We start from the raw sequence: 72,089 nt of genomic DNA on the forward strand, positions 1-72,089 counted from the left end.
GAGAAACCACTTACCCTGAGTGAGTTACATTATTAGAATGGAGTACTTGTGAAGTGTTGAAATCAGGGAGAACCTCAGGGATTTCAGGGCTACCTCCACTTCACACTACCACTTATACTTCCCTCTATTATCCAGGATACAGCTAGGACAGCAGTGGTGTGACCCTTGACTCATCAGCAGATTAACTGAGAAAAGAGGAGTGTCACAGAATCTAAGAGGGGAATCAAGAGTTGAACAAAGTTTGAAAATTAGTCTTGAGAAACAACAACAAAAAACAGGTACTGAGACAATTTCCTAAGTGTCTCAGAAAGACATAACTCAGGTCCAAGAAGATCTAATTTTAGGGTATTGATTTGGGTTACCAGTCTTTGATACAGAGTAGTTGTTGAATAAATATGCAGTGAATGAGAAAATAAGTTAGTTGTTTTGGAAAACGAGCCAATGGAAAAGATTCAAGTATAACTTCATACAATCTTTTTTCATCTGTGTGCATGTATATCAGAAGTAAGTTCATTTGGTGTACATTATGTAAAAATCTTATGTTATAAAAATATTTCTTTGCTGTTGATGTTTTTGTTCTTTTACATTATTAAAAGTATACCTTTCAATTTCTGGTTTTCAGTTTAGCATGATAGGAGCTTGGAATACATTACTCTCATTCTCATAACAACAGAAAAGCTGACAAACAGAAAATCACCGACTCTTAGACCTTTAGAAAATTAAGGTCACAGTGTGAACGACTGCCACCACAAATTGGAGAGATAGAGAGGTGTATACAGAGAATCACATCTTACTGGAACAGAAATTCAGGAACACACCACTGCTTGAACCAGTATCATGGTAGGAAAAAAAATCTTCAGTTGATAAATTGCTAGAGGCTCAGTACGAAGAAGCTTAAGAGTTAAAAACTCCAGGTGAGCATAGTCTTAGGGAGCCTTTCATATTTTGGTGAGTTTTATTTCCAAGAGGCCTACCAGGTTTCCACAGTGAAGTTCAGAGAAAAATATCCTGTGCTTCCAGCAAAGGGAAGGGAAAGTTAGCCATTTTGAAATACAACTAAAGCATTCTGTTCTTAAAAAGACCTGTACTCAGAAGAAACCAATCAAATTGAGGGAAGGGAAATCCTCAACTCCAACCACTATAGACTTTTAAATGAGGGTAGAAAAATACTTGCCTCTACATGTCTCCAGTTTTCCAGATGGATAAAGGAAACTATTCCCCTCTAGACTTCATGACTCAACTAATTATAAAGGGAGGACTGAGAGTCACTTTTTAATTATTTTTTATTTTTACTGATTCTATAGAGAGGGCAAGGCATACAGAAAGAGAGGGAAAGGATCATTGATGTGAGAAATATAAATGGGTTGTCTCTTGCATGCACCCTGACCAGGGACTGAATCCAAAACCCAAGCATGTGCTCTGACTGAGAATTGAGCCCATGACCTTTAACTTTTATGGACAACACCCAACGGAGCCATGCCCACCAGGGCTGAGAAGCACTTCTAATGGTCACAGTCCATATCATAGGCTCACTGAAAGACTGAAGCTTAATCATAGAATAATAGAACACTCTCTTTCCCTTCACATCTTACCACCACATCAATAAGAATCTTATATTCTAATACAGATATACAAAGAAAACATTGCACATATCAGAACTTACTTAAAAGAAAGTACATAGAAAAATTCAAATTCAACAAGGATGACAAAAACAAGGACATAAGGGGGGAAATTGGACTTCTGATAACTACAGCTAGAGTGGACAGTAAATACAATATAACTTCTAGTAACATAAACATAAACACTAAAGGTTTATATAACTCAGTCAGTCGTGTCTGGTTTTTAATAAAAAATTACAAGGCATACCAAAAAAGCAGAAAAATATTTTAAAAGCATAGTTCAGGAGAAGAGAGAGAGAGAGAATCAGAAACAAACTCAGATACTTTGGAATTATCAGGCTAGAAATTTGTGTTTAGTGCTCTAATGAAAAAAAGTGGACAACGTGCAAAAATGTGGGTAGCACAACTAAAGAATATCTTAGGTGGTCACAAAAAACAATCAATGAGCTTAAAGATACATCAAAAGAAACATTCCAAACTGAAAGGCAAAATGAAAAAAATGATAGAAAGGGATGGAACAGAATGTCTAAGAACTGTGGGATAATTATAAAAGATATGATATGTAATATATGTGTCTATATAATGCATACATGTATGTATATTATATGTGAATCATATATGTATATATAATACATATATGTGTATTATGTTTTCATTATACAGGTATTATATGTATATATTAAACATACACATATATAAAGTAAACCAGAATTAGAAGAAAGAAACCGAAGATATAGTTGAAGTAACAATGACTAACACTTTTCAAAACTGATGAAAAACACTAAAACATAGGTCAAGAAAGCTCAGGAACAATAAGCAGTATAAATACTGAAAATGCATACCAAGGTTTATCATATTTGAAATGCAGACAATAAGTTTATAATACCCAAGAGTTGAAAGCAACCTAGGTGCCCAGCAGTAAATGAATGGATCCAAAAACTATGGTACATATACATATTGGTATTCTATACCAATATCAATACCAATATTGGTATTCCGCAGAAAGAAAGAAGGAGCTCCTACCATTTGCAACAGCATGGATGGAACTGGAAAGCATTATGCTGAGTGAAATAAGCCAGGTGTTGAAACAAATACCATATGATCTCATCTTTAACAGGAAGCTAAACAATAAAACAAACAAACAAGCAAAATACAACAAAAGACACTGAAACAAAGAACAGGCTGACAGGGACCAGAGGGGAGAAAGGAGGGAATTTCAGGTAGAAAGGGGAAGGATTTACAGGAACTAGTATAAAGGACACATGAACAAAAACTAAGGGGGGTGGAAATGGGAGGAAGGTGGGGAGCACTGAGGAAGTAGGCTGGGATGGGAGTAAAAGACAAAAAACTGGGCTTGAAAAACAATTAAATAAGTAAATCTAAAAACGGGGGTGGGGTGGGGGAAGAAATGCATACAATTAAAGACAAAGAAAACTTACAAGAAGCTGAAGAAGGAAAAGGAACAAAACACTTATAAGGAATAAAGTTTAAGAATTACATAAAAGTTTTCTTCAAAAATCCTGCAGACAAGAAGAGAATAAATTATTTAATGTATTGAAAGAAAAACTCACTAGCCTATTAAAAAAATCATACACCATGACCAAGTGGGATTCATCCCAGGGTTGCAAGGATGGTTCAATATTCGCAAATTAGTAAATGTAATACATCATATAAATAAAAGCAAAGACAAAAACCACATGATCATATTAATAAATGCAGAAAAAGCTTTTCATATGGTACAACACCCATTTATGATAAAAAACACTCAGCAAAGTAGGAATAGAGGGAGCATTCTTTAATATAATAAAGGCCATATATGAGAGACCTACAGCCAACATCATATTCAATGGACAAAAACTAAAAGCTTTCCACTAAGATCAAGAACAAAACAAGGTTCTCCACATTCACCACTTCTATTCAATATAGTATTGGAAGTTTTAGCCACAGTGATCAGACAAGAAAAGGAAATAAAAAGCATCCAAATCGAAAAGGAGGAAACAAAACTGTCACTGTTTGCAGATGATATGATAGTGTACATGGAAAATCCTATAGACTCCACCCCAAAACTGCTCAAACTAATTAATAAATTTGGCAAAACAGCAGGATACAAAGTCAATATCCAGAAATCAAAGGCATTTTTGTATACCAACAATGAAACAGCAGAAGCAGAAATCAAGGAAAAAAATCCCATTCGATATAGCAAAAAGAAAAAGAAAATACCCAGGAATAAACCTAACCAAGAACGTAAAATACCTGTATGCAGAAAACTACACAACATTGAAGGAAGAAATCAAGGAAGACACAAACAAATGGAAATATATACCATGTTCATGGATTGGAAGAATTAATATCATCAAAATGTCCATACTACCTAAACCAATTTACAGATTCAATGCAATACCTATTAAAGTACCAATGACATACTTCACAGACATAGAACAAACACTTCAAAAATTTATATGTAACCATAAACAACCTCAAATAGCAGCTGCAATTTTGAGAAAGAAGAACAAAGTAGGAGGGATCACAATACCTGATATCACACTGTATTACAAAGCCACTGTAATCAAAACAGCCTGGTACTGGCATAAAAACAGGCACATGAACCAGTGGAACAAAATAGAGAGCCCAGAAATAAACCCAAGTCTCTACAGCCAATTAATATTTGACAAAGGGAGCAGTACCATAAAATGTAGTAAAAATAGCCTCTTCAACAAATGGTGTTGGGAGAACTGGACAGCTATGTGCAAAAAAAAAAAAAAATCAAATTTGTGCACCAACTTACACCATACACCAAAATAAATTCAAGGTGGATAAAAGACTTAAATATAAGCCGTGATACCATTAAAGTCCTAGAGGAGAACATTGGCAAGAAAATCTCAGATATTTCACGCAGCAACATTTTTACTTATATGTTCCCTAGAGCGAGGGATATAAAGGAAAGAATAAACAAATGGGATCTCATCAAAATTAAAAGCTTTTGCATGGCTAAAGAAAACAGTATTAAAATAAAAAGACAACCAAATATATGGGAAAACATATTTGCCAATGATACCTCAGACAAGGGTTTCATCTCCAAAATATACAAAGAACTTACACAACTCCACTCTAGGAAGACAAGCAACCCAATTAAAAAGTGGGCAAAGGACTTCAACAGACACTTCTCCAAGGAGGACATTCAGAAGATCCAGAGACATATGAAAAGATGCTCAATATCACTAGCTATCACAGAGATGCAAATTAAAATCACAGTCTGATAGCACATTACACCAGTCACAGTGGCCATCATAAACAAAGGAACACAGAACAAGTGTTGGAGAGGTTGTGGCGAAAAGGGGACCCTAGTTCACTATTAGAGGGATTGCAGACTGGTACAACCACTGTGGAAAACAGTATGGAATTTTCTCAGAAAACTAAAAATGAACATGCCTTTTGACCCAGCAATTCTACTGCTGGGATTATATCCTAAGAGCCCTAAAACACCAATCCAAAAGAACCTATGCACCCCAATGTTCACAGCAGCACAATTTACAGTAGCCAAGAGTTGGAAGCAACCTATGTGCCCATCAATAAATTAATGTATCAAAAATTATGGTATATATACACAGTGGAATTCTATGCAGCAGAAAGAAAGAAGGTACTCCTACCCTTTGCAACATCATGGATGGATCTGAAAAGAATTATGCTGAGTGAAATAAGCCAGGCATTGAAAGACAAATACCATATGATCTCACCTTTAACAGGAAGCTAAAGAACAAAACAAACAAGCAAGCAAAATATAACCAAAGGCACTGAAATAGAGAACAAGGGGACAGAGACCAGAGGGGAGAGGGAAGGGAATTTCAGAGGAAAAAGGGGAAGGATTTACAGGAACTACTATAAAGGACACATGGACAACAACTAAGGGAGGTGGAAATGGGAGGGAGGTGGGGATCCCTGGGGGTGTGGGCTGGGATGTGGCTAAAAGACAGAAAACTGTACTTGAATAATAGTTAAATTAAAAAATATAATAAAATCAGAAAAATGAAAATAAAAATATAATATTAATAATTATTAGAAGATTCATTTGGTTTGCTATAAATTTAATAATCACAAATAAATTTATAAAAATATTGAAAAATGTATGGTACATACACACAATGCAATTTTATGCAGCAGAAAGAAAGAAGGAGCTCCTACCATTTACAACAGCATGGATGAAATGGAAAGCATTATGCTGAGTGAAACAAGCCAGGCATTGAAAGACAAATACCATATGATCTCACCTTTAACAGGAATCTAAACAACAAAACAAACAAAGAAGCTAAATATAACTAAAGACACTGAAATAGAGAACAGGGGGACAGTGACCAGAGGGGAGAGGGTAGGGAATTTCAGGGGAAACAGGGGAAGGATTTACAGGAACTAGTATAAAGGACACATGGACAATAATTAAGGGGGGTGGAAATGGGAGGGAGGTGGGGAGCACTGTGGGGGGTGGGCTGGGATGGGAGTAAAAGACAGAAAACTGTACTTGAACAGCAATTAAATAAAATAAATTTTAAAAATTCACTAGCCTAGAATTTATGTATTCAATGGAATTATACTTCAAAAGTGAAGGAGAGATCAATACTTTCTCACACAAAAGAAATTGAGGGAATTTGATCCACTTTCTAGTAGATCAAAGAATTCAAGTATGTGCAACATATAAAAAATGATAAATGGACATCTGGCCAAGATGGAGGCATAAGTAGATGCACTGTGCCTTTCCCATAACCGAAAGAAGAACAACAACAAATTTAAAAACAAACAAACAAAAAAACCAGAACTGATAGAAAATCAAGCTGTATGGAAGTCCAACAACCAAGAAGTTAGAGAAGAAACATTCATCCAGACCAGTAGGAGGGACAGAGACAGGCCACTGGATGGAGAGTCCTCACAACAATGTGGTGACTGGAGGACCAGGGAAGGTGAGGTGGTGGCTGGCAGAACAGGTAAGGTGGTGCCAGGCAGAGTGGGGAACCCCACATCTTTGTGCAGATAAACCAGGAGGAATAACTGAAGAGCAAGACAGGCCATGCAACCCACGGTTGCAGTGTGGGGAAATAAAGCCTCAAAACATCTGACTGAAAAAAATCTGTGAGGGTTGAGGAGGCAAGAGAAACTCCTAGCTTCACAGGAGAGTTCATTGGAGAGAATCACAGGGTTCTAGAATGTACAAAAACCCACCCACCTGGGAATCAGTATCAGAAGGGAACAATTTGCTTGTGGGCAGTGGAGAAAGTGACTGAAAGCTGGAGAAAGCTGAAGAAGTGGCACTGTTCCCTGTCAGATCCCTATTCCTACATACAGTGCCACAACACAGCAACATGGGTTCCCCCACCCTGGTGAATAGCTAAAGCCTCACCCCTTACTACATAGCAGGTATGCAGAGACCAAAAAAAAGGCCCAATTGAAAGAACAGATCAAAGCTCCAGAAAAAATAAAATGAAGTTCAAAAGAGATAGCCAACCTATCACATGCATAGTTCAAACACTGGTAATCAGGATACTCGCAGGATGGATTGAGTATGGTCACAAAATAGAGCAAAAAGTGAAGGCTGCAAGAAGCAAATAAGCAAAATGTACAGGGAACCAATAGTGACAGGAAGGAAACCAGGACTCAAATCAATAGTTTGGACGAGAAAAAAAAACTAAACATTCAACCAGAACAGAATGAAGAAACAAGAATTCAAAAGAAAAAATGAGGAGAGGCTTAGGAACCTCTGGGACAACTTCAAACATTCCAACATTTGAATAATAGGGATGCCAGAAAGAGAAGAGAAAGAGCAACAAATTGAAAATTTATTTGAAAACATAATGAAGGAGAATTTCCCCAATCTGGCAAAGGAAATAGACTTTCAGGAAGTGCAGAAAGCTCAGAGAAACCCAAAGAAGTTGGACCCAAGGAAGCACAAACCAAAGCACATCATAATTACATTATCTAAGATTAAAGTGAAAGAATCTTAAAAGCAGCATGAGAAAAGGAGACAGTTACCTACAAAGGACTTCCCATAAGACTATCAGCTGATTTCTCAAAAGAAACCTTAGAGGCTAGAAGGGGCTGGAAAGAAGTATTCCAAGTCATGAAAGGCAAGGACCTACATCCAAGACTACTCTATCCAGCAAAGGTATTATTTAGAATGGAAGGGCAGATGGAAGGGACTTCCCAGATAAGTCCAAGTTAGAGGATTTCATCATCACCAAGCCCTTATTATATGAAAAGTAAAAGGAACTTATCTAAGAAAAGGAAGAAGACCAAAAATATGAACAGTAAAATGACAACAAATTCACAACTATCAACAACTGAACTTAAAAAACAATCACAAAAACAAACTAAGCAAACAGCTAGAACAGGGACAAAATCAGAAATGGACATCACATGGAAGGGTTATCAGCAGGGAGTGGGAGGGGGAGAATGGGGAGAAATATACAGGGAATAAGAAGCGTAAATGGTTAGCACACAACAGACAGGGGAATTTAGAATAGTATAGCAATTGGAGAAGCCAGAGAACTTTTACGTACAAATCATGGACATGAACTGAGTTGGAGGGAATGTGGAAGGGGGGGTGCAGGGCAGAGGGGACTAAAGAGGGGGATGGAAGAACTATAATAGCCTAACCAATGAAATATATTTTTTGAAAAAGAAAAGAAGTTAAAGTGTTTAACAATTTTTTAAAGATTTTATTTATTTATTTTTAGAGAGAGGAGAAAGGAGGGAGAGAGGGGAAGAGAAACATTACTGTGTGCTTGCCTCTCATACTCCCCCAACTGGGGACAAGGCCTGCAACCCAAGCATTTACCTTGACTGGGATTTGAACAATTGAGCCCTTGGTTCACAAGCTGGCACTCAATCCACTGAGCCACACCAGACAGGAAAATGTTTAACAATGTTTAGTAGTATTAAAATGATTTTAAAATGTCTTCTTCTTTATGCTGCTTTGTGTTGTCCAAAGTGAATATGTATAGATTCTCCTACCAGAAATTTAAAAAATAAGATTTTAAATTTGAAAATATATCTTAAAAATTATTTGGAATAGTAAGGTACAATAAAATATAATGTTATCCATATATATCATTTTAAACTTTCTAATAAATACATTCCTTAGAAGTAAAACATAACTGGTGATGAACAGACACTTCTCCCAAGAAGACATACAAGTGGCCAACAGATATAGGAAATAATGCTCAACTCCACTAGCTATTATGGAAGTGCAAATCAAAAGTACCATAAGATACCACCTTATATCTGATAGAATGGTTATTATCAACAAGACAAGAAACACATACTGGAGAAGTTGTAGAGAAAAAGGAACCCTCATACATTGCTGATGGGAAGTAAACTGGTACAGCCACTGTAGAAAACAGTGTGAAGGTTCCTCAGAAAAATTAACATCAGATGTACCATATGACCCAGCAACCCCTCTTCTGGATATCTATCCCCAAAATTTGAAAACATTTATTCTCAAAGGCATGTGCACCTCTATGTTCATTGCATCATGATTCATGGTAGCCAATACCTGGAAACAATCAAAGTGTCCTTCACTAGATGATTGGAATAAGAAGATATGGCACATATATACAATGGAATACTACTCAACTATAAAAAGGAATAAATATTGCAATGTTCAACAACATGAATGGGTCTTGAGAATATCATGCTAAGCAAAATAAATCAGATAGAGAAAGCCAAGAACCACATGATTTCATTCATATGTGGGATGTAAAACTGAAGACAACAAATGAATAAATAAACAGGTAAAAATTCATAGGCAATGACAACAGTATGGTGGTTACCAGAGGGAAGAGCGATGAGGGGTATAAAGAATAAAGGGGATTGAATGTATAATGATGGAAGATTTGACTTTGGGTGGTCCATGAAAAGTATTCAGGTGATTCAGAAGGCCATGTCTATGGGCAACTGATGATTGGCAGTTTCATCACAACAACATGCCTGCTCATGCGTCACATCTCATGCAGAGTTTTTAGCAAAACATCAGATTGCCCAGATGACTCAGCCTCCCTAGAGCCCAGATTTGGTGCTCTGCGACTTCTGGCTTTTCCCAAAACTAAAATCACCTTTGAAAAGGAAGAGATTTCACACCATAAATGAGATTCAGGAACATATGACAGGGCATCCAATGGCAATAGGGAGAATTGTGTGAGGTCCCAACTTTGACGGGGACTGGGGTATCACTGTCCTATATATAACGTCTCTTGTAGTTTGACCCTTCTTCAATAAATGTCTCTATTTTTCATATTACATGGCTGAATATAGTTTTTCCTTACCTTCTGGACAGACTATATATATGTACACACACACATATGTGACTTATACACAGATAACAGTATGGTGATAGCCAGAGGGAAAAGATGGTGGTTTGATGAGGTGGGCAAAGGGAGGATAAACAGGGACAGAAAGTGACTTTTCTTTGGGCCATGGGTACAGGATGCAGTGTGCAGATTATGTTTGTTGAGTTGCACATTTGAAACCTGTATGGTTTTGCAAACCAATGTCACCCCAATTAATTCAATTAAAAACAAACAATAAAAAATTGCTTAAGTGTTTCCATATTTCCATATCTAAGTAATCTACCAATGTTTCCCTCTGTCTCTTCCTCCTCCCCCCTCCCTCTCATACACACACATACATACACAAACACACACTTCTCTTATAGTAATATTTCACACGCTGGGCCTCTATCTGCCTTGGTCTCTTTTTTTTATCTTTCTCTCCTTTATACTTACCCAACATCTCCTTTAAAAATACATTTTCTCGGACTTCCGCCAAGATGGAGGCATAGGTGGATGTGCTGTGCCTTCTCACACAACCAAGTTTAGAGACAACTAAATATTAGCAACAGAAAACACAGCCAGAACACGGAAAATTGAACTTTTCGGAAGTCCGTTAACAACAAATTCTTCAGCCTCACTGGTAAGGGGCGAAACCAGCGGCTGGTGAAGCGGGGTTGCACAGGAAAACTCGGTCAGACGGACTCAGGCGTGGAATCCAGACTCGCGGAATCCAGGCGCAAGGTTGGACCTAGTGAGCGACCGAGCGAGCCACCAGTCGAGCGACTGCGGGGGAGACAGCGGGGGAGCAGTGCTGCGTGTTGACTGTGGTCGTGCATTTGTGCGCGGGCTGACAGGCGAGGGAGTGGGCGGTTGGACCGGGGCCGGCGGGTCCCCGCGGCAAGCACCTGTGGAGAGTGCCGCCATTTCCCTGCTCTGACCCCACCTCCACATACAGCGTCATAAACCAGTGACTCTGAGTGGCCTGGCCCTGGTGAACCACCTAAGGCGCTAATCCTCACCCCGCTGTGACAAACAGAGGAGGGGGTCGCCATTTCCCCGCTCTGACCACGCCCCCACATGCAGCATCACAACCCAGCGACCTGGGAGTCCAAGGAACCGCTTCTCACACTTAAAGGGCCAGAACAGACCAAAAATGTCGCAAGATCTCAAAGCTCCAGAACCTATAGATCTAAGCAATGAAGAAATAGCAAAACTCTCAGACGCACAGTTTAAAACACTGGTGATCAGGATCCTCACAGAACTGGTTGATTATAGCCACAAATTAGACAAATATATGAAGGCAAAACTAATTGAAATGAATGGAATTGCACAGGAAACCAATAGCGATGAAAAGGAAACTGGGACTCAGATCAATGGAGTGGACCAGAAGAAAGCAAATAATGGCCAAACAGGAAAGAGTCAAGAAGCAAGAATTCAAAGAAATGAGGAGAGTCTTAGGAACCTCCAGGACATCTTTAAACGCTCCAACATCCGAATTATAGGGGTACCAGAAGGGGGAAAGGCACAGCCACCAGTGGAAAACTTATTTGAACAAATAATAAAGGAGAATTTCCCCAATCTGGCAAAGGAAATAGACTTCCAGGAAATCCAGGAAGCTCAGAGAGTACCAAAGAAGTTGGACCCAAGAAGGAACACACCAAGGCACATCATCATTACATTAGCTAAGATTAAAATGAAGGAGAGAATCCTTGAAGCAGCAAGAAATAAGGGGACAGTCACCTACAAAGGAGTCCCCATCAGACTGTCAGTGGATTTCTCAAAAGAGACCTTACAGGCAAGAAGGGGCTGGAAAGAGGTATTCCAAGTCATGAAATCCAAAGACCTACAACCAAGATTGCTCTATCCAGCAAAACTTTCATTTAGAATGGAAGGACAGATAAGGTGCTTCTCAGATAAGATCAAATTCAAGGAGTTCATCATCACCAAGCCCTTATTATATGAAATGTTAAAGGGACTTATCTAAGAGAAAGAAGTTAAAGAAACATGAACAGTGAAAGGACAACAAACTCACAGTTATTAACAACCACACCTAAAACAAAAGCAAAGTAAAAGGACAGCTAGATCAGGAGTGGAAACATAGAAATGAAGATCTGAAGGAGGGTTATCAACAGGGGAGTGGGAGGAGGAGAAGGGGGGAGAAGGTACAGAAAATAAGTAGCATAGACAGTAGATAGAAAATAGATGGGGGGGCAAGAATACCATGGGAAATATAGAATCTAAAGGACTTGAGACACATGGTCATAAACTAAAGGGGGGGTAATGGTGGGGACGGGGGTAGGGTGGAGGGGAATGAAGGGAGGGAATAGAACAACTGTAATGGCATAATCAATAAAAAGAATAAATTTTTAAAAATTGTACTGTGAAACCATCTGGTCCTGGGCTTTTGTGTGCCAGATTTTTTTATTATAGCTTCAATTTCATTAGCTGTTATTGGTCTGTTCAGGCTTTCTTCTTTTTAAAAATATATTTTATTGATTATGCCATTACAGTTGTTCTATTTCCCCCTCATTACCCTCCACCCTGAACACCCCTCCCCCACCACTCCCTCCGTTTAGTTTATGACCACGTGTCTCAAGTTCTTTAGATTCTATATTTCCCATACTATTCTTGCCCTCCCCCCATCTATTTTCTATCTACGGTCTATGCTACTTATTTTCTGTACCTTCTCCCCCCTTCTCCTTCTCCCACTCCCCTGTTGCTAACCCTCCATGTGATCTTCATTTCTATGGTTTGCTCCTGATCTAGCTGTCCTCTTAAATTGCTTTTGTTTTAGGTGTGGTTGTTAATAACTGTGAGTTTGCTGTCCTTTCACTGTTCATATTTTTATCTTCTTTTTCTTAGATAAGTCCCTTTAAAATTTCATATAATAAGGGCTTGGTGATGATGAACTCCTTGAATGTGACCTTATCTGACAAGCTCTTTATCTGTCCTTCCATTCTAAATGAAAGTTTTGCTGGATAGAGCAATCTTGAATGTAGGTCCTTGCCTTTCATGACTTGGAATACTTCTTTCCAACAACTTCTTGCCTATAAAGTGTCTTTTGAGAAATCCGCTGACAGTCTGATGGGAACTCCTTTATAGGTGGCTGTCCCCTTATCTCTTGCTGCTTCTAGGATTCTCTCCTTCATTTTAATCTTAGCTAATGTAATGATGATGTGCCTTGGTGTGTTCCTTCTTGGGTCCAACTTCTTTGGGATTCTCTGAGCTTCCTGGATTTCCTGGAAATCTATTTCCTTTGCCAGAATGGGGAAGTTCTCCTTTATTATTTGTTCAAATAAGGTTTCCACTCATGACTGTTCCTCTTCTCCTTCTGGTACCCCTATAATCCAGATGTTGGAGTGTTTCAAGATGTCCTGGAGGTTCCTTAGCCTCTCCTCATTTTTTTGAATTCTTGTTTCTTCATTCTTTTCTGTTTGGTCATTTTTTTTCTTCCTTCTGGTCTGTTCCCTTGATTTGAGTCCCAGTTTCCTTTCCATCAGTATTGGTTTTCTGTGCATTTCCCTTCATCTCAATTAGTTTAGCCTTCATATGTTCCTCTAATTTGTGGCTAAAATCAACCAGTTCTGTGAGCATCCTGATCACCAGTGTTTTGAACTGTGCCTCTGATAGATTGGCAATTTCTTGTTCACTTAAATTTATTGGCTCTGGGGCTCTGAGTTCTCCTTGAGCCATGTTTTGGTCTGTTTGTGCCTGTTACATATGAGGAGAGAAGCCTTAGGTTTTCACCAGGGCGGGGTCACCCATGTTGCTGGTTTGTGACGCTGTATGTGGGGGCAGGGTCAGAGAGGGAGCAATAGCAGTTCCCTCTGCTCCTTCCTGCCGCTGGGGCCTGCCTGGTCTGTCTTATTGCTTGCTCCTTCTCTGGTTTATCTGCGTGCAAATGTGTGACAGAGGTCAGCCTGCCGCCTTCCTTGTGCCTTCACTGGGTCTGCCTGTTGCTACCCTACATCTGGGATCTGCCCTTGGCTGTCTGCGTGACTGAGTCGGGAGATCTTTTTTGCCCTACCTGCTCTGCTGCTGGCTCTGCCCCTCTTACCAGTCTGGCTGAGTGGTTCGTTATTGTCGGACTCCTGTATTGTTCAATTTTCTGTGGTTTGGCTGCGTTTTTTTTGCTAAAACTTTGTTGTTTTTAGACTTGGTTATGTGAGAAGACACAATGTTTCCACCTACGCCTCCATCTTGGCAGAAGTCCTGTTCAGGCTTTCTTCTTTGCCTTCATTCAGTTTTGAAAGATTATATTTTTCTAGAAATTTGTCCATTTCACCCAGCTTTTTAAATTTCTCAACGTATAGTTGTTTGTAGGAATTGCTTACAATTCTATGTATCTCTGTGGTGTCAGTTGTAATCTCTCCTCTTTCATTTCTGATTGTGCTTATTTTGGTCCTCTCTCTTTTTTTTTGATGAGTCTGCTTGAAGGCTTGTTGATTTTGTTTATCTTTTTAAAGAAATAGCTCCTGGATTTATTGATCCTTTGGATTGTTGTGTTAGTCTGTATGTTGTTTAAATTCTACTTTGATTCTGAGTATTTCCTTCCTTCTTCTTGTTCTGAGCTTTGTTGTTGTTCCTCGAGTTCTTGTAAGTGTAGGGTTAGATTGTTTATTTTAAATGTTTCTATCTTTTTTTGTCACCTCTATCTCTATGAACTTCCCTCTGAGGACTGCCTTTGGTGTGTCCCATAGTTTTGGACTGTTGTGTGTTCATTTTCATTTGTTTCTCAAAACATTTTTTATTGTTTTCTTGATCTCATTATTAACCCATTCATCATTTAATAGCATGCTATCCAATCTTCATAAATTTGAGTGTTTTTGAGTATTTTCCTTGAGGCTGGTTTCTAGTTTCAGTCTTTCATAGTCTGAGGAAATGCTTGATATGATTTCAATTTTCTTGAATTTGTTGAGGCTGGTTTTGTGTCCTATTATGTGGTCTATCTTTGAAAATGCTCCGTGTGCACTTAAAAAGAACATATACTTTGTTTCTTTGAGCTGAAGGGATATATATATATATATATATATATATATATATATATATATTTCATTTGATCTGGGGCACATATATATGTGCATATACATGTGCATATATATGTATATATGCATATATATGTATATTTCATTTGATCTGGGGCATTGTTCAATGCTGCAATATCCTTGTTGATATTTTGTTCAGAAGATCTATAGATGTTGACAGTGGGGGGTAAAAATCCCCTAGTAAAATGTCTTGCTTTCTGTATCTTTCTTAAAGTCCTCCAAAATTTTTCTTATGTATTTGGGTTTTCCTGTGTTGAGTACATATATGTTCACAATGCTTGTATCTTCTTGATATATTCTTCCCTTGAGTATTATGAAGTGTCTTTCAGTGTCTCTTTTTATGGCTTTTATTTTGAAGTCTATTTTGTCTGGTATAAGTATTGTTACCTTAGCTTTTTTTTTTCCTGTCTGTTTGCTTGGAATATTCTTTTCCATCCCTTCACTTTCAGTCTGTGTAGGTCTTTTGTTCTGTGATGGGTCTGTTTTAGGCAGTGTGTGTGTGAATCATGTTTTCTTATCCACTCAGCTACTCTATGCCTTTTGATACATTTACATTTACATTTAAGCTTATTACTGATATGTACTTGTTCATTTCCCCCCTTTATACCTCTGTTCCTCTCTCTCTCACATTCTTTTAATTTCTGTTCTTATACCTGTCCCTTTAGCATATCTTGAAGTGCTGGTTTGGTGGAAGTGTGTTCTTTCAGCCTTCTTTTGTCTGGGAAACTCCTGATTTCTCCTTCCATTTTGATTGAGAACCTCACTATTGGAGTAGTCTTGGGTTCAGGCTTTTACTTTTCATTGCTTGGAATAATTTTTGCCATTCTCTTCTTCTCTGTACTGTGTCTGTTGATAAATCAGCTGCTAGCCATATGGGAACTCCTTTGTATGTTACTTCTTGTTTCTCCCTTGCTTCTTTTAAGATTCTCTTTGCCTTTAAAGCTTGGCATTTTAATTATGATGTGTCTTGCAGTAGGTTGGTTTGGGTTCATCCTGACTGGGACCCTCTGTGTTTCTCAGACTTGAGTGGCTTTTCCCCTCTCCAGGTTTGGGAAGTTTTCTGTCATTATTTTTTCAAACAAGGTTTCTATCTCTTGCTCCTTTTCTTCTCCTGCTGGTATTCCTATGATTGAAATGTTGTTGTGTTTCATATTGTCTTGGAGTTCTCTTAAGCTACCTTCATTTTTTTTTAGTCTTTTTTCATGCAGCTGCTCTACCTGGGTGTTTTGTTCTTGTTTTGTTTTGTTTTGTTTTAACTTATCTTCCAGTTCCCTAATCTGGTCCTCTACCTCCTCCAGCCAGCTTGAAATTTCTTCTATTGTGTTTTCATTTCATAAGTTGTATTGTTCATTTCTTTCTGCTTCTTGCTTGTAGTTTCTATTTCCTTTTTCATACTGTTGTAGTACTCACTCAATTCCTTGTAGTTGTTTGTGAGTTCGTGAAAATTCTTATAACCATTCTTTTGAATTCTATGTCTGCTAGTTCACTTGCTTCTGTTTTGTCTAGCTTTTTTAGTGGAGAGTCTTCCATTTCTTTTGATTGCAGGCTTTTTCTTTGTCTCCCTATTTCAGGTGAGTCTTGTTGTTTGTTTCTATGATTCCTGATTCTCTGCTTTGCTAGCTGCCTTGGTAGGGTGAAATTCCATGGCAGGAGTTCTATGAAATTCAGTGGTGTGGTCTCTTTGATTGCCTTGTCTAGATGCTATACATTTGCCCTTTCTTCCATTTGTGTGTGCTCTCTTGTTGTACTTGAGTTTTACCTGTTGTTGTTTCCCTTGTTGGTAGATTCTCTCCGTCACCAGGTTTACTGATGTTTGCAATTCCCACCATATCTTGTATGTGATTAGTGGCAGGGGGAAGGTGAATTGGAATAAGACAGTGGAAGACTATTCTATGGGATTTAAAGTACCAACAAGTGGAGAACAAATAGGAGGTCCTTTGGAGAAGTACAGCAATAACCATGGTATCTCACCCAACAAGCCACTTTTTATAAAAGGCAAAAAAGAGATAAAACTCTTATTAGAAGGGAGAAAGAATGTAAGCTGACTCCAGAAACAGTGCTTGTGTAAGGTTAGATGGTAAGATATAGTGAGAGTAAGGAACAGGAACTAGGCGTAATATGTGACAGAATAAAATTAACTACAACAGTAACAATGCTCAGGAAATAATTAAATGGGCAAAGAGCAGGCAAGGCTGCTGTGTAGTATTTACAATAATATGGAACAACAATTATTTACAATAATACTAGAACAACAATAATATGACACAAAATATATGATGTGAACAAAAACAATAGAAAGTTGCAGATCAAGAGTAGTGTGTTATTGGAATACCAGTGAAGTGAAAGAAAAGAATTAAAATGCAATGGAAAAGGAGAACAAAGAAAACCAGTCAGAAAATGCAATTAAACAAACAAAATGAAAAAAACTGAACAGAAAGAAGAGAAATTAAATTAAAAATAAAACAAAATAAATAAAAATAATGAAAAAATTATAACAAAAGTTAAAAATAAAATGCAAGTTCTGCAGGATAGCAAAGTGAATTTGTTTCCCAGTTGGCATTAGCTTTCTGATCTCTCTCTGGACACACCTTTGGTTCTTTGGTTCTTTCATAGTTCCAAGGCTTATTGTCTCTCACTTGGGAAAAAAAAGAAAGGAAAAAAAGCCTCCTACTGACTTTAAACCTGCCCAGGGAGTTCTGCTGGTCTTCCTCACTGCTGCAGACAGAGTGGGGCTGGGCTTTGCTTTTTTCCTTTTTTGTGGTTTTTGTGAGGATGGGGACTCTGGTCTGGGCTGCAGTATTCACATGTGCCCAGCCTTCAGGCCAAGCCTTCTCAGTGCTACAGGGCTCCCACTGTCCATCTACACCAGGCCAGTGCCTTCATTCCACCATGTTGTGCCTCTCATGAGGTACACTTATTAGGAGCAACCTGCACCCCTCCTCCTCCCTCTTTGTTGGCCTGGGTGCTGCACATTGTCAAAGTCCCTTCAGCATAGCATAGTTTCCCTGTTAAATTAAATCTCTCTAGGGACTCCTAACTCTGAGCTTTTGCTGTTCACCTCTAATCAGTCTGTGCAGCACCCCTCCTCCTCCTCCTTCTTCACTGGCCCAGCTACTATGTGGGAGAGGTCCTTGCACAGCAGCAGTGCGCCATTTTTTTTTAGTGAATTTCCCTTGGTTATGGGTTGCCATTGTTAACAAATGCCTGGCTGTTCACACAGTCCAACTCTCTGACCAGTCACAAGACTCCCTAAGTCACTGTCAGTTGTGGCCCAACTCTTCTCCCATTTCCACGTATCTCCCTGCTCCTTGATTTCTCTGGTACTGTCAAGCCAGGGACCACAGTCCAAGTTGGGGAACGCCCCCTGCTATGTGTCTTCCACTGTGTCTTTATATCCCCAGTGACTTCAAGCATCTAGGCCTCTCCTAGGTGGGGCTTCCCTGCTCTGGGAAGGGGGGGAGCTCTGAAGCTACAATCACTGACCTGACTCTCCTCCAAAGTTCCTAAGGCTGCTGTGGTCCCTCTAGCAGGGCCCAGGGACTGCAGCACCTGTGGTCCCATGAACAGAGTCCAGGGACATTCCCATCATCCTATGCAATCTCCTTACTGTCCATTTTTAAGCATCCTCTGCAATCTTTGGCTTCCAAACTTCATATAAGCTATGATTCCATTTGCTGTTCACTCTGTTCTTCAGAAGATCAGCTAGGTGTCCCAGATGGGTATAGGAGAAAATGGGTTAAACTCCCACCTACCTCACTTCCATCTTCCAACCCTCTATTTTTTCTTTAAAATATGTATTTTGGTACTTTGATATACATTAATTAATATATTTTTAAAATTCATTTTCTATTGTGAGCCAACTGGATATTATAGTCAGAGCCCCATTCAGTTCATTTTGTATTATATTTGCTGTTTTGGAATCTTTTTTTCTCTCTTCTGTTGCCTTTATATTTTTGCCATCTATTTCATTGTTCTCTTCTTTATAAAATTCTAAAATGTTTCTTACAACTTATACCCATTTTGACATCTAGAAGCTTAAAGAATCTTCGAGACTCTGCTCCATGTGGGCATTTTACTATCATCATTGTTCTTCCTGAAGCATTTCCATGGTCTTGCCACCATTGAATAACTCCAGATGACATTGATTGGAGTACTAACTGTTCTTAAACTTTTCAGTATCATATTCACAGGTAATTTCTTGTGTTATTTAGGTAGATGAAAACCCATGTCCATTGTCAGATTTATCTCTTTATAACTCTCAGTGGGCATCCTCATTTTCAAGATTTGAGGTTCTGGTGACCCCAAAATTATATCTTCCATGTACTTACATTAGTCCTCTAATTTTTGTGAATATTGAAAAAATGCATGACTTATTGGTAATATACTCCATGCATTATTAAATCAAACTGGGTGACAAATTGTGTCATATACCTGCTTATTCATTTTATTATCTCAGTTTCATGTTTCCTCTGATTGTAACACAGTAATGCAACTTTTCATTGAAAGTACTTATTTAACCACAAGTGTGACTGGTAATCTGATGATTTATGCCTATGTCTTTCCAACATTGTCAGTTTGGCAGCTACTTTTTCCAGCCAATGTTGTTTTGTTTTCTAGAGTAAAATGGATTATGTTAGCGAAATTTTAATAATATAAATGCTTTTCCAATATTTCTGCAAAATCGAAGTGTTAGAATAACAGATGACTATTTTGGGTTATGCAGTTGTGTGTGTGATGCCCCTCCCTGATCCTCACCCTACACTTTGTTTTCATTGCATAAAGCAGGTCAGTTTTTGTCTCAGCATTGGCTGGATTTTCAGAGTCTCTGGCTCCAGGCCTATGTTGGATATTAAACTCTTTTTCAAACACATACTCTTGTCAGCTTCCTAGTACAAAACTTATATTAGGTTGTTCCTGTCATTTGAAACCTGACAAGGCAAACAGTATTGCTCAAAAACCTAATTTATTCTTTGGTGGTTTAAGTTGTTTGGAGTTTAAAATTATGAGATTACTAGAAATTTGAACACTAACTAGACATAACTTTTGTCCCTTTTCATGTGTGTTATTTTTAAAGAATCACTATCCTTTAGAGATACATACTATATTAAATATCTATTGCTATATAACGATTATCCCTAAATTTAGCATCTTGAAACCATACACATTAATTTTTCCAGAGATTGTGAGTCTAATGTCTAGATGCAACTAATCTCTGTTTTCTGTCTTGAGGCCTTTTACAAAGCTGCAGTCAATATATTGGTCAGTTCCAGGGAATTATCTGAAGGCTTGTGTGGGGAAGGATCTGTTTCCAAGCTCACTTGTGTTGTTTGACAGGATTCATATGTTCAAGGGCTATTTGGCTGAGCATTTCAGTTTCTCACTGTCTGTTTCCTGGAAGATAATCTCAGTTGTTTGCCACGTGGGCCCCTCCAGCATGGCATGTTGTTTCATCATAGCCAGCTGAGAGGTGAGGGGAATAAGGAAGGAATCTCTTAGCAAAACAAGTCACAATTTTCTGTAACACAATTACAGAAGTGACATCACATCAGTTTTTCTGTATTATATTAATTGGAATTAAGACCTAGTGATATTACCCAGTCTCAATAGGAGGGACAATTGAGGGCATGAATACCATACCCAAAAGTAATATTAAATCTATATATCTATGTGTATAAATTCTAACTATGAGGATTTGTAATTGCCTCCATTGCATCTAACTTTTTTGAAGAGTTTTTGGGTCTGGATTTATTATTGGCTTTTATTTCTTTTTATCACAAGTAATCCACATTAAGAAAAATGTACTTGAGTACAAAGAAAAAAAACCACCCATTATCCCACAGGAGATAACCACTGTTAAATTTTTAATGTATATAGTTTCAATGTTAATTTTTATGTATTAAATCTAAAGGTCTTTTTAAATTTTCTCATCCTTTGCATTTTAGTGCTTATCTGCACTGCATTCACCTTTATGTTTTTCTAGTTATTATGATTTCAAATTGTGGTACATATACACCATGGAATTCTATGCAGCAGAGAGAAAGAAGGAGCTACTACCTTTTGCAACAACATGGATGGAACTGGAAAGCATTATGCTGAGTGAAATAGGCCAGGCATTGAAGGACAAATACCATATGATCTCACCTTTGACAGGAAGCTAAAGAATAAAACAAACAAGCAAACAGAATAAAAACAAAGACGCTGAAATAGAGAACAAGTGGGCAGCGACCAGAGGGGAGAGGGAAGGGAACTTAAGGGGAAAAAGGGGGAGGGATTTTGAGGAACAAGTATGAAAGACACAGAGATGAGGACTGGGGGGGGAATGCGAGGGAGGGGGGAGACCGGGCGGGGGGGTGGGGTGGGATGGGAGAAATAGATAAAATAAATAAATAAATAAATAAATAAATAAATAAATAAACTGTAAATCTAAAAAAAAAAGAATTAAGATCATAACAAGCGTGTTCATACTAGTAGGTCTTTACACATTAATGTGCATCAAAATCACCAGGGAAACTTTAGCTAAAAATGAAAGTTCTGAAGCTCCACTGAAATTTAGGGTTGGACCAGGCATCCACATCTTCAATAAAGTTCTCTTGTGATTCTCACACAAGTGGCAGATTAGCATACTTTTAGAAACACCAGGACATTTCATGAATTTAGGAATTGCAAGTAATCTCCTCTAGAGAAATGAAGTTAGATATCCCAGGTTACTTTATTCAGGAACTGGACTGAGACAAAAACCTGAGAGTTCCTAACTTAGTCATTAATTGTACTTTGTTAAACACCTTCCTCTTGTCAGGCAGAAATTACAGTTTGAACAGCAGATGCTGCAGTCCTGAGTTGGAGAGATACTGGACTAATGAGACCTATTTTTGTGGACTATGCAATAGGTGAGATAGGTCAAATAGGTAAACACAGCTCAAACACTCCTAAACTTATTTCAAAGTCATGTGAAGCAAATATAGTCCCCAATATACAAGGAAGTCCTGGATTCATTCATCTGGCTAAAATATGTAAATTTCATGATCAAGTACTTATTAAGTGACTCTTGGGCTTTCATAAGATCATTAAAAAGTTTCCATTCATTCTTAAAGTACAGATAACATAAAACACATCAAACCACCTCACAAAAATGGGTCCCTGTATTAATCATTTGATATATTTAAATTTGAGCACTTTTCTCTTAGTGTATTAAATAAATAAGTATAAGATTTGAAATAAAAACAAATATAGTTCGATTTTGAAAACTGCTTTATTAACCTCACAATAAGCATCTTTCCATGCAATAGGTAAAATTCTCCATCTAACAAAATCTCACAGACTGGGGCAAAAACACAACGTTCAACTAGAAGCTGGTAGAGACCCACAGGAAACAACTAACAACAAAAGGTATAGCAAGGTACACCACGAACATGTAAGTTTAGGAAGCAGGTGTGTCTCCCTATTAACTTTAGGGAAAACATCAGGATTCAGGGCATAAGGCAAAATTCATCGTGATGGTCATGGTGAGGGGGGTCAGTGCTGACTGCTCGTAGACTATGACTTAACTGCTTTCCCCTCAGCTTTTCCATCAGCTGTCTCATATCATCCCCAGCTCCTTCCCTATTGTCTTGTCTCATCCGTGCCTGTGGCTCTCCAAGCCTCTGACCCCCATCCCATCTGTACTGCAGGATGGGCTGCCTAACACGGAACCGCCTGCGATTTCCTCTAGGCCCACAATATTCACCAGCTTCCAAAGGGAGAGCCAGGGGCTCTCCTTTATTAGCATCTTGCCCCTTTTCATCCTTTTTGTCATTTTCCTGGTTGGTATTTTCCACATTGAGATTTATTACTGCTTGCTCCTCTTTGGACGCCATCGCTCCTAGGAGACAGGAGATGAAAAGGGAGTATTTTATTGGTGGACTGATCAGCACTGAGGACAGAGGCCATACTACTAATCTTTCAGAGTCCTGTATACCAAAGGTTAATTATTAAATCTCATGTTTGGCCACGGAGAGGCTCTCTACCCTCTGTAGTGGACCTTCAGTACCAGCTCTGCCCCCTCCCCCTCAGTTCTCTCTCCTCCATCCCAGCAAACCCACCATTTTCCCTAGAGGTCTATCCCCAGGCCGCTTCAGGCACCAAAATGGAGACAGGTGAGGGAGCATGGAAAACTTGGAGGAAGGTAGGTCTCCGACTGGTCTGTGCACAGCCCCGCACCACTGTCTCCCGCACCCACCAGAGCCTACCCTTGTTGTCTCCCCTCTTCTTGATTCTCGCCGCGAGTGTGCTGCTGGATACTTGGCACAGACCCACAGACCCACAGACCTGCAGAGGGCTGTAGAGGAAGCAGGTGCTGTTCCCAAATACTACGCACTGACCCGTAGCCGCCATGTCCCTCCCCGGGATGCATCTCCCGCCCTCTCTCCCTCCACCCGGTTCACCATTTTTCTACAGGAGCTCGGGGATGATTTCCCATCGCTCAGGTGCTCTGCTACCCTCCCTGGGACCCTGCTGCCCCAGTACCCGCACCCCAAGGGGTCACTATTTACTTTCCTAAGAATGCCGGGAATGGAGAAAGCTAGGAGGGACTGCTGCACTGATCCCCGGCCAGCTGCCGCCCAGGCCTCCGCCCGGTTCCCAGGCCCTTACCTGCTCCGCTTTTAGGGGCCCTATGCCAGCCCGCAGTGCGCAGGACAGCGGGGAGCTGGTACCCAGAAGGAGTGACAACTGCACCCAACGCTGAGACGCTCTGCAGCTCCCGGTCACGTGAGGGCACCGCGTCATCGAGGAGCTCACCACGCCACCACCACCACACACACACACACACACACACACACACACACACACACAGACCCCGCGCGGGCGCGCGCGCACACACACACTCTCTCTCTCTTTCTCCCTCTCCCCCCCCCACGGAAAGAACTACCCCTCCAAGTCTCATCTGGACCCAGCGCGCACTGTCCTGTTACTCAGCCTGGTCCTCTTAATCTGAGGGCCCAGAAGTGGTCTCCCCTCCCTGTGGTTGGAGTTTGTTCTCTGGTTACCCTGAAGGGTCTCCATCCCTTCCTGCCCTCCACCCCACCACCCCCATAACAGCCTTGGCATTGACTTCGGCCTTTTCTGCCTTCTCTCCTCTTCTTCCTGGCTGTATATCTGCTTCCTAATCGTTTCTATTTCCTTTTTAAAAAATCACTATGCTTCAGAAAACTGAAAATTATGAAATTTTATTTTTAAGAGACATGCTTCTACCTAGGGAAGTTAAAAAACTCATTGTTTATGTTGTCTGGCACTGCACACAAAATATTTTCTCTGGGCTCCACACAACTTCATTTAAGAACATTCTAGTTTGTTTCAAAATTTTATGGGAAAAGGGTGGGAGGGGACTTTCCAAAACACAGTCAGTTGTTTTCAAAATAACCTGTGAAGGAGATCTTCAGGAAGAAGCCCAAGAGATCTAGTTGTCAGATCTTGGCCATTTAGTGTAAATAATCTACACTTTTTTCCCTTCTGGGTCAAATTTCAAGATTCATTAACAAACTTGTGTATTTTATCTTATTAAAATAATCATTTATTACATATGGAAAAGCATTTGCTGACAACTGAAGATCATCCCTTCTTTGACAAGAGGTTGGGAAGGGGTTGGTCTTCCTGCTGTTGCTTTCCAGAGACTTTTATTCCCTACATTCACGCTCCTTACTGTTGCTTACTCTAAAAATATAGATGGAGAGCTGACCAAGGTGTTGACCTGAGCAAATCTCTTGGTTCCCCCCATTTCTTCCCCAAATCCCCACCTAGTGACTCCCCTCCCACATACATAGTGGTGTCGAAGGTCAGTTCTCATACTGGAAACCAGATAGGGCTCTTCTACACCATTATGGTGGGATATTCCAAGAATCATAACAAAGTGATTGCTGGGGGAAGTGCTTCCGCAGTAAGCCTGCTCTCTCTTCCTTTTCTTCTTGTTTAGGTAGAAGCCTCTCTCAGACCTTTCTGCTATCTATCACCTATCTTAAAAAATGAGACTGCTGAGACCCTTACCCTAACCTCCTTGCCTCCAGAGCACTCAGGAAGAACCCTTACTGCTGGATCACTATCCATCAGTCCATACCCATCCTGGTACTCCCTCATATATGCCAGGGTCCGAGGAACACTCTGCAGACTATCCTTGGTAATCTTAGATTAGGCATTCTGAACACAGAAATCTGTGGAAACTATTAAATGTTATTAAAAATTACCTATATGAGCCCTGACTGGTGTGCCTCAGTGGTTGAGTGTCAGCCTGCTAACCAAGGGGTCACTGGTTCTATTCCCAGTCTAGTGTACAAGCCTGGGTTGCAGGCTAGATTCCCATTGGGGTGTGTGCAAGAGGCAACCACACATTGATATTTCTCTCCCTCTCTTTCTCCCTCCCTTCCCCTGTGTCTAAAAATAAATAAAACCTTTTAAAAAACTTAAAAACATATCTATATGGGTGAGAAAAGGTGGTAATACATTTACATTTTTTGTGTGTATGGGGAGATAGACCATACTTAGAAGATTCTCAAAGAGGCTGTAATTTCTCACTCCTTAAAAGTTTAAAAGTTTCTGTATACAATGTCTCACCCTCTCTAGTAAATTACTCTCACCTAGACTACTTCCTTTTTCTCTATTTTCTGCTTTATGTCAAGGATATTACTCCAATGTAACCAATAAATGAAGACATTTTTTTCTTCCTAGGTTTTTATGAGCTCTTTAACACTGTCTTGTTTTTGTTTTTGCAAAATGGATTGATTTTAAATTTGAATAGATTCGTATGGCCAAGAAAGTAATACTGTTCTCTGCCTAAAAAATATTGCATTGAGGCTTGGCTGGTGTGCCTCAGTGGACTGAACGCTGGCCTGCAAATCAAAGGGCCACTGCTTTGATTTCTAGTCTAGGGCACATGCCTGAGTTGCAGGCCAGGTCCCCAGTATGGGGCATGTGAGAGACAACCACACAATGATGTTTCTCTCCATGTCTTTCTCCCTACCTTCCCCTCTCTAAAAATACATAAATAAAATATTTTAAAAGAAATATTGGATTGATACACCAGGGGCACAAACCACTTCCCCAGATTTACCAGGGTAACAGACTATGCCTAGCTCAGAAGCCACACAGCCATTTGGAACACACACAGCCTGAGCTTTAGGGGGTCTAGAGTTTGAGTCTTTACCACACTATTCCCCAAGTACTGGTTGACCATCCCTCTCTTTTTCTTTCCTCCTCTGTAGAAAAGTGAATGGATTTTGTATTGAATAGATTTTGCAGTAATGTGACATAACATGTAAAGTCATTCTTTATTGTGTAAAGAATCTGTTCCTTGGAGAGACAAATACACAGAACAACCAGGCTTTTGGATGGATGAATGTCAGGTAGGTATTGACTTCCCAGCTCCAAACAGACCTCTTAGCTGCATAACAGGGATATACTAAGATTGGTGGAGAAACACAACTAAGATGATAAAGATGAAAATGATGACACCCAAAAGATTATTGTTGAGGCTGTGCTCTCAGGATCATGGGTCAGCCTGTGGGAAGGCCTCCTCCTCTGGCATCATGTACTTGGGCTGGAGGAAGTAAAGCAGGGAATTTGGGAGATTAGCACTGCCAGGAGCCCTCAGTCTTATCCCCAGGTAGTGCAGTCTCAGCTCACTTGCCCTGAATTCCCAGACTTCACCTTGGGCAGAGCAAGCACTTGTACAGCTGTAGTATAGTCCCTGTGGTTGCCATGAAGACAACTGGAGTGGAGGAAGGGCAGGAGACAACCATTAGAACCAAAGTGGAGACTGACCACACATTGCTGTTTCATAACCTGTGAGATGTTAACATGCCTCCACATTTATTGTGATATATGCAGTGCAGTAAGCCCTGTGTCACAGTGTGTGTTGAAAAAATTCCTGAAACCCAAATGTGTCAATAAAAGAGTAAGGCCCATGAAATTCAAAAAGGAATACATACCTGTTCAAAACAACTGTGTAGCTTACATGTAATAAGAAAGAAATGTTCAAGGTGATAGGTGAAATAAACAAAAACAAATTACCCGCAAGTTCTTATTATTCACTCCTCAGCTTCTCCCAGTTCCCTCCTATCCCCATGCACGCCAGTCACTCACTTCTAAGACCACTGGAGACTCACCCCAGACTGGATGGAGAAAACCTGCACCATTTCCTGCTGCTTCTTGGAGAGGGTGGGCATGAAGCTGAAGGTGGGGTTAGGCACTTCTATGGAATACACACTCTGAGCATCATTGGGGGTCCCATCCCTCACAAACAGCTCATCGTTCATGATGCACAGACTGGAGCAAAAATGGGCCATAAGACAACGGATGGATGGACAACACCACACCCTTAACACCCTCAACAATGATCCTGCTTCTACTGTCACAAAGAAACTAGGTTCCTTCCATAGACTAACTATATCTGATTGACAGAGTCCTTGCCTGGTACCTCTGCTCTTCTCACAGACAGCACTTGGAGAGATTTTTCTACCAACCTCACTAGATTTGTAAGATTAACCCCACTGTATTTAGTCTGTAAAACACTAAGGTAAAGAACAATCTAATCCCCTTTTCAGAGAAAGATACAGAGAAGTCATGATTTCACTAAGGTATACATCTAGTTAGTGTTGGGGGACAAAAGGAGAACCCAGTGTTCTAACTCCAGAGCCCACACTCTTAACCCGAGTGCTGGACTATTCCCTGGATCTGCATGTTGGCTTCCAGCAACACTGAAAAGAGCCCCCAAACCTGTACTGCTCCATTCCCACACCCCCGAGCCCAGGCTGGACTGGCTGTTCTCACCCAGAGCGCAGCACTCACCTGGAACTGCTGGCAGGGGTAGCGATGAAGGTCCGGGAGAAGGCGCGCACGCAACCCTGAGACCGTCCTTCCACTTCAACAGCAACAACAATCCTCGCTTAGAGCCACAATGTTTCACAGGCTCCCCCTGCACTCCCCAGTTAGGGTCGGACTCCACACATGCGCAAGGGGACAGCGGTTCACTGGGAGTCAGGGTGCCAGGAATGGGGAGGGCAACGATAGGAGCAATCTCCTCCCACTTACATGGACCCTACTATGCCCTGGGACAACCACTCCACAAGTTCATTTGATTCATTTTTAGCAGCTACCCAGGAGGTGGGCTTTATTAGCCCCGGTTTGCAAGAGAGGAAAAAGAGTTCCATGTAACTAGCCCAAGTTCTCAGAGGAAGTTATCTGGGGTGATAGCCACCAAAACCCATACCTGTATCCCTAAGAGCCCAGCTGTGTGGGGCTGACAAGCATGGGTGCAGGTCAGGGCAGGATGGGTTCGGGGCAGAGTGGAGGCAGGAGAACACAGGGGGAATAGGGGAAAAGGGGGAGGGGTCAGGGAAGTGGGGAGAGTTCTCAGAGAGGTCTCAGGCTGCAGGAGGGACAAGTGGGGCATCTGCAGGCGGGACTCTACACACACTCACCCTCCTTGAACACTCCACTGACACAGATGAAGATCATGGTTTCCTGAAAGAAAAGAGTGCAGGTGCTCAGTCACCGACCACACCTCCCACCCACCTGTGTCTTTCTGGGCCAGCCCGAGGGAGGAAGCAGGTTCTCACCGACTGGAAACACATGTCCAAGATGAAGGAGCTGAAGTCATGCTGAGTTTTGGGCAACACACAGAGGGAGCACACAATGTCACGTTTTGTATGTTTCAGCAGCTGAAAGCGCAGGTCTGTGGGGGAAGGACAGCAAGGGTCAGGGTTGCTGGGGACCCAGGGACCTATGACCGGCCCCTTCACGCCCCCTTTGGCTGCCCAATCTTCCCCATCCAACACGCACTGGGGTCCTTGAGGCTCTTCATATTCCGGTTATGTCTGACGTACTCAAAAAAGCTGCTTCTGGGAAAACAAAAACAAAATTAAAAAATAATAAAAAACAACAGGATGTGTTGGTCTGGCCAGTGTGGGTGTTGCAATGAGCTGGCCTGTGTCTGCTGGGGAGCCACACAGCCCAGGAGCAGAGTCTGAGCTGTGATACTCACGGATCTGGATCGTTCGGGTTGAAGGGAATGGCAAGGGAGAAGCAGGCCTCATTGTGATAAGCACTGAGGAGACTCTGTCTGTCTCCAGAGTCATAGATCAAGTAATACCTGTGAGGGAGCAAAGGGAAGATGCTGCCTGTGTTAAGTGGGACCCAAATGAGAGGTGACAGTCCCAGTCATCAGTCCCAGCCCTCCCTATTGCTAGTGTTCCCAGAGCTACTCACTGCCACAGAAATTGCAGCACTAGATTTTTCAGTGCCTCAGATCCAAAGAAGCTTCCCTGAAATCAAAACAGTCCTCAAGACCACAGCTTATAGTGCATTCTCATTCACTACCTTAAAACTCTGCTACATCCTCCCTCCTCACCCTGCAGGTTGGTAACTTCTTGTGCACTTCAATCCCCAAATTAGTTGGTGGGGTTGGCTCCTGGCTATCCTGGGAAAGGGAAAAGGAAGTCAGCCTTGCAGACCAGCAGGTGGTGCTGAATAATCAGAAAAAGAATGGGTCCAGAGAGGGTAAGAGTCTGAGGCCAGGTGCAAAAGAGCCCTGGAAATTCCATGGGCAGTACTACATTTGTATCTTCATTATGGGAGCCCTGGAGCCTGTGGAGAACTTGTGTGAAGAAAGTCCAGAGCCTTTGACACAAGTTCTCACATGGGTCAATCTACCAATGAAGATTAAAGGTAAGATCCAAAAATGTAACTTGGGCCAGACCTAAAGAAGTTGAGGGCCAGTTGTTGGAGGTGGCAGTGCCACTTAGAGGAGTCAGTGATTGAGGAATACACTTACCAGGCATAATAACTTGGGGAAGAGTTCCAAGATGGAGCTGCCAAAAGACAAAACAGAAACATAACTGAATCTGGAAAGCAGCCCTGCCTTGCTGGAGTAAGCTCACCTACATCAGACATACAGCCCAGTGTGTCCCAGCTATATTCCGGTATTCCAACCTTCCAGGGACCTGGGAATCCTCTCCATGCATTGACCCATGTAAAGAGTGGTCATCTTCCCTCCCGCTCTCCTTCTCCATCTTGCTGAGTAGCTCCCACCTCAGTGCCCTGTCTCCATTCCAGTGCCAGAAAAAAGCTTCTTGTTAATCCCAGATTACAGGGCTTCTTCCCTTTACCTGCCTCTCTTTCTTCCCCCTGGTCCCCAGTGAAAGCTCCAGAGACAAGAGGGAGTAGGGTGGGAGGGATTAAGAGGCAGGAAATGAAATGGAAGAGAAAGAAAACAGAAAGGGAGTGAGATAGGAGGTGAGACTGGGGAGACCTAGGGGTATAGATACAAAGGGAGAAAGAAAGAAAGCGAAAGGAAGGGAAAGATGTTCTGCCCTGGAGCAGGGGTAAGAGAAGAAGAGAGAAGAGAGGGGCATGGCCCTCCTGTAGTAGCCCTTTTCTTCATCTGCCCTTGGCTGGCCCTGGACCCTAAAGTAGGAATGGAAATCATGCACCTAATGGGAAGGGAGCCCATTGGATGCAAGTCACATATGGGAGCTCTGCATGAGCTGGGCATGAAAAATGTAGCAGTTGGTGGGTGGCAAGGGAAAGGAGATTGTCCTAAGAAGGAGTAAAGGGTCATGCTCAAGCTCAACATGGAGTTGGAGGTCTGTGATACCCTCTTATGATTACCATCTTCCCTCCTCATGGTTCCCATGTACCTGTGTTGGTTGGTCTTAGTTGCTTTCTTGTCTGAGGAATTCTACCTGTGTGTAGGTACCCAGGGTTCCTCTGAAGAACCAGGCAGGTGATGTGATGTGTGGAGGGAGGGGGCCATGCCCCTGAGAGGACTGTCCTTCTGTCTCCTCAACACCCCCTGCCCTCTGCCTTCCACTGCTGCCTCTGGAAGTCCTGTGCTAACTGGGGATTGCTCACTTCTGGCACCAACTCAGGGAACCCTAGTTTCTACCAAGGAGAACCCAACTCGTGGTATTGGTCCAGAGGAATGAAGGTCATTATGGCAGTCACCTAAGGCCTTGGCCCTCAGCATGAGGTAGAATATCCCCATATCAGCCTGGGATTGGAGGGGCGAACTTTTTGGAGCAAGGACAAGCAGTTTCATCTCAAGACAGGAAATATACCTTATCTCAGCTTGGAGTAGGATGGCCTGTCTCAGCTGGCTCTAGGCTGAAAGCTCTGGGCTGAAGGACCCTTCTCAGTCCAGAGCACCAATATATGACTCAAGGCTTGTCACACCTGGTACTGTTGAAAAGGGAGTGCCTTGCTTTCTAGAGCACATTTTTGGGAGGGCATGCATGAGAAGGCTGGATGCAGAGAAGTGGGAAATAAACCTCAGGCCAAGCAAACAGGACTGCAGATCAGAGGAAGAAAAAGATATCTCTAAGCACAAGTGAGGGACACAGAGAAGAGAGTAAAGGCCTGTGGTCTTCCCAAATGAACTATTTGCTGTCTCCAGCAAGTAGGCACTATGAAGCATAGTTCAGGCTCACACATGGCAAAAGAAGGTACCACCAACCTTATGTTGGTTGAATTATCTGGGAAGGTGGTGCATAGGGGGTTTTCATTTGCACTCATCTCTTCTGGCTCCAGCCCTTGGCCCTGGTCCAATTCCTCTACCAACTTCACCTATGATTATGGGAAAGAACCATATGGACCTGAGAAAAGCCAAGAAGATCTGTACCCCCAGTCTCTTCCTTTCCTAAAAAATCGAACTTACTGCCCCTTGTCATTACCCCATGGGATTCAGTGGCTCTTGATCTGAAGTAGTAAAGGGGTACATAGGTAGAGGAAGAAGAGGTGGGTCTGCATGTGGACACACAACTTGGTCTTGAGTCTGCATTACCTTTACCAACTTCTCGTTTTCTGATTTCAGCTCCTTCTGCACAGACTGGGGGGCATCAGAGGGGTTGACAAAGATAGATATCTGCAGGGAATACAAGAGGGGCTGGGTAAGCACCAGGAAATCTGAGCCTTGGTATCAAGCAAGACCTTGCCCTTGTCCTGCCCTCTTGCCCCTAGTTAACCCTGATCATGCCTGTGACACACACCATCTCGTTATCCTCATCCCGAATCTTGCCGTTGACATTCTTCAGTGCAAAGGCAACACTAGCATTCTCAACAAAAAACTGGGCCTTCATTTTCTCATAGTGAAACTATAAAGAGAGTGACAAGAGGAGCAGAATATGAGACCAGAGCCACTGCTCATCTACCCTATTTCTTCTTATTCACCTCACTGTCCTCTCTTACTTCGACTGGATTGAAGGGGATGCTGCATTGCTCCTGAATCAAATTCAGCAGCCACTTCTCATCATATTTTATGCCAAATGGAATCTAGGAGCCAAAGAAAAGATAGAAGAGTGACATAATGGAATCTAAGAGTAAGATAAAACCCAACTGTGCTTTCCTTTCAGATATTCTTTTCAGCCTTTAAAATAATTGTTTAAGATAAGACAATATCAGTTATTAGTAACTTTTATACTGGGCACAGATTTTCTAAATACCATCCTTTCCATTCAAATAGTTTTTTCTCAAATAATCAGCTTAAGACATTTAACATGTATTACCTTTCATAAAGTTTTAAGAGACCCTAAGTTAGACCTGGACTGAACCTCTCAAAAGGACCCCAGAGATTCAACATCCTCCACAGTTTGGTTGGACCAAACTATGCCTTCCAGTGTGGAGCTGCTCCACCTCATTGGCAGTAGTTTCCCCTTTTGCTTTTAGACTACCTGTCCCATTCTCCTTGCAGTCAGTCTGTTGCTTTTATATTGCTTCTCTGAGTATGCCCTTAGATGACCTAGGTTGTTAACTCTGAGTAATTTAAAAAACCCCACATTACCAACTCTTTTTCCCCAGAAAGGTGCCTAGTATCTCTACATGAATCCAGCACAACTTCCTCTATTCACCTTCTAAATATTAGGTCCACATTTCCAGTACACTCACAATGATCTTGAACCAGGTTCCTGAGGTCTCATCCTGCTTCTCCATTTTTGTCTCTGGAGGATTTTGCTCTCTCTTCATCTTAACATGGGTTTGGTTCCATTTCTGAAAATAGGCTCTCTGATGATAGTGTGCATAGGGCATGCTGTGGGTCAGTGGAAAGAAAGAAGTAGCCTATATATGCTCAGAAAGTCTTCTATACACATTTATTTCACTGATAACAAGGCTAAAATAAAGATTTTTTCAACCACTAATTTGCTCCTATCATTCCTCATTTTTCTAGGTTAGGGAGCAGAATGACATGTTTGACTACAAGGTTATATATTCCACTGGTGGGTACATTTCAGCCATGAAATGACTGGTCACTTACTATCTTACTCGGGTGTTCATGTGAGCATCACTTGTTGTAGCATCTCCATCTTGTTGCTTGTGGGATGAAGGATGAATGCCAGAACTGACGCATTCAGACAAATTGATATATCTCTTTCGGTACATACCCCAGCCTGATCTTCTATGTATGGTGTTACTTTGGGTATTATGCCCTGAAATTAAGAACAACACATCAATGGTCTCAATGCCAGAAAAAGTCCTGGGGAGATATCATGGCTAATGAAGAAATATTACTGATTTTTATAATCTAAAATGAAACACATCACAAGACTTCACTGTGGTTCCACGTACTGGGAGATGAGAGATCAGGAATAGCCACAGCTAAGAAGAAAAGCACAAAATAAAGAGTTTAGGTGTTGAGTTTAACTTGTAATATTAGTACCAGCTCTGCCCCTTACAAGTTAGGTGACCTGGGACAAGTTGTTTATTATCTCCAACTCTCACTTCCCTCCTCTGCTCTATGGAGAAAATAAAATCTACCCTGAAAGTGTGGTGCTATGGTTCAAGGGTCAAAGATGAGTTCTTGCCTAAAAGAGCAATTAGAGAAATGAAAGAGAAGTATGGTGAAAATATCAAGAATAATGTCTGGAGAGACATAATATAGAGAATACCAAAAGAGAAGGGAAGAAAATTAGAGTGTAGTGAATATATCTAACCCACGTTTAATTTGAGCCCCAATAAGAAGGAGAGGGAACAGTGCAGAAGTGGTATTTGAAGAGATTTTGACTTGTGGAGGTTCCAAAAGCAGCAAGATATCAGGTCAGTTTAACAATATTAACAGAAGAAAATTATGCTTTAAGAAAAAAATTCTTAAAGAAAAGGCATACATTTCATAATGATGTTAACATAACAATAACTGGGAATATTTGTGACCATAAGACTCAAACTAAAAGAAATATTAAGGACTCTTCTTCTTCAAGAAGAAATATGATCTCAGATGGAGTCACATAGACACAGGAAAGAAAGTCTAAAGACATGTGTGACAGTGTAGGCAAATCTAAATGAATGCTGACTGTATAGCATAATGGCAGAAATTTATTCTGGAGGGTTAAATATATATAGGATTAAAGTGCATGACAATAAATTGGTAGGCAGTGAATTCAATCAAATTGTTCCAAGGTCCCCTCATTATGTGAGGAGCTTCAAGGGACCATTTTGCATTTGACTGTGGAAAAGCAATGTACAAACATATATTTTAATTTTAAGAGTAAACACTACAAAAATGGTAAAAGAATGTCTAGGTATCCAGCCAAATGAGGTAACAATTTAATAGTTAAATGCATTAATCATTTCCAATAAAAGGAGAGGAAAGTGACTTAGGGCTGGCAAAAAGAAATGTACAGTAATATGGCATATATAAACCAATTTATATCTATATTTACATTAAGAGTTTCAGACTAAATACTCCAAACAGGAAAACGAATACTATCAGAATGGATCTTTAAAAACATTCTATCAGTCAGTCCTTTAAAGAGATACATGCATAATTTAATGATCTAGAAAATTTGAGTCAATAATTTGGCAAAACATATATTTTTTTACACAGTAACCTCTTGAGAGCTGGTATTGTGTTAGTAAAAGAAAAGGTACAGTTTTTAAAAAATTACTAAAGGAAAGAATGAAATTTCTTTATTATAACAGGCTCAATGCAATAAGGAGATATTAATACAAAATTCTAAATTTGTATGTATGTCTTGCTATACAGCAAAACATGTAAAACAAAAAATAATAGAAGTAAGTGGAGAAATGACAAATCCATGGTCACACTGGGAGATTTTAACACAACTCACTGATTGACAAATAACATGGAAGGCAAAATTTCAGGTACATGAACATTTTTTAATGTGATTTAAGTAAATTAACAAAGTAACATAAAACAATGCACACAACAACCACACAGGGAACATTCCAGAATAAATCATATACTGGGCCATAAAGCAAGCTTCAATAAACTGCTCTGGGGTAACACAACCCACTCTGAATAGCTAATGTGAGATTCAAGGGTAATGGTGGATTCTCTGTCCCTCTCATACTGGATTCACCTCCAGGATAAATTCAAAAAATGTTAATTTACACCAAATCCCCCCAACCTAGATGACCCTCCCCATTCTCCAAACCCTGGGCCTAAGAGAAACACATGACTCAGGTCTTTCCCCTCAAGAAGGGAAATAAAAAATTCAGCTACATCCCTAGAAGGGGAAGTTTTCTGTATGGAAACAGGACGGGTATGTCAGGGCCCACTTGGCCCATTTTCTCAAGAGCAGGGAAAATAGCTTGGCCATCATCAACCCTCTTCTAAAATGGAGGTAGGTAGTCTAGATGTCCCATTGATCAGGTTGGGGAGGGAACCCAGAACCCCTCCAGCCCAGTGAGGATCTGAGGTGAAGGTCTCATGCTCACTAACTCACCCGTTGTGTGGCCTGAAGGCAGTGATCTGTCACCAGTGTCCTCACAAGGTATTTGTAAGGAGAATCTGCGGAGTCTGGAGCTCGATGTTTGAGGATCAAGGTGGGCTGCCGAGGAAGACAAGAGCTGGTCCCAAACAATTTCCTCAGGGCCAGATGAACAAGATGGAATCTTTATGGGAAGTCCCTTTCTTAAAGGCATAGAGAAGAAAACTCTGGGGAATAGAGGATATTTTACTTTCTGTTCTTAATACCTCCCTGAACTTGCTACCAGCTAACACCCAGGGAATTGTTTCCAACTGAACTACCACTTCAGAGAAGACCAACTAGAGTCGGGAGGCCTGGAGCCTAGATACTTGTATCTAAACACAGGGAACTCTGAATGCCAGCCTCCGTGCTGGCTGCACTACACTGTGTTCCCTCATTCTGCAAACCCAGAGAACTTTGAGTGCCAGCTATTGGTCCAGGCACTGTACTTGCTACATTACATCTGTTCTTTCATGTGTTCTTCACAAGGTGACTCTGACATCAGAATCACCAGCTTTCCAAGGTTGCTGAGGCTTAATGTGGTACTCAAGCCTATCTGCAGGCATTCAGATGCTAACTGGAGAAACAGACTGGAATTGAGCTTCATGCCATAAGGGTGACCACTCCAAGCATAGTTTTACTAAATTCTTGCTGCAATATGTGAGATTTTCTTAAATTAGGGCATCATAACAAAATGTTCTCAAAATAATCCATGGCTGGAATTCATTCCAGGCCATCCCAGGAAGATAATACAAAAAAGAAAACTAGATCTGGAAACTACAAAGGAAATAGCAAACAGAGTTTTGTGGGTCATTGTAATGAGAGTAGAAAAAAACAAATCATGTACTTTCCTCTAAAAAAAAAAGTACTCAATGAAGATAAATTACTTTTAGTGGTCAGAGCTACAATTGTAGTTCTGGAAGTCAACTCTAAGGATAAGGGAAGAAGGGAGAAGCCTGTGCTCTTATGTATTAGCAAGAACGTTTTGGAATTATCCACTATTTTCTCTAATTTTCCACTCCTTGTTCACAATGCCTTCCTGTATCTCTATACCTTGAGAGAGGAAATCTAGCCACTGAGGTGATGAAAAATCTGCACATGAGAGTGTAATCATTTGGGCTAAGGGAACTGTAAGAGAGAAACACACACACATACACATGTAAATTGTCAAGTCAAAAGTTAAAATTCTTTATTTTTTTATAAAGCAGTATCATGAACACTCTACAGCACAGTAAATATATGTGAACCTCTCTATCAATTAGTTATTGAATATTTTCAAATGTTTTCTCTAGTTATTTATCTAATTACAAAATGCTAAATATTAAAAATGAAAGTGTTCATGTGCATTTGAAAAGAATGTGTATTTTGCCTCCCTAGAATGGAAGATTCTATATATATCAGCTAAGTACATTCAATCTAGGCCATTGCTCAATGCCACAATATCTTTGTTGATCTTTTGTTTAAAAGATCTATACATTTTTGACACTGGGGTATTAAAATGACCTACTATAATTGTGTTGCTGTCAATATCTTTCTTGAAGTCCTCCAAGATCTTCTTTATATATTTGGGTGTTCCTATGTTTGGTGCATATATCTTTATAATGTTTATGTCTTCTTTGGGTATTCTTCCTTGAGTATTATGAAGTGACCTTCTGGGTCTCTCTTTATGGCCCTTTTTTTGAAGTCTATTTTGTCTGATATGAGTTTTTCCTGTCCATTTTCTTGGAATATTTTTTCCAGCCCTTCACTTTCTGTCTGTGTAGGTCTTTTGTTCTGTGGTGGTTCTCTTAGGCAGCATATGAGTGGATCATGATTTCTTATCCATTCAGCTATTCTATATCTTTTGATTGAAGCAGTTAATCAGTTTACATTTAAGATTATTATTGATAGGTACTTATTTATTGCTATTTAACTTCCTTCATACCTGTGCTTCTCTCTCTCTCACTCACACTTTTTTTCCCCTCTTCTTATAGCCATCGTTAGCATCTCTTGCAGTGCTGATTTGGAGGAAGTGTATTCTTTCAGCCTGCTTTTTTCTGGAAAACTTCTTATATCACCTTCCATTTTAATTGAGAGCCTTCCTGGATTGAGTAGTCTTGGTTGCAGGCCTTTGGTTTTCACTACGTGGAATATTTCTTGCCATTCCATTCTGGCTTGCAGTGTTTCCATTGAGAAGTCAGCTGCTGTCCTTATGTGAACCTTATGTGTCCTTATTGGGGCTCCCTTGTATGTTACTTCCTGTTTCTCCCCAGCTGCCTTTAAGATTCTTTCTTTGTCTTGGAATTTTGTGATTTTAATTATGATTTCTTGGAGTGGGCCTCTTTTGCTTCCTCTTGATTAGGACCCTCTGTGTTTCTTGGATTTGTGTGACTTTTTCTCTCATCAAATTATGGAAGTTTTCCATCATTACTTTTTCAAACAGGTTTGCCATCTCTTGCTCTTCTTCTCCTTCTGGTATCCCTATTATATGGATATTGCTGTTTTGTGTTTCCTTCAGTTCCTTAACACATCTTCATTCTTTCTGAGTATTTTTTCCTTTTCTTGCTCTTTCTGGGTGTTTTTTCTACCTTGTCTTCCAACTCGCTGATTTGATCCTCTGCTTCATCTACCCTCCTTTTGATTTTTTCTACCATATTCTTTCATTAGAAATTGTATTCTTCATTTCCTCTTGGCTCTTGTTGATAGTTTCTATTTCCTTTTTCATGATGATATAGTTTGTAGTAAGTTTCTTGTAATTTCCCTGCAGTTCTTGGTAATTCACAGTGAGCTCATTGAGCTTCCTTGTAACCGCTGCTCTGAACTCTATTCTGACAGTTGACTTGCCTCTATTTCATTTACCATTCTTTTAAATTCTTCCTCCTTTCCTTTTGTTTGTGGTTTGATTCTTTCTCTTCCTGTTGTTTGTGAGACTCTTCTTGTTAGCCTCTGATTCTTAAATTGATCTGCTCTGACTCCCTGAGTTTGTGGTGTGAACTTCTATGGTAGGAGACTTGTGAAATTCAGTGGTGCAGTCTCCTTGATTTCCCAAACTGGCTGCTCTTGGGATGTGGTTTATGTTTGCTCTCTGGATATATTTGAGTTTTGATTATTGTTGGGTCTTTCTTTGGTGGGTCCTTCCCTCTGTCTGGTTGACTGAGGGTCACTCTGCCCACCACATCTTGTATGCTGTTGTGTAGATGCTGTCATAAGAAAACCACAAAGCCCAGGGTACAAACCCACATGTACAAAAATATCCCCGATTCCCACTATCTCTGTATCAACAGCAAATGAAGCAGTATTTATAAGGGTGTAAAGAGATTAAGACTATTATAAGAAAGGAGACAAATAAACTACAGCATAAGTTCTACTGAGTTAATATGCACAAACTTGATGGACAAGAAATGAATGTTAAAAAGCTACGCAGGAATGATAATAACACTAATCATGGAGAAAACCACAGTAGATTTTGATTCAGTAGCCTCTCATATTTACCATTTTTCCCTCTCTGGTTCCAACTCTGGTGATTTCAGATGTTGAGCCCATCTGACCTTAGCAGCCTGCTCTGAGACTGCCAGATAGATATCTGCTGTCCACGGTTTTCTCCTTTAGTTGTCAATCTAGTCATTTTGCACTCAGCAGTCAGGTTTAAGCCCCATAAGACAGGGCAAAATTCCTCCCAGGGTTGGGGTTATTGTTTTCCCTCAAGCTACTGCTGCTCAGAGAAGAGTAGTCTGCCTGAGCATGAGGGCTGCTGCTTTTGGGGGGATGACTCAGGGCTGGGATCCCTGCAGCTACTCTCTGCTCTCTCTCCAAAGCTTCCATCCCTAGTCTCTCCTCAGGCATCTCCAACCCACTCTGCTCCTGCTTTTACAGGAACCCAGGGTAAGTGGCAGCAAATGAAAGTTTGTGAATTGTCCCTTTAAATGGCTCTTTGTGTCTCCAGTGACTTGTCACTGGCAGAGAACAACCCTGCTGCTTTCCACAGCCAGTTGTTTTCTGTGTACTTTTTGGGCCCTGGTGTTCTAGTCTGGGGATTCCGGCTTAGGGTTTAAACCCCATTCTTCCGAGGGGAATCCAATCTACCACTTAATTATCTCTCTAGTGCTGCCACTGTTACATTCCGTCCTTGCGAGCAAGAAGGGTTGGAGACTGCTGGGTAGTCAGAGGTGTTTTATTGGCCAAAGTTTCAAAGTTTTACCTGCGCAGGGGCGAACTCTCGGGGTGCCTCTGGAGACACACGAGTGCCAAAATGGCTGCAAATGAGAGTCGCACCAAGCGCTCACAGGTTAGGGCTCTTATAGGGGCGGGCAAGCAAGCGGGTTCACAGAAGCAAGGGTGGCGGTTAGCAATTGGCTCGGGGCTATGTCAGGGCTCGTGGTCTTTCTAATGAGTGGACCGTGGAGCTCGTGAGCAGCTCGAGCTCTTACTGATGATTGGATCGTAGAGCTCAGGCCATGTCTTGAGGTAAAAATTTTCCCCTAACGGGTGTCCGAGAGATTACTTCAAGGCCTTGGCTAAACTCCCTGAAACATCTGCCCATGGCCAGGTGTGGTTTTCTGCCTAAGTCTAAAAATAAACATCTAGTTTAAGCAAACATCTCGGCTCTTCTCCTCACCCCCTAACACCACCTGTGGGCATCCAGCCAGTTCTCTCAAGTCTGTACCATACTCCTTACCAGGCAGATTGTGCTGAAGATTATTCTTCTGTCTGTCTGAGGTTATAAGGCTTCTCTCTTGGTATTGTTCAGTTGTTTGTTCTGGGTAATTTCTTCACAATTTAGTTATAATTCCAGATTGGTCCTGGGAGGAGGTTAATGTGGCTTCCACTCACTTTTCTGCCATCTTGCCCACTCTCAATATGTGTCTTTTCTGAGGCAGTCTTATTTTAACAAAGTAAGTCTTTTCTTCTGCATGAATTTTTACAAGCTACACATAATATTGTATAACTTCAGTGCAGTCAGCTTATCATTTTCTAGGCTACTTAAGTTCTCTTTGAAGATAATCAAAACAGTTTTAGAGAAATGGCACATGAATTTTTTAGTTAATTTAATTTCTTCTCCGTTATTTGTAATTTCTGAAGGACATACCTCTAACACTTTGGAAGTGTGATTTTATGTCTGACCAATATTTTCATTCATTTTCTATAGCTGTTAACAATGATAGCCATCTAGGAAGGCACATTCCTAAGGAAGCTAGCTTCTTTAATTTCCACACAGTCCAAAATCTCATTAAGAGCTTCTACTCATTTTGAGGAAACTGAAAAATAACCAAAAACTTCTTTTTATAAATGTTCCAAAGTCCCAGGTAAGTAAATCACCTATCTTTTTATGATGTTATTTAAAAGTATTACAACATATTTAACAAGTAAAATATTTTCTTTTTCTCTGGTATGGAGTGAATGCAATTTGTCATATTTTAAGTTTACACTACTTTCTAATTTTGTACATAAATGGCCAAAATGTTATTTGAAATTAGACAAGATATGACATCCTTTGTTTTATGTTTTCTGTGGTTGCAGTAAAACCACTATAATAATATGAAAGACAACTTAAATCTCTATTTTTATAACAAAATTATCTATGAGCTAGGGAGGTTTTTTGTTTTTTGTTTGTTTTTTGTTTTTTTTAGTTTTATTAGCCATGATATGAGGCATTACTTTATATACTGTAGAAAGCATGATTGTTGATAAGATCTGACAGAATTAGACCTACTGTATGATGGGTCTTCACATTTGTTATCAAAATTTCCTTTTCTGTTCACCAACAAGACATTTTAGTTGCATCTTCCACATCACAGAATAAAATTTTACTCAATTTTATAAAACAATAAAAAGAACAATAAGGTAATGCAAGTTCATTTGTTTGGTATACCCAATATAATTCAGCTGCCATTATTTTTAACTGAGAGCAGTATCTTTTCATGAAATGGGAAAAAAAGACTAATACAGAAAAAGTTGCCTACTTCATTGTGTAATAGGGAAATTCAATCTTAATATGTCCTTCCACATTACCTTCTCTATTATGCTTAATTCAAAATTATTTTCTGCATATTATGCACAATGTTCTGTTTTAGTATTTACTTTCATAAGTCTGGTTTTACATACCTCTACACCTGTCATTAAAATAACACAGTCAGCCCTGGCTGGTGTAGCTCAGTGGATTGAGCGTGGGCCTGCGAACCAGACAATCGCGGTTCGATTCCCAGTCAGGGCACATGCCTGGGTTGCAGGCCGGTTTCCTGCAGGCCAGTTCCCAGCAGGGGATGCATGAAAGGCAACCATACATTGATGCTTCTCTCCCTCTCTCCTTCCTTTCCCCTCTAAAAGATAAATAAATAAAATATTTAAAAATAAAAAATGAAATAACACAGTCAGGCCCTGACTAGTGTGGCTCAGTAGGTTGAGTGTTGTCCCACAAATCAAAAGGTCATGGGTTTGATTCAGAGTCAGGACACATGCCTGGGTTGTTGGTTTACTCCCCATTTGGGACATGGGCAACTGGGACATGGGCAACTGATCAACGTATCTCACTCACAGTGATGTTTCTCTTCCTCTCTTTCTCCTTCCTCTCCCTCCAAGATAAATAAATAAATAAATAAACAAATAAATAAATCATTAGAAAAAAGGAGAGGAAAGATGGCAGCCAGGTAAGAGGGAGCGGATTCCACTTCCCCCTACACATGGGGGAAAAACCTGGCTGATCTAAAGAGGAACAGAGCAGACAGCCACCAGTACCCCAGCAAAAATGAAAACAGGAGATCAAAAATTGTAGCAGACATTGAAAAAACCAGAAGGAAAGGAAAGTGCTTCAGGACAATAAGGGCCCAGGGATCAGGGTGGGGACCAGGGAGGCTGCAGCCCCAGGCCTGGCATGGGGCCTGGCAACTGCTGAGCTCTTGGGAGACAGTTGGGTTGGTGCTCCCTCCCTGACCAAACAGGGTTTGAGCAGCACTGAGAGAGACCTGGTTGCTTGAAATCACAGAGAGGATCGTAAGGACTAAGTGGCAAACACACGGGGGCTGTGAGCACCCACACATAGCCCTGGGAAGAGTATGCCCCCAAGCCTGTGTGACTGGAGGTGGCCTGCCTGGCCTGGCAATGTGCCCGCAGCCACAGGAGTGAGAGTTCTGTGGAATGCCTGGGGCCCACACCAGTGGATCTGGAGAGAGCGCACCTCTGCTCAAGGCTCGGAGCTCACACCCATGAACCCAGAGTGAGTGTGTGCTCCTTTGGAGACCTGGAACCCACACCCAAAGCCCTGTAGAGGGGTACCAATCTAGCTCTGGGGAGAGTGCACACCAGGCTGATTGAGTGCTGACCAGGAAGAGAGAAAAACATAACAGTCTCCATTCAGCCTGCTACAGCCAGCAAGAACAGAGAAACAAGTTTGGCCAGTTTTAAATCAGCAAGAGGATTTTTTTGTTTGTTTGTTTTTTGGTTTTGTTGTTTTTTTATTTTTTAAGTAATTTTTAATTTTTTAATTTTTATGATTTTTTATCTTTCAATTCCTTTTGCTTCTCTTTCCCTCTTCCTTGTTTTATTCCTTCTTCCTTTCCAATTTTATCTCTTCTTCCTTCCTTAGTCTGCTTTGCTTTTTTTTTTTTTTTAAATATCCACAAGCGAGACAAAAAAACCTGGAACTGTGAAAAGACCAGAGTTGGACACAAAGAGGGGGCATCCCAACAGTGGAGACAGACAAATTTCAGTTTGCTATTACATAGAACCTGCAAGATATTGCATATTTGTATTATAATTTTTCCATTATTCTTACATCCTTTATTTGAATAATATTTTTGTATTCCTCTTCTTTCTGTTTAGTCTTCTTTGCTTGGCTGGTTATATTGTATCATTTGACAGGTTTCCCCTGTTCTCTCATTCATAGTGTATTGCTAATTTACTGTCCTTCAATTCACCTGTGTTCCATTAGCAGACTACTGAAGGTCCTATACTCCCTATTCCTGTTATCTAGATCTCATAGAATCTGACATATGATTGTTGCTCTAATACTACTGTAGACAGTAGCTGTTCCATACTATTGTAAATACTACAGGACACCCTTCCCAGATCTCAGCGCACTTCACAGTTTCCTGAACTCTATTACTGTAGTGGTTAACTCTATTCTCTCACACAATAAACCTATTTACTATGCTTTACTCTCACCTTTCCTCACAATCTGACCTCCCACAACCTCACTGCTTTCTAGATCCAACTCACAATCCTTCCCTCCCCAACAAGACTCTTATCTTCTTTCCATCCTTTCTAAAAAGTGGCTAGTTGTGTGGAAGATCACAATTAATACTATACATAGCCAAAGAATCTCCTATCTCTTCTCTACTGGCTGCTACTGTAAATATCATAGAATACTCTCTTGTTGTCTTAAACCATTTTGCCTTACCCCTCCAAATGATCACACACAAAAAAGTAGGTGAAAGTGGTGATACCAGGATATCCGAATGAGACTGCACCACTGAATCTCACAGATATTCTACCACAGAAGATCACACCATGAACCCAGGGAGTCATAACAGATTAATTTAAAAAGCTGAGGCTAACAAGAAGAGTCTCACAAACAATGGAAAAACAAAGAAACAATCCCAAAATGAAAGAAAAGGAGGAACCCTCAGGAAGAATGCTAGATGAAATAGAAGCAACTCAACTATCAGATACTGAGTTCAAAACAATGGTTCTTAGGAAGCTCAATGAGCTCACAGCGGAATACCAAAAACTACAGGGAATCTACAATGAAATCGCTACAAAATATATCAACGTGAAAAAGGAAATAGAAACTATCAGCAAGGGACAAGAGGAAATGAAGAATACAATATCTGAACTGAAGAACACAGGAGAAGGAATAAAAATTAGGATAAATGAAGCAGAAAATTGGATCAGCGAGCTAAAGTACAAAGTGAAAAAAAACACCCAGAAAGAGGTAGAAAAGAAAAAGAGGATCAAAAAGAATGAAGAGAGATTAAGAGAAATACAAGATAATATAGCATGTAATAATATCCAAAGAATAGAGATACCAGAAAGAGAAGAAGAGAAGGGATAGAAAACATATTTGAAAAAGTAATGATGGAAAACTTCCCTAATTTCATGAGAGAAAAAGTCACACAAAACCAGGAAACAGACAATGTTCCAATCAAAAGGAACACAAAGAGGCCCACTTCAAGGCACATCATCATTAAAATGGCAAAATCTCAAGACAAAGAGAGAATCTTAAAGGCAGCAAAGGAGAAAAAGTAAATAACATACAAGGGGGCCCCAATAAAGTTACCTGCTGACTTCTCAATGAAAATGCTCCAAGCCATAAGACAATGGCAAGAAATATTTCAAGAAATAAGAACCAGAGGCATGCAACCAAGGCTACTTTACCCAGCAAGGCTCTCAATCAAGATAGAAGGCCACATAAGGAGCTTTCCAAACAAAAGAAGTCTAAAGAAGTATACCTACACCAAATCAGTTCTGCAAGAGATGCTAAGGGAGTGCTTTTACTAAAAGGAGGAAAAGAGAGAGAGAGTAACACAGGTACAAAAATGGCAATGAATAGGTACCTACCAATAATAACCTTAAATGTAACTGGATTAAATGCTCCAGTCAAAAGACATAGAATACCTGAATGGATAAGAAAGCATAACCCACACATATGCTGCCTACAAGAGAACCACTTCAGGACAAAAGACCTACAAACACTAAAAGTAAAGAACTAGAAACAAATTTTCCAGGCAAAGAGACAGGGGAAAAAAGCCAAGGTAGCAATATTCATATCAGAGAAAATAGATGTCAAAAAAAGGGGCATAAAAAGAAACCCAGAAGGTCACTTCAAAATACTCAAGGAAAGAATCCATCATGAAGACATTAACATTGTAAATATACCTGCACCCATCATAGAAACACCCAAATACATAAAGAAAATCTTAGAGGACTTCAAGGAAGATATTGACAGCAACACAACTATAGTAGGGGGTTTTAACACCCTACTGTCAAAAATGGACAGATCTTCCAAACAAAATATCAACAAAGATATTGCAGCATTGAAAAACACCCATGACGAAATGGACTTAATTGGTATATATAGAGGCCTTCATCGCAGAGAAGCTAAACACACATTCTTTTCAAATGCACATGGAACATTTTCAAAGATAGACCACATGAAAGGACACAAAACCAGCCTCAACAAATTCAAGAAAATTGAAATTGTACCAAGCATCTTCTCTGACCACAAGGGATTGAAATTGGAAACCAACCCCAAAGGAAAAAAACCCAAAGCACCCAAAATCATGCAGATTGAATAGCATGCTATTAAACAATGAATGGGTCAAGAATGAAATTAGGGAAGAAATCAAAACGTTTCTAGAAACGAATGAAAATGAACTCACAACAACCCAAAACTTATGGGACACAGCAAAGGCAGTCCTGACAGGGAAGTCCATAGCAATACAGGCCTACCTAAAAAAGATAGAAACATTTCAAACAAAGAACCTAATCCTATACCTACAAGAACTCCAGGACAAAAACAAACACAGCCCAGAGCTAGTAGAATTAAGAAAATAACCAAGATCAGAGGAAAATTAAACGACAGAGAGACTAAAAGCACAATTCTAAGGATCAATGAATCCAGGAGCTGGTTCATTGAAAAAATTTAAAAAATGACATGCCTTTAAGCAGACTCATCAAGAAAAAAAGAGAGAGGACCCAAATAAACACAATCAGAAGTGAAAGAGGAGAGATTACAACTGACACAACAGAAATACAAAAAATTGTAAGAAAGTACTATGAAGGACTGTATGCCAAGAAATCTGAAAACTTAGGTGAAATGAACACATTTATAGAAAAATATGATCTTCCAAAAATCAATGAAGAAGAAGCAGAAAGCCTGAACAGACCAATAACAGCAGATGAAATTGAAGCAGTAATCAAAAAACTCCCATCACACAAAACACCTGGACCAGATGGTTTCACAGGAGAATTCCACAAAGCATTTAAGGAAGAGCTACTTCTATCCTTCAAAGACTATTCCAAAAAATCCAACATAATGAAACACTCCCAAACTCTTTTTATGAAGCCAACATCATCCTAACCCAAAACCAGATAAAGTCACAACAAATAAAGAATACTTCAGGCCAATATCACTGATGAACGTAGATGCTGTAATCCTCAGCAAAATATTGGCAAACTGCATCCAACAACACATTAAAAAGATCATACACCATGTCCAAGTGGGATTCATCCCAGGGTTGCAAGGATGGTTCAATATTAGCACATCAGTAAATGTAATACATCACATAAACAAAAGCAAACAAAAATCACACAATCATATCAATAGATGCAGAAAAAGCTTTTGATAAGGTACAACACCCATTTATGATAAAAATGCTCAGCAAAGTGAGAATAGAAGGTGCATTCCTCAATATAATAAAGGCCATATATGAGAGACCTACAGCCAACATCATATTCAATGGGCAAAAACTAAAAACTTTTCCACTAAGATCAGGAAGAAGACAAGGTTGTCCACATTCACAACTTGTATTCAATATAGTATTGGAAGTTTTAGCCACAGCGATCACACAAGAAAAGGTAATAAAAGGCATCCAAATTGGAAAGGAGGAAACAAAACTGTCACTGTTTGCAGATGCCATGTTTATATGTAAAATATTATAGGCTCTACCCAAAAACTGTTCGACCTAATACATGAATTTGGCAAAACAGCAGAATACAAAGTTAATATCTAGAAATCAAAGGTGTTTTTGTATACCAACAATGAAACAGCAGAATCAGAAATAAAGGAAAAATGCCATCTGATATAGCAAAATGAAAAATAACATACCTAGGAATAAACCTAACCAAAGAGGTAAATAATCTATATGTAGAAAATTACATAACACTGAAGAAAGAAATCAAGGAAGACACAAACAAATGGAAACATATGCCGTGTTCATGGATTGGAAGAATTAACATCATCAAAATGTCCATACTACCCAAAGCAATTTATAGATTCAATGCAACATTTATTGAAGTACTAATAGCATTTTTCACAGACATAGAACAAACAGTTCAAAAATGTAAATGGAAGGATAAATTACTCTAAATATCAGGTGCAATTTTGAGAAAGAAGAGCAAAGTAGGAGGGATCACAATACCTGAAACCAAACTCTTTTACAAGGCCACTGTAACCAAAACAGCCTGGTACTAGCATAATAACAGACACATGGACCAATGGAACAGAACAGAGAGCCCAGAAATAAACCCAACTCTCTACAGTCAATTAATATTCTACAAAGGGGGAAGCAACATAAAATGGACTAATAATAGCCCCTTCAACAAATGGTGTTTGGAGAACTGGACAGCTACTTGCACAAAAATGAAATTGGAGCACCAACTTACACCATACACAAAAATAAATTCAAGGTGGATGAAAGACTTAAATATATGCAATGACACCATTAAAGTCCTAAAGGAAAACATAGGCAGGAAAATCTTAGATATTTCACGCAGCAACATTTTTACTGATATGTCCCCTAGAGCAAGAGACATAAAGGAAAGAATAAACAAATGGGATCTCATCAAAATAAAAAGCTTCTGCATGGCTAAAGAAAAACAGTATTAAAATAAAAAGAGAACCAACTGTATGGAAAAACATATTTGCCAATGATACCTCAGACAAAGGTTTCATCTTCAAAATACGCAAAGAACTTACACGACTTCACTCTAAGAAGGCAAGCAACTCAATTAAAAAATGGGCAAAGGACTTGAACAGACATTTCTCCAAGGAGGACATACAGAGGATCCAGATACACATGAAAAGTTTCTCAATATTGCTAGCTATAAGAGACATGCAAATTAAAACCACAATGAGATACCACTTTACACTGGTCAGAATGGTCATCATAAACAAAGCAACAAATAACAAGTGTTGGAGAGGTTGTGGGGAAAAGGGAACACTAGTTCACTGTTGGTGGAATTGCAGACTGGTAATACCACTGTGGAAAACAGTATGGAATTTTCTAAAAAAACTAAAAATGGGTCTGCCTTTTGTCCCAGCAATTCCACTTCTGGGATTATATCCTAAGAACCCTGAAACACCAATCCAAAAGAACCTATGCACCCCTATGTTCATAGCAACACAATTTACAATAGCCAAGAGTTGGAAGCAATCTAGGTGCCCAGCAGTAAATGAATGGATCCAAAAACTATGGTACGTTTACACAATGGAATTCTCTTCAGCGGAAAGAAAGAAGGAGCTCCTACTTTTTGCAATAACATGGAGGGAACTGGAAAGCATTATGCTGAGTGAAATAAGCCAGGCGGTGAAAGACAAATACCATATGATCTCACCTTTAACAGGAACCTAAACAACAAGACAAACAAGAAAGCAAAATATAACCAAAGACACTGAAACAGAGAACAGGCTTACAGGGACCAGAGGGTAGAGGGGAGGGAATTTCATGGGAAAAGGGGAAGAAGGATTTATAGGAACAAGTATAAAGGACACATGAACAACAACTAAGGGGGGATGGAAATGGGAGGGAGGTGGGGAGCACTAGGGGGGTGGTCTGGGATGGGAGTAAAAGACAGAAAACTGTACTTGAACAACAATTAAAATACATTAATTTAAAAATGGACCTGAAAACAAAATAAACAAATGAGCAGAAGAGAAACAGAATCATAGATACAGAGAACATTTTGGTGGTTGCCAGATAAAAGGGGTGTGTGGGGGAAATGGGATTATGAAGTACAAATCAGTTGTTACAGAATAGTCATGAGAGTGTAATATACAGCAAAGGGAATATAGTAGCTAATGAATATACTATGACCAATGAATATGGATAATGGTTCAGGGATTGCCTGAGGAAGTGGGAGGAGTCTGAGTAGACAGGGGTAAAGGGAGAAGAATTGAGACAAATATAATAGTATAAACAATAAAATAGACTTTAAATTAAAAAATAACAGTCACTTAGTCTTCTTTTACAGTGATGTGTGGGTCATGCAGCCTTTGATATTTTAATTTTTCCCATTTTCATTGTCTGAACTTTTAGAAAACAAAGTCACTATATTCACAATGTTAACAATTAAACAGGAATGCTGGGAAGATGGCGAAGGAGTAAGATGGAGCGATACTAGCTCCTGTACTCATGGGTGAAAATCCTGGCAGATCTATAGAGAAACAGCACAATAAACCATCGGTTACCCAGCATTTATGAAATTAAAAGACCAGAGATTGTGACAGATGCTGAAACACCAGACGGCGGCAGAGTCAGCTACTGGAGCTGGGTCTCACTCAGCCCCTGTGCTGCCGCCAGAGCAACAGGCCTCGGAGCTGGGGAGTCAGGTACGGAAGCCGGACACTCCAAGCCCCTGTGACGGTCCTGGGAGACAGAGGAGTCAGGAACCGGAGCGGGGACACCCTTGTGCCGATGCCATAGCTCCCGGCCTGGGCAACGGAAGGGTCAGTTGCAGGAGCTGGGACACCAAAGTCCCCTGTGACGCCGCCATAGAGACAGGCCTGGACCCTGAGGAGCCGGCTACGGGAGCCGGGAGGTTCGCAGACCCGTGCCACTGCCATAGCAATGGGACTGGACGCCAGGGAGTCAGGTACGGAAGCCGGGACTCTCCAAACCCCTGTGACGCAGCAGAGGAGCCAGCTACGGGAGCTGGGAAGCTCTCAAATCCTGTGCCGCTGCCATAGCCACAGGACTGGACACCGGGGAGTCGGGTACGGAAGCCAGTTGGGTAAGGAAGCCGGGACTCTCCAAACCCCTGTGACACAGCAGAGGAGCCAGCTACGGGAGCCCGGAGGCTCTCAAAGCCTGTGTTGCTGCCATAGCGACAGGACTGGACGCCAAGGAGTCAGGTACAGAAGCCAGGACACTCCAAACCACTGAGACTGCCCTGGGTGGCAGAGGATCCCTCTACGGGAACTGGGACTGTCTCAGCCCCTGTTCTGCTGCCATAGCGAGGGGACTGGACACTGGGGAATCAGGTATGAGAGTTGCGACTTTCTAAGCCTCTGTGCCACTGCCATAGAGACAGGACTGGACGCCGGGGAGTCAGGTACGGAAACCGGGACACTCCAAGCCCCTGTGATGGGCCTGGGTGGCAGAGAGAGCCAGATACGGGAGCCGGGACATTCCCAGCCTCTGTGCCACTGCCGTAGTAACGGGCCTGGGTGCTTGAGGAGGCGGCTACTAGAGCTGGGACATTCAGCAGTGGTAGGGGACCAACGCAGGGACCAGCGCGAGGACCAGCGTGAGTGTAGGTGGAGACGAAGAACATCAAGAAACTTCAAGGAGTCTTCACCACTGAACTTCACAAGGATCATACCACAGAAGTTTACACCATAAAACCAGTGTTTCAGAACAGATCAATTTTGGAAGCAGAGACTAACAAGAAGAGTCTCAAACAATGGGAAGACAAAGAAACAATCCCCAAATGAAAGAAAAAGCAGAAACTTCAGAAAGAATGTTAGATGAAATAGACGCTGATCAACTATCAGACAGTGAATTCAAAGCACTGGTTATTACGAAGTTCAAAGAGCTCACAGTGAACTACCAGAAACTACAGGGGAACAATAATGATCTCTCTGCAAACTACAGCAACATCAAAAAGGAAATGGAAACCATCAGCAAGAGACAAGAGGAAATGAAGAATACGATTTCCGAATTGAAGTACACAGTAGAAAGTTTCCAAAGTAGGATAGATGAAGCGGAGAATAGGATTAGTGAGTTGAAGGACAAGGTAGAAAGCATCTCACAGAAAGAGCAAGAAAATGAAAAGAGGCTCAGAAAGAATAAAGAGGGATTAAGAGAAATGCAAGACAATATGAAACGTAATAATATCCGAATAATAGGAATACCAGAAGGAGAAGAAGAAGAACAAGGGATAGAAAACGTATTTGAACGAGTAATGAGAGAAAATTTTCCTAATCTGATAGGAGAAAAAGTCTCACAAATCCAGGAATCACAGAGAGTCCCAACCAAGAGGAACCCAAGGAGGCCCACTTCAAGACACATCATCATCAAAATGGCAAAATTCCAAGACAAAGAGAGAATCTTAAAGGCAGCAAGGGAGAAAAAGAAATAACATACAAGGGAGCCCCAGTAAGGTTAGCTACCGACTTCTCAATGGAAACACTTCAAGCAAGAAGAGAATGGCAAGAAATATTTCAAGTAATGAGAACCAGAGGCCTACAACCAAGGCTACTTTACCCAGCAAGGCTCTCAATCAAGATAGATGGCCAAATAAAGAGCTTCCAAGACAAAAGAAGTCTAAAAGAATATGCCTCCACCAAACCAGCTCTACAAGAAATACTAAAAGGACTGCTTTAAGGGAAGGAAGGATAAGAGGGAGACAGAGAGGAACACAGGTACAAAAATGGCAATGAATAAGTACCTATCAATAATAACCTTAAACGTAAATGGATTAAATGCTCCAATCAAAAGACACAGAGTAGCTCAATGGATAAGAAAGCATGACCCACACATATGCTGCCTACAAGAGACTCACCTCAGGACAAAAGACCATCACAGACTAAAAGTGAAAGGCTGGAAACAAGTTTTCCAAGCAAATGGACAAGAAAAAAAAGCTGGGGTAGCAATTCTCATATCAGACAAAATAGACTTCAAAAAAAAAGGCTATAAAGAGAGACCCAGAAGGTCATTTCATTATACTCAAGGGAAGAATCCACCAAGAAGACATTAACATTGTAAACATATATGCACCAAACATAGGGGCACCCAAATATATCAAGAAAATCTTAGAGGACTTCAGGAAAGATATTGACAGCAACACAATCATAGTAGGGGATTTGAACACCCCACTATCAAAAATGGACAGATCTTCCAAACAAATTATCAACAAAGACATTGTGGCATTAAACAACACCCTAGATGAAATGGACTTAACTGATATATATAGAGCCTTTCATCCCAAAGAAGCTAAATACACATTCTTCTCAAATGCACATGGAACATTTTCAAAGATAGACCACATGATAGGACACAAAACGAGCCTCAAAAAATTCAAGAAAATTGAAATCATACCAAGCATCTTCTCTGACCACAAGGGACTGAAATTAGAAACCAACCCCAAAGAAAAAAACCCAAACCACCCAAAAACATGGAGACTGAATCGTATGCTATTAAACAACGAATGGTTCAAGAATGAAATTAGGGAAGAAATCAAAACATTTTTGGAAACAAATGAAAATGATCTCACAACAACCCAAAACTTATGGGACACAGCAAAGGCAGTCCTGAGAGGGAAGTTTATAGCAATACAGGCCTACCTAAAGAAAATAGAAACATTTCAAACAAACAACCTAACCCTACTCCTGCAAGAACTCGAGGAACAACAACAAAGACAGCACAGAGCAAGCAGAAGGAAGGAAATAACCAAGATTAGAGCAGAATTAAATGACATAGAAACTAAAAGCAATTTTAAGGATCAATGAATCCAGGAGTTGGTTCTTTGAGAAGATAAAAAAAATAGACAAGCCTTTAAGTAGGCTCATCAAGAAAAGAAGAGAGAGGACACAAATAAACACAATCAGAAATGAAAAAGGAGAGATTACAACTGATACCACAGAAATAGAAGAGATTGTAAGAAATTACTATGAAGAACTGTATGTCAAGATATTTGAAAACCTAGGGGAAATGGACACATTGCTAGAAAAATACAATCTTCCAAAACTCAGTGAAAAAGAAGCAGAAAATCTAAATACACCAATAACAGCAAAAGAAATTGAAGCAGTAATCAAAAAACTCCCATCAGGCCCTGGCTGGTGTAGCTCAGTGGATTGAGCGCGGGCCTGTGAACCAGAGGATCGCGGTTCAATTCCCAGTCAGGGCACATGCCTGGGTTGCATGCCGGTTCCCTGCAGGCCAGTTCCCAGCAGGGGATGCACGAAAGGCAACCATACATTGATGTTTCTCTCCCTCTCTCCTTCCCCTCTAAAGATAAATAAATAAATAAAATATTAAAAAAAAAACACAAAAAACTCCCATCACACAAAAGCCCCGGACCAGATGGTTTCACAGAAGAATTCTACAAAGCATTTAAGGAAGAGCTAACCCCTATTCTCCACAGACTATTTCAAAAAATCCAGAAGGATGGAAAACTCCCAAATTCTTTTTATGAAGCCAGCATCATCTTAATTCCAAAACCAGACAGAGACACAACAAAGAAAGAAAACTTCAGGCCAATATCGCTGATGAACATAGATGCTAAAATCCTCAACAAAATATTGGCAAATCGCATCCAACAATATATCAAAAAGATCATACACCATGATCAAGTAGGATTCATGCCAGGGATGCAAGGATGATTCAATATTCGCAAATCAGTAAATGTAATACATCACATAAACAAAAGCAAAGACAAAAATCACATGATCATGTCAATAGATGCGGAAAAAGCTTTTGATAAGGTACAACACCCATTTATGATAAAAACACTCAGCAAAGTGGGAATACAGGGAGCATTTCTCAAAATAATAAAGGCCATATATGAGAGACCTACAGCCAATATCATACTCAATGGATAAAAACTAAAAGCTTTTCCACTAAGATCAGGAACAAGACAAAGTTGTCCACTTTCACCACTTCTATTCAATATAGTATTGGAAGTTTTAGCCACAGCGATCAGGCAAGAAAAGGAAATAAAAGGCATCCAAATAGGAAAGGAGGAAGCAAAACTGTCACTGTTTGCAGATGACATGATAGTGTACATGGAAAATCCTATAGACTCTACCCAAAAACTGCTCAAACTAATTAATGAGTTTGGCAAAACAGCTGGTTACAAAGTCAATATCCAGAAATCAAAGGAATTTTTGTATACCAACAGTGAATCAGCAGAAGCAGAAATAAAGAGAAAAATCCCATTTGATATAGCAAAAAGAAAAATAAAATATCTGGGAATAAACCTAACTAAGGAGGTAAAAAACCTGTATGCAGAAAACTACACAGCCCTGAAGAAAGAAATCAAGGAAGACACAAACAAATGGAAACATATAACGTGTTCATGGATTGGAAGAATTAACATCATCAAAATGTCCATACTACCCAAAGCAATATACAGATTCAATGCAATACCTATTAAAGTACCAATGGCATATTTCACAGACATAGAACAAACACTTCGAAAATTTATATGGAACCATAAACAAGCCCGAATAGCAGCTGCACTTTTGAGAAAGAAGAACAAAGTAGGGGGGGATCACAATACCTGATATCAAACTGTATTACAAGGCCACTGTAATCAAAACAGCCTGGTACTGGCATAAAAACAGGCACATAGACCAATGGAACAGAACAGAGAGCCCAGAAATCAACCCAACTCTCTACAGTCAATTAATATTTGACAAAGGGGGGCAGTAACATAAAATGGAGTAAAGATAGCCTCTTCAACAAATGGTGTTGGGAGAACTGGACAGCTACATGCAAAAAAATGAAACTTGAGCACAGACTTACACCATACACCAAAATAAATTCAAGGTGGATAAAAGACTTAAATGTGAGTCATAACACCATTAAAGTCCTAGAGGAGAACATTGGCAAGAAAATCTCAGATATTTCACGCAGCAACTTCTTTACTGATATGTCCCCTAGAGTAAGGAATGTAAAGGAAAGAATAAACAAATGGGATCTCATCAAAATAAAAAGCTTCTGCATTGCTAAAGAAAACAGTATTAAATTAGCAAGACAACCGACTGTATGGGAAAACATATTTGCCAATGATACCTCAGACAAAGGTTTAATCTAAAATATACAAAGAACTTACACGACTCCACTCTAAGAAGACACCCAACCCAATTAGAAAATGGGAAAAGGACTTGAGCAACACTTCTCCAAGGAGGACATACAGAACATTCAGAGACACATGAAGAGATGCTCAATATCATTAGCTATCAGAGAGATGCAAATTAAAACCACAATGAGATACCACTTTACACCAGTCAGGATGGCTATCATAAACAAAGCAACAAACAACAAATGTTGGAGAGGTTGTGGGGAAAAGGGGTCCTTAGTCCACTGTTGGTGGGAGTGCAGACTGGTACAACCATTATGGAAAACAGTATGGAATTTTCTCAGAAAAATAAAAATCGACCTGCCTTTCGACCCAGCAATTCCACTGCTGGGATTATATCCTAAGAATCCTAAAACATCAATATCAAAGAACCTATGCACCACAGTGTTCATAGCAGCACAATTTACAATAGCCAAGAGTTGGAAGCAACCTAGGTGCCCATCAGTAAATGAATGGATCCAAGAATTGTGGTACATATACACAATGGAATTCTATGCAGCAGAGAGAAAGAAGGAGCTACTACCCTTTGCAACAACATGGATGGAACTGGAAAGCATTATGCTGAGTGAAATAAGCCAGGGGTTGAAAGACAAATACCATATGATCTCACCTTTGACTGGAAGCTAAACAACAAAACAAACAAGCAAGCAGAAAAAAAAACACAACAAAACAAAGACACTGAAATAGAGAACAAGGGGATAGTGACCAGAGGGGAGAAGGAAGGGAAGTTAAGGGGAAAAAGGGGGAGGGATTTGGAGGAACAAATAGGAAGGACACAGGGACGAGAACTAAGGGGGGTGGAAATGGGAGGGAGGTGGGGAGCAAGGGACTGGGGAGGCTGGGATGGGAAAAATAGACAAAAAACTGTACTTGAAAAATAACTAAATAAAATAAAAAAACCATTAAACAGTACTATCTCAATAAAAAGTGCAATGATTAATGTACTGGGGTAACGACAGAGAGTTATTGCTCATGATTACACTATATACTTAAAGTGTATCACTGGGAGTGATGCAACAATAGATGATTCTTTATTGTGAAGCACAAAATACTGTTTACAGCTTCTTCAGTGGAGAAAAACTAGCAACTGGACCTAGAAAAGATAATAACCTATGCTTTATCCATTTGACACTAAAAATAATGTTGCTTTTATTCCCTAATTTTGGGGCCACCTTATGGATTTTGTGCTTCAATCTTCTATATCCATTGCTAAAACCATAACTGTTCATATTTTTAGGAAGGATTTCCCATTATGCAGGATTTTCAGTGCTAAAACTAAGACAATTTTCAGGAAACCTGTAATGATCGATCACCACTACTTGGAGCCCTAGTTGGGAAAGGAGGAAGGCCTTCCCACAAGGAGCAGGTTGGTTTGGATTGTTTCAGCACAAGAAATTTGAGGAGGGGGTTTTCATGGTGGTGAAGGTAGCTGCAGTGGCCAATTCAAGGTATAGCTACTTGAGTCAAGTGAGGAAGCCTTCAGGGGAAGAGAAAGAATGGTGACTTCAATGTGAAATTATCTAATTACAGGTGATTGGTGATTGCATAAAGAAATATTGGAAACACAAGTAAATATATTAAGGAAATTGAGAAATAGTTTCTTACTGTTACGGAAGAAATATAAAGATGAAGAGAATTGGAATGAGACTTCCACCAAGATGGAGGCATAGGTGGAAAAACTGTACCTCCTCTCACAAACAAGTTTAAAGACAACAAAGTTTTAGTAACAAAAACACAACCAAAACACAGAAAATTGAACTGTACAGAAGTCCGACAACGACAAACCATTCAGCCAGACCGGTAAGAGGGGTGGAGTCAGTGGCTGGCTGAGCAGGGTTGCACAGGAAAAAGCAGCCACACCAGCCTAGGAGCTCAGATGGTGGTTGGCAGATCCCTGGTGTGGGGTGGCAATGGGCAAACCCAGTGAGGGTGCAAGGCAGCTGGCTGACCACAGTCACACATTCGCGTGCAGATAAACCAGGTGAAGGAGCGAGCAGTGAGACAGACTGCGCAGGCTAGGGCCCCAGTGCCTGGAAATAAAGCCTAAAAGCACCAACTGGAAAAACTGTCAGGGGTCAAGGTGCCAGGAGAAGCTCTCAGGCACACGGAGAGTTTATTGGAGATTCCCACAGGGTCCTGAAGGGTGCACAAGCCCACACACATGGGAGCCGGCACCAGGGGCTCCTGGTTTGCTTGCAGGAAGCAGCAGAGGGGACCTAAATTCGAGAGAGAGCAGAACAAACTCCATTGCTCTTCTCTGACCCCGCCCCCACATACAGCGTCACAACACAGAGCCTGGGTCACCCCACCCTAGTGAACATCTAAGGCTCTGCCCCTCATATTTAACGGGTGCAAACAGACCAAAACATTATGGCTCAAGAAGAACAGCTCAAAGCCCCAGAGATAATACGTCTAAGCGACCAAGAGACAGCCAAACTATCAGATGCACAGTTAAAAACCCTGGTGATCAGGATGCTCATAGAACTGGTTGATTTTAGTCACAAATTAGAAGAACAAATGAAGGCTAAACTACATGAAATGAAGGGAAATTCACAGGAAAACAATAGTGATGGAAAGGAAACTGGGACTCAAATGAAGGGAGTGGACCAGAAGGAAGAAAAAAATGATCAAACAGAAAATAATGAAAAAACAATAATTCAAAATATGAGGAGAGGCTTAGGAACCTCCAAGATATCTTTAAACATTCCAACATCTGAACTATAGGGGTACCAGAAGGGGAAGAGAAACAGCAACAAGTGGAAAACTTATTTGAACAAATAATATAGGAGAACTTCCCCAATCTGGCAAAGGCAATAGACTTCCAGGAAATCCAGGAAGCTCAGAGATTCCCAAAGAAGGTGGACCCAAGAAGGAACACACCAAGGCACATCATAATTATATTAGCCAAGGTTAAAATGAAGGAGAGAATCCTAGAAGCAGCAAGACATAAGGGGACAGTCACCTAAAGGACTTCCCATCAGACTGTCAGCTGATTTCTCAAAAGAGACCTTACAGGCAAGAAGGGGCTGGAAAGAAGTATTCCAAGTCATGAAATCCAAAGACCTACATCCAAGATTGCTCTATACAGCAAAGCTTTCATCTAGAATGGAAGGGCAGATAAAGTGCTTCTCAGATAAGGTCAAATTCAAGGAGTTCATCATCACCAAGCCCTTATTACATGAAATGTTAAAGGGACTTACCTAGGAAAAAGAAGATAAAAAGATGAACAGTGAAAGGACAGCAAACTCACAGTTATTAACAACCACACCTAAAACAAAAGCAACCTAAGAGGACAGCTAGATCAGGAGCAGAACTATAGAAATGAAGATCTCATGGAGGGTTAGCAACAGGGGAATGGGAGGAGGAGAAGGGGGGAGAAGGTACAGAGAATAAGTAGCATAGACAGTAGGTAGAAAGTAGACAGGGGGAGGGCAAGAATAGTATGGGAAATACAGAATCTAAAGAACTTATGACATATGGACATAAACTAAAGGGCGGAGTGTTGGAGGAGGGAATGTGCAGGGTGGAGGGGAATAAAGGGGGGGGAATGGGACAACTTTAATGGCATAATCAATAAAATATATTAAAAAGAAAAAAAACTGGGATGAACCCAAGAGTGTTGGATTACAATTGGAGTTATGAATGGGAACCAATAATTTCCAAGGTGTTTAAAGAAATTTGGAAAAAATTAGATATATAGAAATGTTTGTGTGTGTACCACAGCTTTGTCCACTGAGAGAACCTGGGAGCGGCAACACTCCAATAGAAGTGGGGCTACCTAGTGCCTATATCTTGTTTTCTAAATACCTTTCCTCTTTAAAAAAAAAAACAACAGAGCTCCTAGAAGAAATATTTAATTCCAAATGTGGGGCAAGGAAACTACAAGATTATTTGGGGATATTATATGCCAGATAGCAAGGAAGTAGTACTGCAAGAAGATTAGGAGCATATACAAAGGAGCTTGAAGGGAACAATTTGACCATTAAAACACAGAACAGTAAAATATAGTCGATTTAGTTATACAGGAAAGTATGAGTCCATGATATAAATGTATTATGAATAATTAACAAAATATTAATAAATTTAAAGCCCTGGCCTGGTAGCTTAGTTAGTTGGAGCATTGTCCTGATACATCAGTGTTGTTTGTTCAAACACTGGTCAGGGCACATACAAGAATCAGTAAATGCATAAATAAATGGAGCAACATACTGATGTTTCCATCTCTCTCAAATCAATCAATACATAAAAAATTAAAAATAAAAAATTTAAGGCTTTCATGAAAAGTGGGATATTTGCATAGTGTCAAATACTTGTTAACTGCAGAGGGAGTTTCTTTACAGTGAGAAAATCTGGGAGACAACACTTTAATAAACTAACTAAATTAGAGTATCATAAGCAATAGGAGAATCTGAATTACACATTGTCTGCTAGTATGCAATGAGGAAATATCTCTTCATATAATCATGAGGAAACTTCAGACAAAACCCAAATCAAGGAACAATCTACAAAATAACTGGACCACAATCCAAAAATGCCAAAGCAATGAAAGTCAAGGCAAATCTTAGGAACATTTGTAGATTATAGAAAACTAAAGAGATATGACAACTTTATACATTATAGGATTCCATCCTGGATATTTTTAAAAATATTTTATCTATTTATTTTTAGAGAGAGGGGAAGGGAAGGAGAAAGAATGGGAGAGAAACATCAATGTGTGGTTGCCTCTCATGCGTCCCCTACTGGGGACCTGGCCTGCAACCCAGGCATGTGCCCTCACTGGGAATCGAACCAGTGACCCTTTGCTTCACAGGCCTGTGCTTAATCCACTGAGCTACACCAGCCAGGGACTGTCCTGGATATATTTTTTAAAGATTTTATTTATTTATTTTTAGAGAGGAGGAGAGAGGGAGACACAGAGGGAGAGAAACATCTGTGAGAGAAAAACATCAGTCAGCTGCCTCTCACATGCCCCCAAATGGGGGCCTGGCCCACAACCCAGGCATGTGGTCTGACTGGGAATCAAACCGTTCACTTTGTGGGATGACACTCAATCAACTGAGCCATTCTGGCCAAAGCTGTCCTGCATCATTTTGCTGTGAAGGATGTTATTGGGACAACTGATGAAATTTGAACATGGTGTGAGGATTAGCTCTTGGTAAATCTTATTAATGATAATTTCCTGACTTTGATGGTTGTCTTCCCATTATAGAGGACAACAATTTTCAGCCAGTGTGATATGGCACACACACTCACGTGCCGCAATAAAATTCTTTAAACATGCAATACCTGACTATTTAGTCAGTGACATTGACCTCTTCTCTTACACTGTCAAATAGATGAAAATGAAAACAGCCAGGACAACAATCATTGTATATGTGAATGAATCAAAATTATACTTTTTTTCGGGTTTGCAAAAAATATAATTTTTGATGTGCTGGAGAATTTTAGTAATTAGCTTATGTTTACTATTCCAGGACAAAGGTTGAAAACTGCTGATATAGGAGAATGTTCTTTTTTGTAAAACACATATACTAAAGTATATGGGAGCTACAGGACATCATGTTAGCAACTTACTTGCATATTGTCCAGGGAAAAGGTGGAACTCTTTGTTTTACACCAGCGACTTTTCTGCAAGTTTTTAGTTTCTTTCAACAACAAAAAACAAGGAGCATGTACTGTTTTCATTTGAAACAAAATAAATACGGGCTCACACTACAGATAAGGACTGAAAGGAATAATTTTCAGTTTTATAACCATGATGCCATTGGTGACCTTGTTGAGAGCAGATTCAGCAAAATGGAGAGGAAATAAACAGGAGTGAATTGAGAAGCTTGGGAAGTGAAGACCATGAATATAGTCCCCACCACCTTTGAAAATGTTGTTGTTTGTGAAAATGAGAAGAGGGAGAAGAGGATGTAGCTTAGGGGAATCGATTTTTAGGGGAGATTTTGTTGTTTTTGTTGTTTGTATATTTGGTTGTCTATTGATTGGAAAGACAAAACCCAGTTCACATTAATGATGACAAAGGAAAACTCAATAAAGAAAATAGAGGGTTCAAGGCCTAATAGTTCAGACAAAGAAGGGGAATGTTCAGCCTTTAGTTTGTCTGACTCTTCTGCATTGCTAGGACAATGTGCAAACACTAATTAAATGTTTTCATGAGACTTGGTGTAGAAGAGGATGTTCTCCTACAAAAAAAAGTATTGCTAGAAATCTATAGCAAGAACATACGCCAAACTACTATAAGTAATGGATATCACTGCAATTGTGAGGAAATACAGAGTTTATATACTTTTCTGTTTGAATTTACCTTACAACCAGGATTTACTACTTACATAATTGTAAGAAAAATGACATTTAAAAATGGGAGATGAGAATATGGTCTTAATTTATTCACAAAATTGTTGTAGAGAGAAATTTCTTATCTGAAAATATGTTCTCAACTGCACATTAAGTAGAAGGTGAGGCATATTGGAAATGATATGTAGCATCATCCCAAATTTTACTAGACAGAGTGTGTCTGTCATGAAGCTCAGAGACTACGGGGATGATAGTAGTGGCAGCACAGGGTCTTGTGTCACATTTCACATGTAGAAAAATCCACCCAGTAGGTTTAAGAAATCCCTGTTTCTCCTTCTCTCCTCCTAATCTGTGGTCCTCAACTGTGAGGTTCAAGTCGCAATTCCAGTTCTCGTCACCAGAGTGCAAAGTAACTCTAGTTCCTACATTTGTCAAGCATTCCTTCTGATAGAGAGAGGAAATCAAAGCAATAACCATTATGAATATTCAAATAAACTTTATTTGTTAGAAGATCAGTTTTCATTTCAAGGCAAAATTGAGAAGAAAGTAGAGTTGTCATATACTCCTTGTTCCCACACAGTCTCCCCGTACTATCAACATCCTGCCTCAAACTGTTACATTTTTTATAATCAATGAGCCTTCTCTGACACATCCATTATCACGTAAAGTCCATATTTTGCATTTCGAAAGCAAAAAATATTTTAACTATTTTTTACAAAGCAGGTTCTCAAACAGAAAGCATAAAATGATACTCTATCTCATTTACAATTAAGAAAAATTTGGAATAAGTACGATGAAATCTTATTTGGAAAATCAGTCTGAGCTCTTCTATGAATAGTGTGCTTCCCAGTGATTACACCAGTGGTAAAAATGAAGATATAAAACTGCATAATAAGTAATAGATTAATGGTATAGAAGCAGTTTCCTTTAGTAAAACATAATTTTTAAAAGCCTCACTTGGGGATCTTTTTTATTGTTGCTTTTAGAGAGAGAGGAAAGGGGAGAGGTAAATATCAATCAGTTGCCTTCTGTATATGCCCACACCAGGGATCCTATGCACCTATCCCAGGGAAGGAAGTTGCAACCCAGGTATGTGCCCTGACTGGGAATCAGACCTACAACCCTTCAGTTTTGAGGACAGTGTTCCAACCACCTAAGCCACATGACCTTAGGCAAACATCATTTTTTTTAAAAGATTTTAGTTAGGCTTCCAGCCAAGTAGGTAAACACACTGTCCCTTCTCGCACAACCAAAACAAGGACAACAACAATTTAGAAACAGAAAACAACCAGTGCTGACAGAAAATTGAACTGTATGGAAGGCTGGCAACCAAGGAGTTAAAGTAGACACATTTATCCAGACTGGTAGGAGGGGTGGAGTCGGGGGGGGGGGGCAGGTTGGAGAGGGGTCCCAGCAAAGTGGTGGTTGGTGGACCCAGGGCATGCAAGACGGCAGCTGGTAGACTCAGCGAGGTGGCAAATTGTGTAGGGCTGTGGTTCACAAGGTAGCTGGAGGACCCTGCGGTCCTACATTTTCACGCAGATAATCCAGGCAAAACTAGGGAGTGAGACAGACCGCACAACTCAGGGACCCAATGTGAGGAAATAAAGCCTCAAAACACTGACTGAAAACACCTGTGGGAGTTGAGGCGATGGGAGAAACTCCCAGCCTCACAGGAGAGTTTGTCAGAGAGACCCACAGGGTTCTAGAATCTGCATAAACTCACCCACCCAGGAATCAGTACCAGAAGGACCCAATTTGCTTGAGGGAAGTGGGGGAAGTGACTGAAATCTGGCAGAGAGCAGAGCAAGTGTCATTGTTCTCTCTCGGACCCCTGCCCCACATACAGCATCACAACACAGCAACTGTATTGCCCTGCCCTGGTGAACATCTAGGGCTCCACCCTCACTATATAACAGGCATTTCAAGATAAAAAAAAAATGGCCCAAATGAAAGAACAGATCAAAGCTCCAGAAAAAAAATACAACTAAGCAACAAAGAGATAGCCAACCTATCAGACACAGTTCAAAACACTGGTGATCAGGATGCTCACAGAATCAGTTGAATTTGGTCTCAAATTAGATGAATAAAGGAAGGTTATGCTAAATGAAATAAAGAAAATTTACAGGGAACCAATAATGATGGGAAGGAAACTGGAACTCAAAATAATGGAGTGGACCAGAAGGAAGAAAGATACATTCAACTAGGACAAAATGAAGAAACAAGAATTCAAAAACATGAGGAGAGGTTTAGGAACCTCCAGGACATCTTTAAATATTTCAACATTCGAATTATAGGGGTACCAGAAAGAGAAGAGGAAGACTCACAAGTGGAAAAGTTATTTGAACAAATAATAAAGGAGAACTTCCCCAATCTGGCAAAGGAAATAGACTTCTGGGAAGTCCAGGAAGCTCAGAGAGTCCCAAAGAAGTTGGACCCAAGGAAGAACACATGAAGGCACAACATAATTACATCAGCCAAGATTAAAGATAAGGAGAGAATCTTAAAAGCAGCAAGACAAAAGGAGAAAGTTACCTACAAAGGAGCTCCCATAAGACTGTCAGCTGACTTCTCAAAGGAGACCTTATAGGCAAGAAGGGGCTGAAAAGAAGTATTCCAAGTCATGAAAGGCAAAAACCTACATCCAAGATTGCTCTATCTAGGAAAGCTTTCATTTAGAATGGAAGGGCAGATAAAGTGCTTCTCAGATAAGGTCAAGTTAAAGGAGTTTATCATTACCAAGCCCTTATTATATGAAATGTAAAAGGGACTTATCTAAGAAGAAAAAAAAACATATACAGTAAATGACAGCAAATACAATGATTAACAATGACTTCTAAAACAAAAATGAAAACAAACTAAGCAAACAACTAGAACAGGAACAGAACCACAAAATGATTACATGGAGGGTTAGCAACAGGGGAATGGGAGGAGGAGAGCGAGAGAAAAGGTACAGAGAATAAGTAGCATAGATGGTAGGTAGAAAATAGATGGTGGAGGGTAAGAATTGTATGGGAAATGTAAAAGCTAAAGAACTTGTAAGTATGACACATGACATGAACTAAAGTGGGGGAATGTGGGTGGGAAGGGGTATGCAGGGGGAGGGGAGTGAAGGGGACAATGAGATAACAGTAATAGCATAATCAATAAAATATATTTGAAAAATATTTTATGTATTTTTAGAGAGAGAGGAAGGGAAGGAGAACGAGAGGGAGAGAAACATCAATGTGGGGTTGTCTCTCAAGTGCATCCTACTGGGGACCTGGCCTGCCACCCACGCATGTGCCCTGACTGAAAATCAAACCAGTAATTCATTAGTTCATAGGCTCATGCTCAATCCATTGAGCTATGCCAGCAGGCATGGGAAACATCATTTAAAAAAATATGTGTTGGTTTAAGCATGAGCCACAAGTTACTTTTATTAGAAGCACCTGGTATCTTGTTAAAACTGCAGCTTCTGGGACCTGCTAAATCCTTTTCCTGGGGTTTGAGGTTCAGGAATCTGTATTTTAAACAATTTCCCTGATGTATTTTGATGTTTCCTATAGTTTGAGATATGCTAAAAAGATAATATTTAAGATTTCTTTAAATATTTTGCATACCTTCATCTCTGATCCCAATGTCAATTGGTTTTGCCACTCAACTCTAAGGATCTGTTTCTGTTTGGGTGTATCTGGTAGGTAATCCAGACTTGTAGCTCTTTTTTACTGAGTACTTACTCTGAATAGTAGGCTGGCTATTACACAATAAGACCAGAAAGAGCCCTCCTCTTATAGAGGATTCTGTTTTGGGCACACGTAAAATAAACAATAACCAACGTAATTTCAATAGGTGAACAGTGCCATGGAGAAAATATAACAGGAAATTGGGATAGAAAATGTTTATGGAGAGGGCAGTCAAAGATGACTAGGGCTACCCAATTTAACAACTTCAAAGACCATCACTTACTTAGACTATGCCATAAGTAATGATCTCTGGAGTTGTGCCATGCTTTATCACTAGAGAAGGCCATGCTATGGATGTGACTTTTCAGCTGAGACCTTGGTGACAAGAGCTGTGTGGGTGTAAAAAATCTCTTGATTTTAGACTAGGAAACAGTACATCATGAAGTGGGAAGGAGCATGACTTGTTCCAGGAAAGGCAAAAACCAGTGGCACTGGAGCCTGGTGGAAAGGGGTAGGTCATTATGGGAACAAGCTATTGCAGGGTATGGGGCAGTACTCAGGCCTGGCTGACAATCTTACCACATTTCCAGTCAATACACTTTCTCAATATCTGAGACCACTGTGGCACAACATCTTCAATAATTTCTCACACCTCAACATTCTCAACTGTTTTTTTGGCTTTTTGTTTCTTTGAAAAAGTAGTTGTTATCACAGAAGAGGTTGTCTTTATGCTCCTACTACCAAACTTACCAACTTATCCACATCAGCAGCTGTACTCCCTACTTTCTTTCCTTCCTGTAACAAATCTTCCTAAGGCAGCCCTTCTCTTTGCAATGGATCACACGCTCTAGGACTGTGATTATGATTCCCCCTTCTCCTTTGAGCCAGCAGTATTCCTCTTTCTACTAAATTAGTGAACATACATACACATGAATGACAAATAGATTAACTCATGAAAGATTTGGGAATTCGGTGAAGGGATATAAGAGGGATGTGTTACTGTGATTCATTGAGGTTACCCTCTCTCATTGCTTTGATAGGCAGTGATGTTAACTGAGATGGGAAACACATAGTGGATCCTTTTTGGAGGGAACATTATGGGCCATGTTGATTTTTTAGTATCTTTGTATACCCCATTGGGAATATAAGAATGGAGCAAGATATTTAGATTAGAGACTGAGCTAGAAAGAGAAATCCAAAAATCATACATGACCCCTGGCTGGTGTGGCTTAGTGGATTGAGTGCCAGCCTGTGATGTAAAGGGTCAGTGGTTCGATTCCCAAACAGGGCACATGGTTGAGTTGTGACCCAGGTCCCCAGTACAGGGCATGTGAGAGGCAACCACAGACTGTCTCTCTCCCTCTCCTTCCCCCCTCCCCCTCTAAAATGAAATAAATAAAAATATTTAAAGAAAAAGAAATCATACATGAGTGAATGGCAATTGAAAATATAGGTAAAGATGAGATGGTTGCCTAAGGAGGCAGCATAATGTGAAAGGGAAAGGTGGTCAGAAATGGGCATCAAGGAACCCCCAACATGTGAATTTCAAGAATCTTCAGTGAGCACATAGCAGAGAATTAAAAGCCTGGCTGTCTCCTGATTCAGCCGTGCTCAGACAGGATGCCACACTTAGGATGAATCTCTTGAGGGCAGGCCCAGCCTTTGGGTCTAATAGTCAAAAACAGAATTAAGTAAAGTAGCTGGTTATGGGTTCTACCCACTCTGGACAAGGATCCCTGCCACTTCCCTAGATTTATCCCTCGTTTTGTAATGGCCTACTTCCCTGTGCATACAATCCACTAGGATGTAATTCTCTTAAGTACCTGGGCATTATCCTTCTTATCACTATGTCTTCCTTAGCTCAGGGCACATGGATTTAGCCTAAATGTCAATTAATAGGGTTCTTGTTAAATACATAGGTATGACAGAATACTTAGACATCTCAGAACACCATGTAGCCATTTAAGAAGAAGGTATAATTCTATACATAGTGGTGTGGAGTTACATCTTAGATATGTTATTATATAAAATAAACGAAAAGGGAAGAACTGTACATGTAGTGTTTCTTGTCTATTTCTAATTCTGTTCCTGTGGGAAATGCAGAAATTAGAGCAGAATTATCCCAGCTTTGGTTGCCAGGCATTTTAGTGAGCCACTCTGGATATTCCATCACTTTGAATCTCCAGATTGCTATAACCCCAAACAAAACTGCATGGAACAGAGGAAAGGAGGAGGTAGAAAGTGGCAGAGCACCAAAGCCTCAGTCATCTGCTTCTATCTTGCAGACACTGCAGGAGATTTTCCATACTAAAATGAGTTATAGAAGCCATCAAAAAGGCCATCAGGGACAAGTCTGCCTTCCTGAAGGTGGCTCAGACCAGAACACATGAGCAGACCAGGAGACTGAAACCTAGAACTCTGCAGGAACATGGCCCAGTTACACCTTGTTAACAAGGTGCATCAGGTGAATGACACTATCCAAACCCCGCAGCAGCATCTGAGGGAGGCTGAGGACACCCTGCAGTCTATGGTTCACACCAAAGCTACCCTAGAGCACAACATTGTTGTCAAAGCCAATTCTCTGTACATAGACCAGGAAAAATGTGCAAGAGCTTCCTCAACACTCTATGACTGGTGGGCTTCCATTTGGGGCCCTGCCAGGAACACCTCCTTACTCTTCAAGGAAGGTGGAAACAGAGCCCTGCCTTGGCCTCAAGGCTGAGTGCTGATATATCCACTTCTTAAAGATTGTACCTATTTAAAAAAAACACACATGGAACAGAAAAATTGCTCAACTAAGCCCAGCTAACCCACAGAGATATGAAAGCTATTAATATTTGGTGTATTTAAGTCACTTCAAATTTTGTTGTGGTTTGTTACATGGCAATAAGTAACTGAAACACCTTAGTTTAATGTTGACAACTTAGACACTTTGGTCAACTACTTCCCACTTTGTCACTCTTGTCCAAGTCACCAATTCTTTTGGCTCCTGGCTAATAGACACCCCCCTCACTGTGTACATTTATTTTTTTCCAGGAGATGATAGTCATTAATAGTAACATATTTGAGTAGTGATTATAATTTGTAGTCATTTTTAAGTATATCACAGTCTTTTCAAATACTCTTAAATTTAGTTAATTTGGTTACAAGCTAGTAAACTGGACTTGAGAGAATAGCTTGTTTATGTGCACTGAGATAGATGCAGAGTTGTGGACTCAAGTTTAGGTTGTTTATATTACAGGACATGCCTTGCCTATTAGGGGAGAAGGAATATTAAAGATTATATAATAGCCCTGGCTGGTGTAGCTCAGTGGATTGAGCGCGGGCCTGCGAACCAGACAATCGCGGTTTGATTCCCAATCAGGGCACATTCCTGGGTTGCAGGCCAGTTCCCTGCAAACCAATTCCCAGCAGGGGACGCACAAAAAGCAACCATACATTGATGTTTCTCTCCCTCTCTCCTTCCCTTTCTCTCTAAAAGATAAATAAATAAAATCTTTTTTTTAAGTTTTTTTTTAATTTTTAATTTATTTATCTTTAGAGGGGAAGGGAAGGAGAGAGGGAGAGAAACATCAATGTATATGGTTGCCTTTTGTGCGTCCCCTGCTGGGAACTGGCCCGCAGGGAACCTGCCTGCAACCCCGGTATGTGCCCTGACTGGGATTCGAACCGCAATTGTCTGGTTCGCAGGCCCGCGCTCAATCCACTGAGCTATACCAGCCAGGGCTAAATAAAATCTTAAATAAATAAAATCTTAAAAGATTATATAATAACTTCATCCCAATAATCTCCAATAGGGAAAACTGAATTGAGAAGTATCCTTGTGTACTGAAAAATAATCCTAATTCAGAATCAGAAAACTTACACTTCAGTCTGCAATTATGGCTAGAAAATGAAGTTCATATTTATGTAAAGGCAATTGACCATTAATGAAATGAACCTTCACTGCCAAAGTTTATGTGGTATATTTAAAGCAATAGAGCTCTGAGTTTTAATATGTAAATTATTCTTTCATATTTGGAGTTGGTAATTTCTGGAAAACTCTAGAGTCTGGTTCATGGAACAAGTGTGTTTGTATAATGTGCTGGTTTCCATGTATTTGGGAGATGTCCTTATAACACAAATGCATTTTTTAAATGTTGTCAAGATTAACTTTTTTCTATAATGATTTATTTTGATAACTTTTGGACTTTTGACATATGTAGTTAGTTTTGTTCACTGTTCTTTTTTCCTGGTTATTTTTAAAAGGCCTGAGGGAGGAAATGTATTCTTTCAGTAGACAGAAAAACCCTGAGGTAAAAAAGGGAAAATATTTACTAGTAACCTTTTAAACTTAAAAAATTGCTTTTGAATATAATTTTTATTTTAATTAATTTTTATTGTTATTCTATTACAGTTGTCCTATTGTCCCTCTTTGCCCTTTTCCACCCATCCCACCCCCACCCCCACTCCTACAGTGAACCCCCACACTGTTGTCCATGTCCATGGGTCATTTATACATGTTCTCTCACTAGCTCCTTCCCCTTCTTTCCATTATTATCCTCATTCCCCCTTCTCTCTGGTTGTTGTCAGTCTGTTCCATATTTCCATGCCTCTGGTTCTATTTTGCTTGTTAGTCTATTTTTGTTCATTAGGTTTCTATTATAGTTAAGATCATATGATGTTTATCTTTCACTGGCTGGCTTATTTCACTTAGCATCATATTCTCCAGTTCCATCTATACTGTCATTAAAGGTAACTTTTCAATTTTTTTACTATTATACATTCTTAAAATTTGTTGTTGTTCAGTAAATTGCATATTTATTGTTTTTAGACACACTTAAACAGTACCCAAGTAGTTACTACTTACTATGTTAACAAGATTTTGTTACATTTTGATGTTCATCTATTGTTTTTAACCTTGCATAAAACTTTGAAACTTACTTAGAAATATGAAATTTACAGAACTATATTTAAGAAAGCAACTAAAAAACAATATTTTTAAGTTAAGTCAAATATATGAAATATTATTTGTGACAAAATACCAAACATTATAATTAACCAAGTAGTCTATTAAAAAATTCCTGAGAAAAAGCAAACATAATATTGTGCTGCTATTTTAAAGAGGATAATAACTATATGAGCTATGACCAGTGTGATTTAGGTGGTTGGGTATCTATCGTCCCTCAAAGTGAAAGGTCTCTGGTTCAATTCCTGGTCAGGGCACATGCCTGGGTTTTGGGTTCAGTCCATGGTTGGGGCATGTATGAGGGACAACCAATCAATATTTCTCCCCTCTCTTTCTCCCTCCCCCCATAAAAATAAGTAATGAAATTTTTAAGAAATAACTATATATTGCCATTTTCTTGTAGAAAATTAAAAAAAATATAAAGAGAAGACATTGCCAAAAATAGCAGAATATAGAACTCAAAGTTTCCATGCCTAAAACTATCAAAATTAACTTTTTCAGACTCTGGAATTTAATCCAAAACTTACAATCAGAGAAAGACTTGATGAAGAGAGAAGCTCATGCATTGCAGTAAGAGAGTGCTAGGGTATATCAATTATCAGATCACCATCCTCAGCACCCCAGATCAGCTGGTGAAGGTAAATAGTACCAGAAGGAGCATTATGGATCTTCTTATCAATTGTGGCTGTGGGTTTCAACCTGTTTAGCAGGTTCTCCTCAAAGACCAGTGTGACAGTTTTTCTTTGTTTTGCCAACTCAATCTTCCCAAGAATGAAGTGGCTTTTGCCACAGCAAACTGGGACAAAGAAAGATATTCAAGAAAAACAATAACAGAAATGAGAAGACTAAGAGGAAGAGGCTGTGAAAAAAATAAGGAAAAATAAACAGAGAAATAAGAGCTTTTTAAAGTTCACCAATACGCAGGGGGGATTGAGAAGGCCACACATGTGCCTAGAATGGGGTGCATGTGCTTTTAAAGGCCTGAGGAGATAAGGAGGGTAAGGGGGAAAGGTTTTCAGGAACATGTACAAAACCAAAGGGAGACAGGATCAAGGTGGGAACTGGGGATGGATGGGGCTGGGGAGAGCAATGGGGGGAAAATGGAGACAACTGTACTTGAACAACAATTTTAAAAATGTGGAAAAAAAGAAAAAATTATAAAATCACAAAAGAAAAAAAATGAAGGCCTTGAGGAGACCCAAAGCTATCACTAGTGGCTGACTTTCAGACCTGCAAGTAAAAAGTGAAAATTAATGAAGAGTTATAAATTTCCTTGATGAGCATAGACCAATTTGCAAAGACTGGAGAGTGTTTCTTTTTTTTCTTCTTCTCCCTCTTTCTTCTTCTCCCCTCTCCTTCTCCCCCCCCCTGCTTCTCCCCTTCCTTTTCCCCCTCCTTCTCCCATCTTTTCTCTTCTTTTCTTTTCTTCTCTTTCTTTTTTCTTTTTTAAAGATTTATTTATTTATTTTTATTGATTATGCCATTACAGTTGTTCTATTCCCCCCTTTATTCCCCTCTATCCTACACCCCCCACCCCCACCATTCCCTCCCTTTAGTTTATGACCAGGTGTCTCAAGTTCTTTGGATTCTATATTTCCCATGCTATTCTTGCCCCCCCATCTATTTTCTACCTAACGTCTATGCTACTTATTTTCTGTACCTTCTCCCCCTTTCTCCGCCTCCCACTCCCCTGTTGCTAAC

At 40.1% G+C, this 72,089-nt stretch overlaps 2 protein-coding genes across 3 annotated transcripts; both read right to left on the reverse strand.

Annotated features, from left to right (window-relative positions):
* Nucleotides 1-22,206: 22,206 nt before the first annotated feature.
* On the reverse strand, nt 22,207-23,729 carry LOC119046110 (protein BEX1-like). Of its 2 annotated transcripts, XM_037141052.2 has the most exons (3): nt 23,605-23,729; nt 23,202-23,290; nt 22,207-22,834 (listed from the first exon to the last, which is right to left on the reverse strand). In XM_037141052.2, the coding sequence occupies exon 3, from the start codon at nt 22,827-22,829 to the stop codon at nt 22,443-22,445; it is 387 nt and encodes a 128-aa protein (XP_036996947.2). In that variant the 5' UTR covers nt 22,830-22,834; nt 23,202-23,290; nt 23,605-23,729; the 3' UTR covers nt 22,207-22,442. The 2 variants fall into 2 exon arrangements, with proteins under 2 accessions (XP_036996947.2, XP_036996948.2); XM_037141053.2 differs by lacking the exon at nt 23,202-23,290.
* A 2,759-nt stretch (nt 23,730-26,488) lies between these two features.
* Nucleotides 26,489-36,306, reverse strand: NXF3 (nuclear RNA export factor 3). The gene is given in 19 exon segments (XM_037141026.2): nt 26,489-26,539; nt 26,650-26,710; nt 27,085-27,267; nt 27,790-27,862; nt 28,422-28,464; nt 28,560-28,675; nt 28,783-28,841; nt 28,985-29,092; nt 29,209-29,264; nt 29,351-29,419; nt 29,774-29,810; nt 31,454-31,563; nt 31,781-31,861; nt 31,986-32,090; nt 32,185-32,268; nt 32,881-33,022; nt 33,248-33,419; nt 35,676-35,863; nt 36,161-36,306. Coding segments are annotated over 19 exon segments (1,884 nt in total).
* Between the last annotated feature and the right edge of the window lie 35,783 nt (nt 36,307-72,089).

The sequence above is a fragment of the Artibeus jamaicensis genome, unplaced genomic scaffold (assembly GCF_021234435.1).
Source record: "Artibeus jamaicensis isolate MK-2021 breed Jamaican fruit bat unplaced genomic scaffold, CSHL_Jam_final scaffold_461, whole genome shotgun sequence".
In the NCBI taxonomy this organism is placed as follows: domain Eukaryota; kingdom Metazoa; phylum Chordata; class Mammalia; order Chiroptera; family Phyllostomidae; genus Artibeus; species Artibeus jamaicensis.

What these genes read in the sequence shown, in the direction of transcription:
- LOC119046110 (XM_037141053.2), bottom strand. Translation starts at nt 22,829, where the DNA reads ATGGCGTCCAAAGAGGAGCAAGCAGTAATAAATCTCAATGTGGAAAAT.